This window comes from Muscardinus avellanarius (assembly GCF_963383645.1).
Source record: "Muscardinus avellanarius genome assembly, chromosome: 11".
Lineage (NCBI taxonomy): Eukaryota > Metazoa > Chordata > Mammalia > Rodentia > Gliridae > Muscardinus > Muscardinus avellanarius.
Genome location: NC_137797.1, coordinates 68575572 through 68646203, shown reverse-complemented (window position 1 = coordinate 68646203; position 70632 = coordinate 68575572). Strand labels below are relative to the sequence as shown.

The 70632-nt window shown below is 47.8% G+C and overlaps 4 protein-coding genes across 4 annotated transcripts in view; all 4 read right to left on the bottom strand.

The window, feature by feature from the left end:
- Positions 1-7360, bottom strand: part of KRT82 (keratin 82) — a gene marked incomplete at both ends in the record, with an annotated part of 10966 nt that extends 3606 nt beyond the window's left edge. The window contains 5 exons of the mRNA XM_080705870.1: positions 1286-1450; positions 1811-1906; positions 2531-2591; positions 4816-5024; positions 6956-7360. Coding sequence (XP_080561996.1) covers positions 1286-1450; positions 1811-1906; positions 2531-2591; positions 4816-5024; positions 6956-7360 — 936 coding nt within the window. The remainder of the gene's footprint in view (positions 1-1285; positions 1451-1810; positions 1907-2530; positions 2592-4815; positions 5025-6955) is intronic.
- Positions 7361-10902: 3542 nt separating this feature from the next.
- Positions 10903-23748, bottom strand: LOC308270137 (keratin, type II cytoskeletal 75-like; the record flags this gene model as incomplete). Its single annotated transcript, XM_080705862.1, has 9 exons — positions 10903-11111; positions 12447-12481; positions 13049-13269; positions 14163-14288; positions 15136-15300; positions 17281-17376; positions 17869-17929; positions 20529-20737; positions 23281-23748. 9 exons carry the CDS (start codon positions 23746-23748, stop codon positions 10903-10905), a joined length of 1590 nt encoding a protein of 529 aa, XP_080561988.1.
- Positions 23749-25734: 1986 nt separating this feature from the next.
- Positions 25735-35348, bottom strand: LOC308270135 (keratin, type II cytoskeletal 75; the record flags this gene model as incomplete). The annotated part of the gene is made up of 9 exons (XM_080705860.1): positions 25735-25961; positions 27781-27815; positions 29307-29527; positions 29668-29793; positions 31585-31749; positions 32512-32607; positions 32957-33017; positions 34160-34374; positions 34857-35348. 9 exons carry the CDS (start codon positions 35346-35348, stop codon positions 25735-25737), a joined length of 1638 nt encoding a protein of 545 aa, XP_080561986.1.
- A 19235-nt stretch (positions 35349-54583) lies between these two features.
- Positions 54584-58566, bottom strand: LOC308269516 (keratin, type II cytoskeletal 6B-like; the record flags this gene model as incomplete). Its single annotated transcript, XM_080704880.1, has 9 exons — positions 54584-54873; positions 54978-55012; positions 55221-55441; positions 55731-55856; positions 56335-56499; positions 56631-56726; positions 56882-56942; positions 57248-57462; positions 58033-58566. The coding sequence occupies 9 exons, from the start codon at positions 58564-58566 to the stop codon at positions 54584-54586; spliced, it is 1743 nt and encodes a 580-aa protein (XP_080561006.1).
- Between the last annotated feature and the right edge of the window lie 12066 nt (positions 58567-70632).

Below are 70632 nucleotides of genomic sequence, written 5' to 3'. Positions count from 1 at the left end.
GGGCTGAGTCGCCAGGGCTGACTCCAGACCAGGGCTGGTTGATTATTTCTGATGACCACAGATCTTCAGAATAGACAGAGTAACACTTACAGCACTATCTGGGCAGCAGTATCCATCATCTTCACAAAAACCTCCTAAGTTCTTTGCAGGGTCCTACATGGCCCCAAGCCATCTGTCTACCACAGTCTCCCTCATAGTAGACGGCCAAGCTGGAGCTCAGTTTCCTGCCTCTGTGCCCTGGCTCCTGCTGCTCCAAGCCCTGGCACTCCCTTCCCCGTCCTCTGCTTAGTGACATCTCCCATGTCCTCCACAGCAGATCAGATGACACTGCCTCTGCTTTTCCAGACACAGTTTGTAACCTTTGTCATCAGTCCCCTAAGCCTGCTGCTGGCCCTTAGGAACCCCTGTGTGCCCCTTGTCTTTCACGGTGGCTGCTCACATATTCCTCTTCCCCCTGTCATTTGCTTGGCTCCAGGGAGCCTGACTCTTGGTATCCTTGGTGCCACCAGCATGTGAGGCCATCTCCCCTGGCCACCCTGTCTAAAGCCACCTTTCCACAATGCTCCGCACCCTGATTTAGTTTCTCCCTGGCACGTATCTGAGTCTAACATACATCCTATATTCTTATTTCTGAGAGCCCTCCCCTGGCTCTCAGAGGGCAACACGCAGGCAGAGGTGGCTGGCCATTCTGTCCGCCGCTGAATTCCCAGCTTCCAGCATGACGCTGAGCACACAATGGGTGCTCAACAAACCATTGCAGAATGTGCGACCCAGTGAGTGAACGCATGAGACTGGCATGACAGCATTTGTTAAATGAAATTGCCCTTTGGGGCCCCCCTGCCCTCCCAGCAATCCCCTAATTACTGAGTCTGGGCCTACCTTAATCACCATTTCTGCTCTGCCACCAATAACCATCCCCTGCCACCGCCTCCTCCCACGTCTCCAAGCCTAGAGTCCCCTGCCATCATCACCAATTAGGTTTATTGAAGGCTGCTTAGAGGAGCACTTCTGGCGAATCTGCAGGTAAATAAAGCTGGCACCTGGCATCCTGGTAGCAAACCTGGCCTGCCTGTGGGGTCTCTCCCACATGCTCTACAGCGACCGGAACTAGTCCCACAGAAACAGTAGGGCTGGAGCTTATGGGGTACCCTGGTCCCATGGCATGGCACAGCCCTCATCTGTGCCTCACTGGCTTTCTGGGGGCAGAGAGCATCTTGGGGTCTTCTCCTCTCCCTCCCCCAGCTCCTCTCTCTGCTCCCCTGCCCCTCCCATCCGCCAGCCTCACCCGGCACTGGTACCAGGCCTCTGCCTCAGCTTTGCTCCGGCTGGCAATGTCATCATACTGGGCCTTGATCTCAGCGATGATGCTGTTCACATCCAGCTCCCGGCTGTTGTCCATCTTCACAATGACCGAGGTCTCAGAGATCTGGGACTGCAGCAGGAGGATCTCCTGGGTGAGGGCAGGGGTAGAGGAGTGAGCTCTGAGGATGTGGGGCAGGAAGGGAGAGCCTGCTCTGACCTTCCCGCAGCGATTTGCACAGGACTCTGCTATAGAGGTGCAACCTCCCGTCATCAACATGCTCCTCCCTTGTACCCATCCTGGAGTAGCCCAGGCTTTCCCAGAAGGGCCCAAGGATCTGAGCGACTGACTTATAGGAGCTCCACTCCCTAAGCATCTGCAGTTCCATGGTATCTCTTCCTGTTCTTGCTCTGGAAAGGCATGCACTGGGCAGATGCTTTCTTACCTCCTCTCTGGCTCCCTCAGGACCCGCCTCTGATCAAGCACCTAGGAGCAGCATGGCTTCAGTACCTCCTCAAACAGGCCTTTCAGGAAGGTGATCTCCTGTTCTAGCGCCTCCACGTTGGTTTCCAGGTCAGCCTTCATCAGGAAGGCGGTGTCCACATCCTGCAGCAGAGCAGTGACAGAATCACAACCCTGAGCTGGGGGCACGCAAGGGCCCTGCCTCCTGCCACTCAGGCGCCTCAGCCAGTGGGCAGCAGCTGCAGGTGTGGGCCTCCTTTGCTCCCTGAGGCCAGGTATAAGGGAAGGAGTGAAGGGACCAGGCAGGGAGAAGGCCCCAGTCCTGGGGTGTCATGCCTGGGCCTGACACCCCGAAGGGAAGGCTCTGAGGAGCCTACAGAGCACCCTTTGCAGAGCTAGGCCTTGAAATTTTCAGCTACCTGTCTAAGGAATCATAGCAATTGGTTTAATCCATGAAGGGCTTAAGTCAGGGTTTTGTTGTTGTTGCTGTTGTTTTGCTGTTGACTTGACATTAATCACATCCCCAGCAGACAGAACCTCTCGTGGCTTTGGTCCACACGGTTGAGTAGAGGCCAGGCCAGTCCCTGCCGGGGAGAGAAGCCTGGCCTCCCTTTCTTTCAGGTCAGTGGGGCTGGCGCAGGAGTCCGAGGTGTGGGCTTTGGCGGGGTGGAGACAGGTTGTGGACATGTCTAGCCACAGCCCGAGGGCTGGTGTCTAAGGCCAGCTGGGCTGGCTCTGGGCCTCCACCTCCCCATGTGTCCCCCTCACCTTCTTCAGGGCAACAAACTCGTTCTCAGCACAGGGGCGCAGGGAGAGCTCCTCTTCGTATCTGATGGGATGGGCAGGAGAGAGGCTTTAGCTGGGCGAGTAGCGTTTGAAAGGGGTCTTGGCATGAGGCCTTTGAGGGCCCTTCTACCCGTCACCCACTGACTGCCCTAGGGAACCACCAGGTCCAGCCCAGTCTCGGGACACCTCCCCACTCATTGTAGATAATTATTACCAGAGCTTCTCACAGCCACTCTCCAAGCGTTCCCCCTCTTCTCCCCCATAGCCTCTTTCTGTGGTGAGTCATCCTCTGGCAAGTCCTCCTTAAAGCTACCTTCCTTCTCTCTTGCTGTGGAGGAAGCCCCTTCATCTAGTTGTTTCCTCTGAGAATCAGAGAAAGGTCATGCTGCTGGCAGGGCCGTCTTTACAGATCTGAAAGCTGGCTCCAGTTCCTGGAATTCCCAGCTGGCCCTGGCCTCCGCCTTGCGGGGAGGGTGGGAAGCCTGGCCTCTACCTGCAGCCCAGTGGCAGAGGTAGCAATTAGCCACTTTGCTGGGCTCACCAAGGCAGCCCAGCTATTTCCTGCAAAGTCTTGGGGCCCCCGCAGAGCTCCTCCAAGGCAGAGGGAGTCAGCACTGGGGCTCAGCCTGCCTGGGGAGACTCTGATGAGTGGCATTGACCCATCAGAAGCGTCTTTGTGCCTCCAGATGCCCATCTCTTCCTTTCTAGCCCCGGCACTGGGTTCTGGAGCCTATGCCCAGGTTTGAATCCCAGCTCGGTCACGTGACAGCTAAGGCCAAGACGGGTAAATGACCTGGTCTCTCTGGGCTTCATCGTCTGCAGTTTCATCCCCTGCAGAATGAGGTTAACTCTGGTCCTGCCTTGCGAGGCAGTTGTGAGTTAGCTGATGTCTGCCACACATTAGAACAGCCCCCGGCCTGGGCTGCTTGTGATGGAAGCTTTTGCCACCATTATTTGTCAGCGTGATCTCAACGTCTCCTCTTGAGCGTGTTTAAAATCCAAAGTTCTCATCCTGAGCGGCAACTCCTATCTCCTCTGTGACCTTGCTACTTTATTCTCCTGAGGGGCATGCCTCTATCCCCCACAGCCTGCCCCCCTTGCTGGGCACACCCTGGCCCTTGCTTGTATGTGTTTCTGACCCTATCTTTCTAGGAGTACTCTGGATTTCCCATTTGGAAGAAGCCCCTGGAAGGGACATAGCAAGCTCTTCCTTACTCCCTTCCTTGGAGATCCCCTTCCCCTTCTGCTCTATCCCCACTACAGCAACCCCCTGGGGCATCCTGAGGAAAGGAGCTACATTTTCCCCTCTGTAGCACCCACACTTCCTGGCACAGTGCCAGCCACTAATAAGGCTCATGGTTCAGTATGTGTGTTCCCAACATGGCTCCTCCTCACTGATCCAAAGCCCCTATGAACTGTTGCTCTCAGTCTATCGGTACTATTTATCCACAATGGAAAAATGTCTTTCTCAACCTTCCCCCACCAACATGCACTCCCATGGGGCCCTGGGCCCGGGCAGACCCCACCAAGACCCACCAGGAGGCAGTTTATTTGGGCCTCAGTCTCTTGCAAGTGCTGGAGCCAGCTACCTGCCAGCTCTTGTTTAACATGTGCTCAGCTACCACCTACTCCAAGCTGGGAACTAGACTCACAGTTGCCCTGAGATTTAATGCACCAACCCCAAAGCGCTGGGAATGAATTGAGACAGTGGGTGCTAGAGCTTACGTGTGTGTGTGTGTGTGTGTGTGTGTGTGTGTGTGTGTGTGTGTGTTGATGATGATGATGAGGAGGAGGAGTTGGGAAGCTGGAATTCAGGAAATGTGGGCTGAATAGGCGAGGAGCGGAAGGAACAGCAGGTGAAAAACCTTGGTGGGAAGAGCCTCGCGGACCTGTTGGAGGACTAGCAAGTAGTTCCAGATCTGCAAAGGATTGATGGGAGCTAACGCAGAACAGGTAGATAGTTTGGGGCAAAGAATCAGAGCTCCCAAATACGTGAAGGAGCATGTCTTACAGTATAAGAGATCCTGAGGGCCTTATTGAGGCAGGGCAGTGGGAATGGAGATGAAGACAAGTGCATAATATCAGAGCTTGCACTGTGAGCCAAATGTAGGCTACCATAGGATGCTGTTTGTTATCCCACTTAATTGTCCTGTCACCTAATGAGCTGAGTTTTAGTTTTTCCATATTATGGATGAGAAGACTGAGGCCCAGAATGCTTCTATAACTTGCGCTGGGTCCCCTCAGGGGTGGAAGCAGAGCCGACTCACTTTTTCTTGTAGCTCTCCAGCGTGTCCTGGAGGCTGCAGAGCTCCGACTCCAGCCTCCCGTGGTCCCCGGTCACGCAGTCCAGCTGCCTCCGCAGGGAGCAGATGTAGCCCTCGAAGAGGGGCTCCATGTTGCTCTGGCAGCACCTCTGCTGCTGCATGAAGTTCCACTTCGTCTCCAGCAGCTTGTTCTTCTGCTCCAGGAACCGGACCTGCAGTTAAGAATGGGGTGTCACCGGGCAGTCGGGACCAGGAATGATTTGCGTCCTCTGTCAACTCACCACTGCCAATGCACTAGGATTCGAAAAAGTTAAGGTCTCTGCATAGACTGGCTCCTGAGGGTGTGTGTGTCTTTGTGCCTCCTCTACTTTGGGGACTTAGAGGACCCCCCTCACTTTCCATTCAGGGGTTACATGTAGCAGAAAAAATACTGCACAGAGCCCGAGGGCAGGGCCACTCTCCAGCTCTCCAAGGCTGCCTCTCACAAGCCCTGTGGCCTAGACCAGACCTCCTGCTCCTTCAAGCCTCCCTTGCTTCCTAAAACTCCTACTTGTGATGGTGTATGGGACAGAACTCTGCAGACTGCATGTGAAGATATGATGGTGGTGATCAGGAGTCCAGGCTTTAATTGCAGCGCAGGGGAGGAAGCCAGCTCAAGGGCTGTGTCCTGGGACTGTACAGCTCTTTTTGCCTACTCTGCCCCATCCTGTATGGCTGCTTCTGAAAAGGAGCCTAGGTTGCAGTACATGGACGGCTGCTGGCCCACCTCCTCTGCTTTGTGGGTTGGAACTAAGGTTGGAAGCAGCTGAGTGAGCTGACCCTGGTCACCCAGCTAGTCATGAGCAGAGGGAGCGTGGTCTCCAGTCCTTGTTCTGGGATTTCCTGTACTGTGTGCTCTGCCTCTCAAGAAAACTGCAGAAGGAATGTTGCCCCACTTCTGGTCAACGGCCACATCAGCAGGAGGCTCCCAGCCTTTCAGAATAGTTTATAACCACAACTAAATACGCTTTAAAAATAAAACGAAGCCTGATTTAACACATACCTTTTTGAAGGACTTTTGCATAGCTTGCCTATGAGTCTCCCACTGTCTCTCCTCCCCAGGAGGCAGCACAGTCCCCAGCCCAGGCAGTAAGTGGCCTGTACAGGGATGCAGGGTCACAGGAGTGGATCAACAGCAAGACCCAGGGCTCCTGACTTCTGACCTGGGAATCTTGGCCCTAAACCTCAAGATCAGAAGAAACACCAGCCTAGCTCTTGGCATGGCTTCTGACCCCAAGGGTCTCCCTGGGGTATAAGAAGAACCCAGGGGCAACTGAAGGATGACAGACAGGCCAGTTCAGTGGCTTTTAAAGACAGCATGTCCCCCTTTCCGGTAGCCCCCTTCCCTTGACAGATGCAAGACTTAGGTGACAGTCATCTTATGTCCCTAGTTTTGCTCCTCTTTTTCCTCATTCCAGGCCTAATTTGAGTGTCATGGTGCCCACCCCCACATGCAGGCCCAGGAGCCTTTTTCTGGTACTGAGATTGAACCCAGGGGCATTCTACCTCTGAGCTACAGCTCCAGCCCTTTTTTATGTTTTTGTTTTGAAACAGAGTCTTGCTAAGTTGCTGAGGGTCTCATTACATTGCAAAGGCTGGCCTTGAACCTGTGATCCTCCTATGTCCGCCTCTCAAGTAATGGGATTACAGGTATGTGTCACTGTGCCTGGCAGGTCCAAGAGTCTTGACACAGCTCAGACACACAGAAGGCAGCTCTACTGTTAAAGCTTCATCAGAAGAGGTATCTCTCAGTCTGTTTGGCCATTTCTTTCCGTATGGCTTTGGAGGTTCCTCTTACAATTTGCTCTCAATCAACATTGGTGACTTTTTTTTTAAAGAGAATGTCCAAAGAATGTTGACATACTTAAAAAGAAAAGAAAAGAAAAGAAAAGAAAAGCAGAAAAGACCTGGGAAGCAGCAGAAATGTTTGGTGCTGAGCCTGACCTACTCAACTTTCAGTGCCAGGTGGCTGGAATGCTGGAGAGGCCAGTGGACACCGGGTGGTTTGCCCATTGCCAGCCCCTCCTGCCCTGTGACCAGCCACTAGGCACACTCTGCGGCGGTCTCCTCTCCCAGGCCTGGCACCTCGGGCCTGCCCCCTCACCTTGTTGATGAAGGATGCGAAGCGGTTATTGAGGCACTTGATCTGCTCCTTCTCATCCCTCTTCACCCTCTGCACCGCCGGGTCCATCTCCAGGTCCAGGGGGACCAGGAGGCTTTCATTGATGGTGACGGGGGTGATGCAGGCAGAAGGCCCACAGGTGGCCCCAGCCCGATACCCGAAGCCAGGCAGGCTGCACCTGGAGGCGACCCGAGGCCTCCCGAAGCCCACGTTGCACAGGCTCCGGGAGCCAAGGCAGCCCAGGGCGCGGAGGCCCCCACCAGCCCCAGGCCGGCATGGCCCCTTGCTCACTTCATAGTGGGTGACCACGCGGGGCACGACAGCCGAGCAGGAGCTGAAACTCGGAGTGCCGCATCTGGAGCCCACCTGGAAGGAGCGGCAAGACATGACAGGAGAGGCGGAGAGAGAGCCCTGCAGGGGAGAACGGGGAACGGGAATGACCAAGTCATGGTCAGCCTCCCACCTTTTATCTGGTAGAGGGGGTGGAGGGCTAAGCTGGGTCAAACCCCAAGTCCCCATTAAATCAGGTTTATGAGCTTGGGAGATTGGCAGCTGCTAAGTAACAAGGTAGATAATTAGGGTAGCAAAGAGCAAAGAGAAGGAGCCACTGGTCAGTGCTGGGGGGGGGTCTATAAAAGTCCCATTTGTCCTCCTTCCTTGTTTATGGGGGTGATGAAAGGGGCTATACAAACAGATGTTTGCCATATCCAGTGGTACAGCCTCAAGGAAAGGCAGAATGGGACTTGGCGTCATTTCCTAGGGGGGAAACGGAGGGGCATGAATTATGCACCTGACTTCCCTGGGACTAGAGGGCAGATTAGACATGCTGAGGGTGCTCTGTTTATTCAGCCAAGGCTGTCTCTATATCTTTCCATAGGTCCCCCAGTCCTCTCCATGGGCCCCTAGGCCACCCCAGATGCTCCCAAGGAGGAAGGCTTTGTGGATAGGAGAGGACCCTCTCCTCCTCAGAACAGGCAGGCTTCTGGTTCTGCAGCCAGCCCTGCTCCTTCACCAGCAATTCAGGCACAGACATCGCTGTCTAGAGGGGAGAGGTACCAGGGCTCTCCCCAACACTTCGAGGGCCCCCAAACATGGTTTCAGCATTAGTCTGGGGCTCGTGTTGCCCCTCGGGAACCTCCCCAAGGTGGATGTGGCCTGCTCTGGCCTGAAGGCATCTCGGGGGACAGTGCTTTCTCAGGACTGTTTCAGGTGGAGGTGGAGTCAGGCTCTCTTCCCAGCATGAGGGCACAGACCTGGCTCTTTGGGGATGCCTAACGCCCCTCCCCATCCTTGCTCCTCCTCTTTTGGTCCATCTCAGTGGCACAACCCCACCTGGCCTTGCCCTTTTATACTAACACCTGCTTCCAGGTCAAAATGAAGCCAATAATAATAACGACAGAAACACGAATCCCGGTTTACTGTGTGCTGGGATTATTCTGAGCTCCTTGCACCTATTGTCTTGTTGTTGCTTGGGACACCACCGTGAGGGAGTTGCCATTCGACAGATAAGAAAAGTGAGGAGCAGAGTGAGGAGCGTGGGGAGGCCCAAGGCGCCTAGGCTGGACCGGAATCCTCCTAATCCTGGCCAGACCTCTCCATGCTCTGTTGCCCTGCAGGACAGAAGCCTGGTTGGGAATGGGGAAGCGCCACCAGCACGCTCTGTGTTCCTCGCCATGCCCACACATGGAGTAGGAGACTGAAACCTCCGTGTTTCTCACGCTTAGGACATCTCAGTCTAGTTGCGCCATTTCACACTGCCCCCTGCTCCAGAGTCTTGGCTTTGGTGCTGGGTGGGACAACATGGGAGGCAGAGGGTGGGGTAGGCTGGGCACCTTTGTGTGGAGTAAAGGAAGGAGATTCTCGCTCTGCCCTGGTGGGCCCCCAAATTGTGCTGATAGTTCCAGTGATGCTGAGGCCTGGCCAGAGAGCAGACTCCCGCAGCCGGGGATATGTGAAGTGGCAGACAGGACAGTGAGGACAAGGTTAACTGGAGCCATGGTGGATACAGTGGAACTCCCCCGTATTACCAGCCAGGCGGTGGTCGTAGTGACAGGGCTGGGCTTCCAGGGGCTCAGGTGCAGAAGATAGGATGGTGCATTGGATTTGTGGTGGGCCGACAGCACCTGTTGCCAGTCCCTACCAATTCTGAGGCTGCCCTATAGGTACGGACAGGACATTGACTGAGTCAAGACCTGGAGTGCTCGGTGACATTTTATTGAAGCTATTTCAGGAAACAGGCAAGCACAAGGGAGTGGGCAGCACAGAAGGTTTGACTTGTTTTCTGAAGCCATGGATTCTGTGTGCACATCAGCAGCGCTGTGGAACCACCTCCTTGCCTTCGGGATGCATTTTGGTCTTGTACTCATGGCAGGTGTTCAAGAATTTACAACTCTTCTGCAAAGGGCAGCTTCAAAAAGACCTCAGTGCATCCCCTTATTCCCCGGCACCCTCCCTCTGCTGCCTTGGAGAGACTGAGGAACATGACCCCTAGAGCAAGGGGAGACACCAAAGCCAGGACTGCGCCTCCCCTGGAGCTCACCATCCGGCTCTTCCTGGCAGGGCTGGAGTTTGGTGTTTGGGCTTAGAGAGCTTCATTCTTGTCAGGGCTGGGGACGGGTGAACCCACACAGCACAGAGACATTTCAGAGATTGAGAGGCAACAACAAACAAACAAGCGTACGTCAGCAGAGAAAGAGCAGGAAATATGTTGCCAAGTGGAAAGAATGGGAGAAGAGGAAATGAGTGAAATAAAGGAGAGGAAGGAAAGGTGGACAAAGAGAAAGAGGGAGGGAGAGAGGAAGGGAAGGAGGAAAAAGGAGGGATAGAGATAGAGATAGATAGAAGATGAACCAACCCTTGGGGACAGTGGAGGATGAGCAAAAAAAAAAAAAAAAAAAAAAAAAAAAGAAAAGTGGGGTTGAACAAGAAGGACAAAAGGGCAAGGTAAAAAAGAAATAGAACTTTCCAGAAGAAATATGTGGTTAGCACAAGGGAAAGAGAAGAAGGCCTGAGCCTAGAGCAATATTTTGAGGAGGACTCTCACGATGCAATTCTCACGGGCTACTTGGAACCTTTCTTCCTGGTGCATCTTCTGCAGGCATTTTGGGCTGAGTTCCTGCCCCCCACACCCTCATAATCAGGACATTTCAGTTTAAGGACAGCAATTCTGGTATCAGCTTACATGAGGCAGATTTGGGAGGAAATATGGCTATGATGTATCATTTAATGCAGCCACAGGCCATGGAGAACTTTGGGCTTTTGATAAAATAATTCTACTTTGGTATCAAGAGTCAATATTTTGAGGGCTATCGATTGCTCATCAAACATTCTGCTGGTGGGGGTTCTCAGGGGGAATTGGCTGGGGGCCTGGGCAGGGACCAAATAAAAGGAGGAGAGGGGACAATATGCATGGCAGTGTTCGCAAAGATATTTCCTGGTCTGAGGACCCAGCAGGAAAAGTGTCACGTGTAAGGAGGAGTAGCATGTGTGGAAACTGGCCAAGGCTACATGCAGCTGTCTTGGGACATCAAGGTCAATTCCAAGGTCCCCATGAAGGACTGAGCAAGAGGAACCATCTTTTGGTTGCGGTGAGTCTGGGTCAGACAGGAGGGGGAAGGTGCTATTGCCCCTCCCACGCAACTGGAAAGTACTTCAAGGCAAAATCCTAGCCCTGGTCGTGGTCCAGAACGGTTGAGTCACTGTGGGTTGGAATAGACCCCGGCGGGCTCTGACTGGGAGCAGATGGGGTTTCTCTGTGGGGACCTGCCTGGAGGCAGAGGGATGGAAGAGTGACCTTGAAAATCCTAGGCCACTGCTGCTCCCTGTGCCTCCTGCTGTGGGTTCTGGGCATGGGGTATCAGCAAAGCATCAGGCCTTAGGGCTGGGAAGCTTGGGGGCCCCTGGGGGTGGCACTGAGGCAGGCAGCGGCTTTAGCTCCTGTAACTCTTCTTGGAGGACGAGGTCTTGGAGATGATGCGCATGCTGGAGCTGCTGCCGCTCACGCTGCGGCCACTGGTGGAGCTGAAGCCACTGCTCCCGCCGCCTCCACAGTAGCCCAAGTTGCCACCGTAGCCGCCCCCACTCATGCAGAGGCCGCCGCCCCCACTGTAACCAGTGCCCCCAGAGGAGGAGACCACAGCTGTGGAGAAAGCATGGCACACGTTGGCAAGCTCCTCTACTTCCCAGGATGGCCCTCCCAGGTCTCAGGTCTCATCCCCAGGCCTGCTTCCTCCCACGGCACCTGACCCTGGGCAACCCGCTCCCCAGGAGCAGTGGTCTCCCGAGACAGGGTGGACAGGGGCTCACTGTCTCTGTCATCAGTATGATCATCTGTATAGGGTCTCTTGATCTTCAAAGCATGTTCACAGCTGTGACCACACTGATCTCAAGAGGCCTGAGAAGATGCCATTGTGACAGTGACCCCCGGTTCATAGAGAAAAGATGGAGCTAGTGGTATGTCCAAAGTCACTCCTGTCTGAGCAGGGTTTTAGTCCCCTGTGCTGCACTGGTCCTTTTTCCCTACCAGGAGGCCTTCGAGTTGGTGGAATAAGAGGCCTGAGATTCAAGAAGGGAACCAGAGACTCTCATGTTGGAACCAGCCACCTAGACAGGACCCCTCTGGTGTTGGAATCCCTCGACCACAGATGCCCTTTAGCGTCTGCTCCAGTGCTTTTAGTGACAGGGCGCTCACTCCCTGGGGAGGCAGTGCTCTGAGCCTGTCGCTCTCACCTCCTCTCTCAAAGTCCACCTTTCTAGCACCCTGCTCCTTGTGCCAGCTGGCTGTGGGTGTCTCCTGGCCTCCTTCATATGGCCTGCCCTGCCAGGGGCCCAAGGGGCTTTTACTTCCATGACCAGGACTCTGCGCTCCCACAGTGCCATGCAGGGTGCTGAGCTTTTCAACACCCTTACCCCTGGGCTGGGGGAGTCACTCTGGGATTGCTGCCCCTGCTCCCCCTCTCTTGAGTCGAGGTCACATCAGGTCAGTCACTGTTCTACTTGTTCAATTCATTTGCTTAAATTTAAACATAAGTCTTTAACCTGCTTCATAGTCTCTTGTTAATTGTGTCAGAGTTCCTGCCAGAAGAGCTGAGAGATCAGGCTTTCAAACTAGGGCCCATCGCCGTTTGATCAGTGCTGTCCTGTAACGGGACCCTCTGGGGCCAGGCTGGAGTCACAGGTGGACAGTGACCAGCCTAGGCTGAGGGGTCACCTAGAATTTCTGGAAAGAAGATGAGAAAAAGCTCTGATTTCTGCTCTAATTCCTGCCTTAGGGGCATGGGATGTCCTCGTTCTGAGTTCTCCTGAGCTCACTGGGAGGGAGGCCCAGAGAAGAGAGGGGTCTCCATGGAGCCCCAAGAGGATCTGAATGACACCCGTGCTTATTTTCTACCCATCAAATCCTAATTGGCCTAATTAGCGATGCTGTTTGCTCCCGTTTCACCTCCCTATTCTATCACCCAAGACAGTTACTCACAGATGTTCACAGATCCAACGCCTTCTCCAGTGAGTCTGTGGGAGGTGGAGAGAGAGAAAGGGGCATTTCATTGCCGGGAAGCTAGAGGCGAGGGCACTTTGTATTTAAAACCAACAGTACTGAGCACGTTCTGGGTGCCGGGTACTGTGCTTAGCACGTTTTCCATCTACCTCTTTGGCTCTAGAAAGCTAAAGCAAATACGGGAGGGAAATCTATAGAACAGATCAAGTCAAAACATGCAGGGGCATGGGGAGAGGGAGCTGTGCCAATTGGGCAGAGTGGGCATCTTTGGGAGACTTGGGGCCCCGGAGGCTGGTTCTGAGCATGCCCATGTGTGCTATAGGGTCTGCATAGAAATGGTCCTGCTTGGGGCCTTCCAGGGGGTCATGACCACCCCTTCCTGACAACTCTGACCCTGACCCTTGGCCATGTAGGAACTGTGGCATGCGCTGTGCTGCAGGGTGCCTCTAGAGGAGCAGTTGTATGTTCTGACCTTGGGATTTCTATGTAGGGTGAAGTGTAGGACTCATGTAGGCTCCGGGGCACAACTATTGTGCCTGGTGGCAGCTGTTTGTGTCATGGTGTGGTAGAAGGTGACCCACCTGCACTCCTCGCCCTCCAGCAGCTTGCGGTAGGTGGCGATCTCAATGTCCAGGGCCAGCTTGACATTCATGAGTTCCTGGTATTCCCGGAGCTGCCTGGCCATGTCCTGTTTGGCCTTCTGCAGTGCGTCCTCCAGCTCAGCCAGCTTGTTCTTGGCATCTTTGAGGGCCAGCTCCCCGCGCTGCTCGGCATCAGCGATGGCGGCCTGGAGTGCTGCGCACTACCCGCAGGAGATAGGGAATTATGACACCGTTTACAGAGAGTGCAGTGAGTCGTAGGCTTTAGGTCAGAAATATGGAAAGATGCCCCCAAATGGATTTAATGCAGTAGATTAATGTCAAAGAGCATCATGTTTAAAATAAGATTGCTTGCCAGTCATGGTGGTGCATGCTTGTAATCCCAGCATTTGGGAGACTGAGACAGGAGGATCATGGTTTGAGGACAGCCTCAGCTACTCAAGTGAGGCCCTCTGCAACTCAGTGAGAACTTGTTCCAAAATAAAGAATACTAATTTTAAAAAAAGGAGCTGGGCTGGGTGTGGTGGCGCACGTTTGTAATCCCCACACTTGGGAGGCTGAGACAGGAGGATCGCGCAGGTTCAAAGCGAGTCTCAGCTACTTAGTGAGGCTTTCAGCAACTTAGTGAGACCCTGTTTCCAAATAAAGTATAAAAATAGGTCTAGGAGTATAGTCTGAAGGTAGAAAGCCTCTGGGTTCCACCCCCAGTACCACACACACACACACAAAGAAGCTGGGGGTGTAGCTTGAGCGTAGAATGCCCCTGGGTTCCATCCCCAGTACTCCAAACAAAACCTAAAAAATTTAAAAAATAAAATAAGATTGCTCTCTCACCCCCTTTGATAACTTAAACCTCGTCAGGATAGGAAAAAATGGATTTCTGAGGTCCTTTTCAATGTTGGGCTGGGTAGGTAAGTAAAGCAAGCCATGGTGTGGCCACCCATCACTCCAGAAGAAAGGGTTGGTCCTAGGTGAATGTACATTGACATTCCTGGAGGCCACTCCTCTGGGAGGCTTCTCTCTGCCTAAGTTGAGTTGGTTAGGTCCGGGCCCAGGTCTGGCATGGACGGAGTGACCCTTGGGAGCTCAGCCCTACCTGCTTCTTCAGGTTATCAATCTCAGAGCGCAGCCTCTGAATGGCCTGGTTCAGCTCGGAGATCTCCATCTTGGTGGAGCGGAGGTCATCCCCGTGCCGGCCAGCGGACCGCTGCAGCTCTTCATACTGGGAGGAAGGAGAAGCAGGCCCTGGGTAATGGATGTGTGCAGCAGACAGGATGGACAGGCCAGAGGGGAGAAGGCGTGGCTCTCCAGGGCCCTGCAGGCTTTCCATGTGCTGCTCAGAGACTTCTGGTTTTGCCCCTGCCCCCTACCGTCAAGCCAGCTGCATTGTCTCTCACTCAGCCTCTCACTTTTGTGTGACAGCTCCCCACAGCTGTACAGCTGTGGATATGCCCCTTTTTTTTTCTTCCAGCACCCAGTCTCTCCCCTGTCTGCCTCCACTCCAAGCATCTTATCTCCCATAATCAACATGCAGAGTGCCTGTCTCTTTCTGATTTAGAAGCTCCTTCATGGTTGTTTGTCTTATCACGTCTCCCCATCTTCAAAGATGACCTATCTCAGAGAGTCTGTTTCCCCTTGGAAAATCTCAGTCTGTGACTCAGATCGAGCTCCTCCTGCCAGTGCTTTTTCCCAGCCCATTCTACCTTTCTTCTCTGGATCTTCCAGTCTCTCCAAGAGAGACCTTTCTCTCTTGCCTACCTTCTCTATCTCTTGTGAGCACTGATGTCTGGAATTGAGCAGTTGTGCCTGTCTCTCTGATACAGAGCACTAGAGGTATGTGTCCATCGGTCCTGGCAGAGGGACTGACCACCTTTTGCCTGCTATTTCCCAGTTCCTGACAGTGCTGCCTTGAGGTAGTGCTCAGAACAGAGAGAGGTGATTCTCAAGCTCAGATGCCTTGGATCCCACCACACTGGGGCAACCAAGAAGACAAGGCTCTTCTTATCTTATTTCCTCTGGAAACCTTGTGTCTCTGTGTTTGTTTAATTGACTTGACCTTGATGTCTCACCTTGGTCTGATACCAGGACTCAGCCTCTGCCCGGCTGCGGTTGGCGATGTCCTCATACTGGGACTTGACCTCGGCGATGATGCTGTCCAGGTCCAGGTTGCGGTTGTTGTCCATAGACAGGACCACAGAGGTCTCAGAGATCTGAGCCTGCAGCTGAGCCAGCTCCTGTGATTGAGCCCAAATGGGAGATCTGAGGTGAGGCGTGCATGCATGTGTGTGTGTGTGTGTGTGTGTGTGTGTGTGTGTGTGCACATGCATGTGTGCTGGGAGATTGTCACCTGCCCCAGACCCCAGCATGAAGGGCCATGCACTTTGGGTGTCCCTGCCTGCCTCTGAAAGGGCAGGGAAGGACGATCGGGAGCCCACTGAGCTACAGCCACTCTATCATCTGCTCATCTGCAGGCAGCACAGGGAACTAGCCAGAATTCCCCAGAAGCCACTCCCCTCGCCAAGGGAGCACCCCTTGCTGTGGCTCAGTGCCTGGGTGTCTCATGCTCTGACAGAGCACCACATAAAGACATCATCTTAGGAAAGGAAACTAAACCACAAGGAGCCAGGCAACTCTGCTTATCCTGTTTCCCGACTTTCTGCTCTCTATTCCTCAGGGATAGGGAAAAAATAAGCGTGAAACAGCAGAAAGGCCATCACACTGAAAGATCCACTCTGGCTCTGCAGAACAAGTTTAGCTAGCATCTCTGCAGAGAGGCTAATCCCAATGCTGGCCTTGCACGGCTTCTGTGAGGGTTCAGTAGTGTTCATAGAAATGGATTTTGAACAGTAAACCCACAATTAACTTGCTAGTGATCTCTTTTCAGAATCACTTAAAGCAGCAGTTCTCCACGTGTGACCTCAGAGGGAGTGCTGTGGGAGAGCCACCGTCTAGCCCCCAGCCGGCCTGAGTCCCACTGAGCTGGTGTGTTAACAAGACCCCAGGACACTGATGCATTGGAGTCTGAAGACGGCTGGGCTAAAGCACAAATCTAAACAAAAACACCCCTGGCCCTCTTTATTCCGGGCTGGTTCATACATTTTCTGTTTTGGCAAAGAACTATTTTATCGTTCTTGTGATGCAGTTTGTTCATTTTTCCAAACAGTTTGTCCTTCTCACTGACCTCGCTGGGGAGTCTCAGCCCAGGGGCTTGCTGGGCGGCGAGCCAGCTTAGAACTGGCTGGTACCAAGCTGGTGGTCACAGAGAAGAGAATAAGCAGAGCACAGGACGCCTTTTTGTCCCATGCAGGTTGTGGGATGGTCACTGAACACACCCAAAGACTCAGAGCTGACATTTCTGGTCCTAGTACAACTTAACAGGCTTCTTTTGGGCCTAAATGTAGAGAGCCTGCGAGCTGTCCACCTGGAGGTGTATAATCCACCCGCCCCACCTTGACACCGACACTGCTGTCCTCCCTCCTCACTCTGCTCCAGCCACACTAGACCCTGCCTGGGGGCATTTGTACTCCCCATCCTTGAGGCTGGGACGTGCCCCCTTCCCTGTGTCTTCCTGGATCACATATCATATGCTCCCTGCAAACCACTGCTCCCTTTTGTCATTTTTCTTCATTGTCCCTCTCATACCTGAAATGGAATAGTTATTAGGTTCTCTCTCTAATGCCTATCTCCTTGACAATAAAGTAAGACCTAACATCCTTAGGTGCTCAGCGGTATTTGCTCAGCACTGTCTCCACATCCCTAAGAACAGACACAAAAACGTGTCTTTAGGAGAAGCAGGCGACTTGTTGCATGCACGCCCAGAAGCACCTGCAGGCTTGCTAATTGCTGCTTGATTTGCGTAATTACATCATCCTGCAGTGGTGCTAGAAAGAGCAGCAGGTTTTAGGGCTGGGCTGGGGAGCTGGGTTGCTCAGACAGTTCTGTGGGATGGCATGCGATTCATTGAAGGGAGTCCACTCTTTTGTCTGCCCAGTAGAACATGCTTGGTCCAAGTAGTCAAGGCTGAAGTTTTCAGCCACCGTGGGGAACCTAATTTTCTCCCATGGAGGGGAAGCAGTATCTGCTCCATTAACTCTAACCTGCAGGGAGAAAGCCAGGGAAGGGACTGGGAGAGCCGGGAGGAGGTGGGAGCCTCTGTGCAAGCTGAGGCCTCCAGCTTCTAGCTCTCCCAGCAGGGGAACACTGGGCCTTCTCACCGCCTCGAAGAAAGCCCTCAGGAAGTTGATCTCGTCCATCAGGGCGTCCACCTTGGCCTCCAGCTCCACCTTATTCATGTAGGCAGCGTCCACGTCCTGGGCACAAAACAGGCTATCACCCTGGGGTCCGTCCTGCCTGGGTCAGGCGGCCACCTCTGGCTGGGCACTAGGGGGCTAGCTTCAGCTCCTGAGGGGGAGCCTGTCTCTGTTCCCAACTATAGGGTGGGTCTTGGAAGGGGAATGTCCACATCATATTAGAAGCCAGGTCCTCGGGAAGGTCCTCCTGCCCACCAAGTGGTGCCATGTGCAGGGTCTCCTGTGCCACCTCGTGCAGTGAGGAGACCCTGTCCTGGGATTTTGGGCTCTCACCTCCTCCCAGCTCTCCCAGCCCCTTCCCAAGGCCTCCCAGCTTCCCTCCTCCCACACCTGCTCCCGCCTCTGCTTCTACAGGCTGCTCCTTTCCCAGCTCAGCCCTCAGCATGTCCTCCCCTTCCTCCGCCAGTCCCACCGAGCAGGGAGGCCCAGACCTCTGTGACCTGGCTAAGCCCCATACTGTCCCCATCTCTGAGCCTGGCCCCCTCTCCTCACCTTCTTGAGCACCACAAACTCATTCTCCGCAGCAGTGCGCCTATTGATTTCCTCTTCATACCTGTGGGAAGTGTAGAGATGGTGGGTGTTAGGAGGGAGGGCTCTGGGGATGAGGCTGGAACTGTGGGGCTGCAGGTGAGCAGGCAGTGGTGGGTCTCCAGGGAAGACTTGGAAAGCATTCTAGGGCAGCATAGCTCTCCTGTACACATATGGCCCAACTCCCAAGCCACACCCCCTGTCAAAACAAAATCCAAACCCCAAACAACAGCCAAACAGAACCATCCCTTGTGCCCTGGGAGGTGTCTTCTCATAGCCTGGCTCCTTAGGATACTTGGGTCCCCTGAAGGAGCATGCATGCTCCCATTTGTTTTTTCCCCTAATGGACTTGCCCCAAGATGAACGGAGGCAGTGAGGGCAAGAACAGAAGGGAGAGTGGGAGGCTGGCAGCCCTGGGCTGTGGCCTGGCTTCTGCATCCCTCACTGTTCACAGCCACCTGAAACACATCTGCCAAGCAGAGAGTCTTCAGGCCAATAGGATTCACCACCTCCCGAAGTTGTGTGATTCTTTAGTTTTCCCCCAGACAGCAACCTCACCCCTCCAGCCTCCTGAGGCATGCAGGGATACCTTTTCCACTGTGGGGATCTCCGAGAAGGAAGCTTTGCTTCTGCTCCAGGTGACCCACTCCCCACCCGAGCCACCTAAGCCTCGGCAAATCCTACCCTCTCAGCCACGCTGGACAGCTGTGGTCTGGGCCGTGGTCTTCAGCCCGCCAGCTGAGTCACCTTGGGCAGCTCTGCTGCCTCCGTTGGAACCTCCCTGAGACTCTGTCCCACCTCTGGAGGGCAGCTCTTTCTTCTACCAAGCGGGAACACACTGTCACGAGCACCCTGTGTCTATGGCCCGGTCGGCCTGAGGGTGTCTTTCCTGCCTTCCAGATTTCAGTGCTCTACCTCTTCCTGTGTTCCCTGGGAAAATCAACTTGGTGTTCCGTTTTGTTTCTTCTAGCTGTTTTTTTTTTAATGAAATGTGAACACTTTCTCTTCACCTAGCTCAGTGCAATTGCCCTTGTCTTCTGTGTCTCCCAGCTCATAGTCTGTCCGCTGCACAGGCCATCTCAGACCCCACAGGACACTGCCTGCTATTAACCAGAAGCACACTCTGCAACAGATCCCTCCCAAGCTCCTGTTCTGTACCTTCCTCCTTCTCAACTGGGTGCAGTAATGCACACCTATAACCCTCGTACTTGGGAGGCTGATACAGGAGGATCACAGGTTCGAGGCCAGCTTCAGCAACTTGGTAAGAGCCTGTTTCAGAATAAAAAATGAAAAAGGCTGGGGCATCGCTCAGAGATAAAATACCTCTGGTTTCAATCTCCAGTACCAAAGGAAATAAAAAAACTTCCTTCTCAACCTTAAACTTCAATCTCTTCCAGGAAGCCTCCTGAATCAAACTCTTTGATCCTTCTTGGATCAAAAGACTATGTTACCCTATGTTTGCATGCATATTATCCATCCACACTCCCTTCTCTCATATGCCTGTCTCACTACAGGCATACACCTAATCATAAATACAATAATATAGCTAATACTTAATGAACGACTTACTATGTACCAGGCACTTGGTATCCTACCAAGCACCTCCCATGAAAGATTCAATTTACTGCCCTCAACTCTCAGCTGAATTAAATGCCATTCTCTCCCCTTTGGCAGATAAACCAGGGCTTGGGGAGGTTAAATAGTTTTATTGAGGTATTTAGTTAGTTAATGCCACTGACTAGATTCTACAGTGCTGTCCGGTAAAACTTTCAGCAAGGATGAAAATGCTGTCCATTTTTGTTCATTATATGGCAATTAATCCCTCGAAATGTGGCAAGTGGGGCTGAGAGGTTGGGTTTTAAGTTTAATTTAACTTTACTAATTTACTAAAATCTAATAGATTTTAGATTTCTCTAAAATCTAAACTCTTACCATATTAGACAAACAGTAAGTCAGATTCATCAAGTTACTAATTTTAGTTGGACCAAGATAATTGGAAATCAATCGGAACAAAAAATAAGTAAAAACAATAAACAATAAGGAAACACAGTAAAAATAATGTCTACAGACATGAGCATGTAAGCATGCCATGATGCTTAGTGGTATGTGTGTGTATATGCACGTGTGTGTGTGTATGTGTGCACGCATGCATGCGCGTGTGGTCCTGGGAGAAGGTGGCAAAATATGTCTTCTCTGTTCCTTGAACCTCGTTGCCAGGAATGGGTGAATGAATGCATCAACACTGACAAGGAGCACCGGGCTTTAGTTGAATAAATGTAAGAATGAGGTTCTCTGGGTTGAATTCTTAACTTGTGAGGTGCCACTCTGCATAATCTTGGATAAATCAGTTGCCATCTCAGGGCCTGACTTTTCTCATCTGCAGAGCTGTGAATATCTACCTCCTTATGCCCATCGTAGTCATCAGCATCTAACTCCAGCCCAACCCTAAAGCCTTGACCTTCTTGACCACAGGGTCCCAGTTCTTCTACTTTTATGTTGACTTCTGATCCTCCGAACACCCAAGCGTGTGTCCCAAATCCTATTGGACTGGGCACTTCTGGAGTGCAGAGCTTGTTTCTCCTGCTTCCACCGGCCTCCCCAGAGCTCCCGCAGCCCACACTCACTTGTTTTTGAAGTCCTCCACCACGTCCTGCATGTTCTTCAGTTCTGTCTCCAGCCTGCCCCGCTCTCCCCCTAGGCAGTCCAGCTGCCGCCTCAGGTTGCTGATGTAAGCTTCAAACATGGGCTCGATATTGGCCCTGGTGGTTTTATGGTCTTGCAGGAGACTCCATTTGGTTTCCAAGACTTTGTTCTGCTGCTCCAGGAATCGAACCTGTATAAGCCAGAGGTGAGATACTATGACAGCTTCTACTCAGTAGCCTTCCATAGGTGCCTCCAACAGTGCAGGGGTCATTCTGCACCCCAGAATCTAGGCAGTAGGCTCCTCCTCCTTGGCTTCTAGGAGCCTGGGATGTACAGATGTTGGTACAAGGGGCTTGGGAGACAGGTGGTGACCTGATGTGGAAGGGGAATTAGTAGGGATGGCCAGAGGGGCTAGAAGGCCCTGAATACGCTAAACCAAGCTACGAGTGGTGATGCATCTCTGTATTTCAGTACTTGAGAGGCTGAGATAGGAGAATTGCAGGTTCAAGGCTAGTCTCAACAACTTAGTGAGACGCTGTTTCAAAATAAAAAACAAAAAGGGCTGGGAGGGGTGGAACTAAGAGGTAGAATGCCCCTAAGTTCAATCGTCAGTATTCAAAATAAATAAATAAATAAATAAATAAATAAATAAATAAAATTGAATGTACTAAATCATGTCGATGTGCAGTAACTTATGAAAAGAACAGTCTATCATCACGTTTCAGTGAGATTTTGGTTCCTATTAAATGGGTAGGAGGTTTGTGGCAGAAAATTCCCTCTGCCATTGTTTTTTTTTGAAGATTTAAATAAGTTTATCAGAAAGATAGAAATACAGAAAATAGAAATACAGCTCCATACCAGACTCGCATGGAGGGGTGACTCGAAATGAATACACCCTTCCATTTTTTTTTAAGATTTAAAGAAGTTTATTAAAAGATAGAAATACAGAAAATAGAAATACAGCCCCATGCCAAAATGGCATGAGGGGGTGACTCCAAACGAATACACCCCCCTCTTCCATTTTTCCTGAAGGAGCTAAGATCTGGCTCCGTGGCCTGCACACTCTAGAAATGCTGGAGTTGTACTGAGGGAATCTGCAATCCCAGCCGTGTCCCTCACTAGTAGTGTGGCCTTTGGGCAAGCTCCTTCCTCTCTCTGCCCTCTTGAGTCCCCTGTGGTCTTGAGCTGCTAATTTGGGTTTCTTAAATTAGCTCCATCTACTCCTCAGCCTGGGTGGTGTCCTTGAGAACTTAGACGAAGCCCTTTTCCTTGGGGAACATCCTCAGCAAGTCAAAGGACAGTGCCCCCAGGGCGCTGGAGGGGCCATGTCTTTGCAGAAAGTCCTTTCCTCTTTAGCTTTTCCATTATTGGAGGAAGGGGGACTTCCTGGCACTAAGTTCTTCTCTAGTCCCATGTTCTCATTCCCTACATCAACTCATTTCCCAGATCCAGATGAACCACGGGAAAGCAAGGCCCAGGATGTTCCCTTCCAGAGGCCAGGCTCTTGGAAGTCTCACCTCCATGGTACCACCCAGGCCAGGTGGGTGACATGGTGACAAAGCTAAAGAACCAGTGCCTTGGCAGCGCTTGCTCAGGTCCACACGCTCAGTCACCTGCTCCTTATGGTGAGGCTTCATACAGTTTGTCAGACCTGGAAAGGGACCTCAGAGTCCATCCCAACCAAAGCCCAAGGAGTTGGGTGACTCTCCCAGTAATAGAGCTAGGTTGGGATCTGGACTGGTCTCCTCTTAGCTCAGCATCCTTTCTTCTGAATCCTAGGCATGCAGCCCTTGCATTGGTTCTTTTCAGATTCTTGAACTGGTTCTTTCCAGGTAAAAACAACCAGCTTACATCTGACAGTGGCAGTGTAGAACAGCACCAAGTCACACAGGGGCTCCCTCCCAGAGCTGGGAAGTCCCCAGGATCCCAGCCACACAGCGACAGGACTCAGGATGAAGTCACAAGTTTCCTCTTGCTGGAGGACATGTGTTCACACTCTGAAAGTCCTCTCGCTACCTACTCGGCTTCCCAAACATCTCTATCCCAGTGAGATGCCTACTGCCACAGGAGACGCTAGTGTTGACTCAAGTGGGCAAGAAAGAAAGGCCTAGATCGCCCCCGTGAGCTGGCAACCTTTCATTCCTTTATTCCCTTCCCCTAAAATAGACTCTTCTTGTGCTGCCTAATTTCCTTTCTTTCTTTCTTTCTTTCTTTCTTTCTTTCTTTCTTTCTTTCTTTCTTTCTTTCTTTCTTTTCTTCCTTTCTTCCTTCCTTTCTTTCTTCTTTCTTTCTTTCTTTTTTGGTGGTACTGGGGTTCCTGGAAACCCTTCTATCTCCGGGCTACACTCCCAGACCTATTTTTATACTCTGTTTAATTTGGAAACAGGGTCTCTTAAACCAGCGCGGCTGGCTTCGAACCTGAACAATCCTCCTGTCTCTGCCTCCCAAGTGCGGGGATTACAAGTGTGTGCCACCACGCCCAGCTGGTTGTCTAATTTTAAGGCAAGTATAAGATAACTGTGGGTCAAAGAACTCTTGGGTTTGGAGATGAACATTTTTTTGCTCCTACTTCAACAAAGTGTGAACCTCCTCCTCCTGCAGCCTGTCATCACACCGCCCAGTCCCCAGGATTACAAGTTCTGAAAAGCCACAGTTGATCTTAGAACCAAGCACAGAAAGCAGAGATCCCTGGCTGCAGCTGCTTTCCCGGTGGGGTCCCTGTCTGTCTCCTACCTTGTCGATGAAGGAGGCGAACTTGTTGTTAAGGGTCTTGATCTGCTCCCGCTCTTCCTTGCGCACCCGCTGGAGCGAGGGATCGATCTCCAGGTGCAGGGGTGTCAGCAGGCTCTGGTTGACGGTAACTTCATGGATGCCCCCAGCTCCAGGCGCCATCCCACCTCCCATTCCGTACCCACCGAAGGCTCCCCCCATTCTGTACCCTAGGCCACCAACACCCAGCCCGCAGCTGGCACCCCCAAAGCCAGCCCGGCTGGAGCGGTAGCCCCCACTGATGGAGATTCTCTTGTTAGCCCCAAGGCTGTGGAGGCTCCTTGTCCCGAAGCCGCCCCCAAAGCTCCTCCCGCTCTGGGACATGGACACAGAGCTGAAGCCAGGCCGGCAGCCTGGGAGGAGGCTGGCGGAGGAAGCACTGAAATTACGCGTGCCCCCCGACTTGATGGTAACAGAGGATCGCTGGGTCATTGTGGAAGCTGGTGCCAGGCAGTGGAGGAGCAAAAATGTCAGAGTGAGCAGCCTTCAAAGTCTGACTCTTATATCCCTTTGAGAACTGGGCTTGGCTGGAGGACATCAAAGACCACTCTGTTGAGTTCACCCCAATGGCATGTCTGGCCGCGGCCCATCTTCCTGCCCTGCTAATGACCACGGGAACACCCTATCCAGGGCAGGACCAGGCCTGGCTTCTGAGCCCCCCACCTGCCCAGTGCCAGCCACACACCGTGGACACTCCCTTGCTTCTAATCTCCAGCCCCTCCTCTGCTCCCAGGTCTCTGAACCCAAGTGCCTGGCTGTGCCCATCCCACCCTGAACACTTATTAAAAAAAAACACCCTTGTTGGTTGGCGATTGCATTTGTGCCACAAGATGTGACAGGTCTGTCACAAGTAGAATTTCATTTGATTCGCATAACTTTGGATGATAAAACATGATTGCCAACACTTATACCTGTCTTCTGGTTTCCCTTTCAACATCACTCTAGAGTAGCTGTTTCTATTCTTGTTTTACATGTGAAGCTGAGTAATTAGATACTTTGGCTAAGGCCACATGGCTTGTGAACACTGGGCCAATATTAGAGCCTGATGGTCTGACCAGGTAATGACGCAGGACCTGGTCATGCCCCACACAGCTGGAGAGGCTAGCCCAGAGAGGAGAGGTGGCCAGAAGAAGCAGCCCAGGACTTCACTCTAATTCCTGGCCTTCTGTTGCCCTCATCCCTGGTTTTAACTTGCCCTCCTCCCCAGGAGCCAGAGGATTTAACAATTGTCCTGAGTCATTTTTCTCTTTCCTGTCATCCTGGACCTCCCACTCATCCCAAACTCACACCAGCTTCTCTTTTGACCCAGGGCGTTTACCTTCCCTGTCATTTGCTGTGCTTGGTCCTGAGCTCTGAGCCCACTTGTTCCAAGCCCATCTTGGCCTCCCTGTGGGTGAGCCCTGGCCCCTCCATGCTCAGGCTTGCTGGGAGGGCTAGGAGACTCATACAGTCAGGAATGTGGGAGCTTCCTGGCGTTTCACTGTGGCCTGCAATTACAGGTTAAGTGGCTCTTCTACTCGGCCCCAGGGCTGACTTTTAACTCCTCTCCCTGGCCTGTTATTTCTCTGCTCAGGTCTGCAAGTTTGAAGCTGTCAGGGAACAATCAGCCCCTTTGCTGGCTGAAACCTGGGCCGTCCACCCTGCGTCAGTGTCCCAGGAACAGTCTGGCTTTGGGAGTGGACAGCATCGCCCTGCATGACATACTGAGCTGAATGGGAGGTTGGGCAGGGCTCTGCCCGGGGGCTCAGGCTTTCTCAACAAAGCATCCCAAAGAGAGGTGAGAGGAAGTGGGGGAAGCTCTGGCTCCCACGCCTCCCTCCTAGCTCTGAGGGCAGAGGGCGAGGGCCGATGTGCTGCAGGTCCTGCTTGCGTGGAGGCAGTCTGGCGAAGGAGCTCTGGGCTCGTGAACATTGTGAACATCACATACAGAGGGGGCTGACGCCACCACATTACACATGCATTTAATAGGCACATTCCAGGGAGGGAACAGAGGAGCATTCATGCCAGCAGGCAGCTTATAAGCAGCCTGAGACAGACAAGGACAGCCTGGCATCTAGAAGGCCTTGGAGACACAGCCTCTCCCATCCCTGCCTCTGGAGGTGGGGAGAGGGAGGTGGAGGTGGAGGAGTGTTGGGACTGCTTGGGTCTTGAGAGATAAGCTCAGTGTGAATGTGAGAGGAAAGTGAGCTTTAGTTTTGCATGTCTAGCACAAAAACGTGCCAGGGGCAACCTGGGGACTGTCAGAAGGCCAGAAGCTGCCTTAGGCCAGGGAGGGGGCTTAGCCAGGACTCCAGGCTTCCCAGTGGCTGCGGGGAGGGGCTTTCAGAGGAGAAACAAGGAAAAGGATGCAAGTGTCCAGGTCCAGGCCTGAGTGTAGCCCGGCTCCAGGGTGGGGCTGAGGTTGCTGGGTGGCTGTGCTTAGTGCTTGTAGCTCTTCCTGCTGGAAGATGTGGTGGAGACAAACTTGACGCTAGATCCACTGCCCCTGAGGCCCCGGCTGCTGCTGGCGGTGAATCCAGAACCCCCCAGGCCGTGCCCGCCGCTGCCGGTGAAGGAGTAGCCGCTGCCTCCGCTGAGACCCAGGCTTCCGCCTCCAATGCCGCTGCCACCACCATAGCCACTGGAAACGGTGGAGGTGACCACAGCTGCCGGAAGAGAGGAGACATGGTCAGAGTCAAGGGCAGGAGGGAAGAGCCCTGGGATGTGCAGGCCTGCGCCCCTGAGACCCTGGGCTGGGAGGGTGTCCTTGCAGGCAGCTGTTTGCTATCTTGCCGCCTCCCCGCCCACATAGTGAGGCATAGTCCTATGCCTCCGCCTGCTTCCCTAAGCTGTAGCATCAGGCATGCTCCAGGGCTAGGGTGGCTTTCTGCTCTTCTCTGCTACTGGATGCTTCTTGTCTCCTTCCAGAACCTACTGGAGGCCCCTCCTCCAGGAAGCTGTTTCTCTGCTACTCCACCACAATCTCCCCCACTGCTCCACTTGATGCTGGCTCCCTCTCTGGACTGGCGCTGGAGTCTCCTCTCTTTCTGGAAGCTTCTAGGGGGCACACATACCCTTCTCTTGGTGCCCAGCATCGGCATTTTGAATTTAAGAAGAAGTCTAGAATATTCTTCATACACCAAAGACAAACTTGTTGGCCAGTCTACTCTGCCTCTTTTCTCCTACCAGCCTGTTCTCCTAACCACTCATGGCCTTCACCATTCTAGCACCTGACTTTGGACTTTGCAGAAGAAAAATAGAAATGAAACGTGGACTCTGTTATAGGCATCTTCCATGCTACTATGTCGAAGTCCTAACTCCAAGTCCCTGTGAATGTGACCTTATTTGGGAAGGATGTTTGTGGGTTTAATCAGTTTAAGAAGAGTCTTTAAGGTGGGCCCTAGTCCACTATGTCTGGTTCTTGTTGAAAGAGGGAAGACATCCCTGTGAAGACACAGACACACCGGGACAGAGTCACACAGTCACAAAGCCTGGAGTGAGGCGGCAGCAAGCCAAGGATAATGGATTGATGGTCACCAGCAGAAGCCAGGAAGAGGCCAGGAAGACTTCTCCCCAGGGAGAAAGCATGGCCCCGCTGGCACCTTGATAGTGGACTTCTAGTCTCTAGGACCGTGACCAGAGCATTTCTGGTGTTTCCAGCCAGCCGGCTTGCTTTAGCCACCCTAGGAAAGTAGCTCAGACCTCCAGGTGTGCTTAAGAAAGAGGAGGCTTCAAGGCTATGCCATCTGTTTCCACAATTAGCTTTGAGGGGTCTTTAGAACCACTCTATGAGGACATCAGGGAAGGAGGACACTGGTGTGGTTCAGAAGTTTATAATTCTAAATATTATAAACCATCTTGTAGAGTGTGAGTTACCAGATTTATTTCTGTGAGCCTCACTACGCCAGCACTGAGCTCTTGCCAGCACTCTGGGAACGCCTCTCCTACATAGGAGCAGCTGCACCCAACGGCCAAGTCCCATGCTGCCCTGAAGGTCCTCAGCAACTTCCTGCAGTTACTCTGCGGAGTTGAGCTGTGCAGCAGTTTCTTCCCAAGCTGGCTGGCGGAGGCCACCTAACTGGCCATGCCCTCGAGCCTAGGGTGAAGTCTCCCTCCAAAGGCCCAAGGCAGCCCAAGAATCGTCCTAAATCTTATTTATATCAAATGCTCCTCTCTGAGGCCTCTGAGCTAGACTTGCTGCCCAGAGAGACAGGTCTGGGCTTTCCTAAACCCATGCAGAACAATTGCAGCTGGCCTCATCAGCCATGCTGTGTCTCTGCCTTTCACAAACAGCTAAGAATTGTGACATTAAAGACTCTATGCTAATATGACTTTATTGTTAATAGAATGAAAATCTCAAACCTTCTCAAAATAAACCCTGAAGGGGATTCCCTCTAATATCTCCTGTCCTCCCTCCCACAAGCTCACTACCTCCCATCCCTCAACTACACATTCCAAATGACACAAGAAGGATGTCATACTCACAGATGTTAACTGGAGAAACTCCCTCTCCACTCAGCCTGGTTGGGAGAAGGGAGAAGGAAGGTTACGGTTGTGTCCAGCAGCATATGAGTATTTGCAGTGAAATTTTGGCAATTATTTTAAATGCATTTAAAAACCCTTTATCATTTTTATTGTGAAATAATTTATGCAGATTTACCTGATGTCAATACACCAAAGACAAACTTGTTGGCCAGTTAACTCTGTCCCTTTTCTCCTACCAACCTGTTCTTCTCCTAACCACTCATGGCGTTTAACATTCTAGAACCTACTTTGGACTTTGCAGAAGAAAAACTGAAATGAAACATGGACTCGCTCTATTATAGGTGTCTTCCATAAAAATGGTTTTAAAAATGATAATCTAATGAATAGAATAATATAGAGTTTGAGGTCTGTAGAAGGAATACCTATAATCTCAGAATAGCATTTTTGGTTTAAGTTTTCAAACATTCTAAAGAAATAAAAACTAACCACAAACTGGTGTCAGTTGAAAAAGGCAGAGCTTGTCCTATAACAAGATCCCCCCCCCCCTGGGATGATTGTCATATACAGGGCCAGCACTGAGATTATTGTAGGTGTGGAAAGGAGTATGAGTCATAAAAATAACAACAGCAATAACCAGTCTATTATTGTCTTAGCAACTGGCATTCATTCATAAAGCCATGCTTATAACTTTAACAAGAGCTAATATTTATTAAATATTTGCTACCTCCATTATGCCACTGGGTTCTTTCAACAACCCCATTAGGTAGGTATTATTATCTTAATTTTACAGAGGGGAAATTAAAGCTCAAAAAGGTTAATTAAGTTGCCTATGGTCACAAAGCTGGATTTAAAACCAGCTTTGTCTGACTGCAAAGCCCATGCCTTTGGCCACTAACCTGAATGCTAGCTAGCGTTTATTGAACCCTTGTTACATACCATACATTGTCCTAAGAGCTTCATGTATATTCCTTATTTTAACCTTTTTAATAACATATGAGGCCACAACTACCACTCTTCCCATTTTTAGGTGCAAACACTGAGACACAGAGAAGTTAAGTCATTTGCCCTTAGTTCCACAGCTGGTCACCAAGCTCCTCTTGAAATTTGGGGATCATTTAGCCTAGCCCCTTCCTCTTGTCATTGAATAAACAGGGCCAGAAAAGGGAGACAAATTTCCCAAAGTTATGTAAGTAGATAGTGGTAGAACTGTAAGCCTCAGTCCTAGGACAATTTATTCTCAGCCCAGAGCTTTGTCTACCACATTTCGAGATCTGCCACATAACCAAATTTCTATTCTGATAGGGTATGGTCACTAAGGTCTATCAGTTCTTAGATTTCCATGCAGTACTGAACTAGCATGGGGAAAAATTGCACCTGTATTCTTTTGTCAGAGGCCAATTGCACCTGCAGTTTGCTCCCTTTTCCAGTAGTAGAGGGGGCTACAGCACCAAGAGCTCCCCAGAATGCCCAGGTGGCAGGGGTGAGCGCCACTTGCTTGCGGATGGAGCTGGGCATGTGCTCCCCACCTGCACTCCTCGCCCTCCAGCAGCTTGCGGTAGGTGGCGATCTCCACATCCAGGGCCAGCTTGACGTTCATCAGCTCCTGGTACTCCCTCAGCAGCCGGGCCATGTCCTGCTTGGCCTTCTGCAGGGCATCCTCAAGGTCCACCAGCTTGGCCCGCGCATCCTTGAGGGCCAGCTCTCCACGCTGTTCTGCATCAGCGATGGCTGTTTGCAGGCTGGAGCACTAAAGAGAAAGGAGGAAGCCATGAGTCCTGCTGCCAGGCCTGGAAGCATGGCACTACTCAGATAGGAGTCCTGTAAGATGGCAGAAAAATCCAGAAGACATGGAAGTTGGAGGAGCTCTTAGCCTTGCCAGAACTTTACCTGCTTCTTGACGGCGTCAATCTCGGACCTCAGCCTTTGGATCATCCGGTTCATCTCGGAGATCTCTTGTTTGGTGTTGCGAAGGTCATCGCCATGCCGACCAGCTGTGACCTGCAGTTCCTCGTACTAATAGGACCAGAGCAGACTCAGTCACCAAGCCCCACACCTGGTCCCTGTGTGTCATAGAAGGCCCACATGTCCCCTGGGCACTGCCCTCCCCTCTTGCAATATTTAAGAGTATTTCTCGAGCACTTCTGCTATCAGGGAGGTAAAGGCTCTGGGAGCTCCACGAGGGGCATAGTCAGACCCCTGCTCTCTGAGCCTTTAGGCTCACTGAGAAGACCCTCACTAATCAAATCAGCATGTTACCTGACTTATATTCCCCAACAGAGGTAAGTGATCTTTTGGAAATAAATAGTGCCCTATAGAGCGTCATAAAGGAGTCTGACTTAGATTTGAAGTAGGAGGGATGGTAAGGGAAGTCTCTCCAGAGATGAAGATGCTCAAATTGTGGTCTCAAGGATGGGCCAAAGTGGCCAGCCTGGGGCAGAGGGAAGAACATTCCAGACAGAGGAAATAGGCCTGTGGGATCACCCTGGGGCATGAGGGAACATGGCAAGTTCTAGAAGGGCGAAGTTGACTTGGTTGCCATCCTTGGGGAGTTTCTGCTCTTGGGCCTGCATCCAGCCCAAATGTGCCCATGATTTTCGTAGTTCATTAGGTACTGGTGCTGGTAATGGGGAGGAGATTCAGTGAGACAGTGCTGGACGTGCACTGACAGGCTGCAGGTGGCACAATTTTTCTAGGAGAGTCCCTGATTTCAGTGGGTCTTGATTTAATGGTGCATATCCAGGACATGCTCTTTTAGGAGAAATTGTTATACTCTACCTGCTCTGGCAGGAGTGAAATCCACATCTTTTCCAACACCAGAGCCCCTGCCCAGTCCAGAGCTATTTAGTTTCGAAAATGTTGGACAGCTCAGCTTCCTCTGTTGCTAGATGCTCATGATTAGAAAGAACAACAGTCCCAACAACACAAGGAATTGTTCACTCTTCTAACCACTTCCTCTTGAGATCCAGTGTATTCTGCCACTGTTCACTGTCAAGGAACTTCCCTGAGGACTCTGGTACCTCTCTCCTTCCTCTCTTTCTACCACACTGCTGACCAGAAGGAACAAAGGCAGTGCAGAAGCCAGGGTCAGCTTGTAGGCTAGCGCTGCCCCTGGAAGGGCTCTGGATCTGGCAGGGAGCTGGTCTCATGGGTCTGCTACACTCTTCCAAAGAAGACCCTTCTCCTGGTTGGCTGAACCTTGGCACAGCACCCTGCTATGGTCATCCCATCCTCCTTCTTCCAGATTTCTTTCCTTCCAGCTGCCAGCTCAATCTTAAACATTCCCCGGCTTCTTTACAACGTTTTGTCCTTCACCACTTCTCTACTGGGCTTAAGGCCCACCTCTTCTGGAAACTTTTTGTGAATTTTGTCTTTCTCCCTTCTTTGATTCCCTGTTTACTTCTCAGCCTCCCTGACCTCGGTGCCCTGTTTGCAGCTTATTCATTTACAGCCACTGTCACCCTGCTTGGCAGACAGTAGGAGCTCAGAGCACATTGATGAAGCTAATAATCCCTGTAGAAACTGCTTCATGACTTTCCTGGTTGTTTTGGAGTCTCACCCGCTTATCTAGATCATGAGCACTCTGGGTACTGCGGATGTCCTTCTGAGCGCCCAGCAGTGCCTCAGCTATGTATTAGTGCACATGGTTAGGCTTCCATATGCATTTCAAGGTAGGTTTCCACAGCATCAAAGATGCTCCTATCAAATTTAAAGAAATGGAAATGTTCCTATTTCCCGAGTGAGGTAATGATGCAGAGCCTCAGGGAATGCTGACCTGGAACCCAGCCTGGAGGTGCCCATGCTCACCTTGGTCTGGTACCAGGACTCAGCCTCTGCCCGGCTGCGGTTGGCAATGTCCTCGTATTGGGCCTTGACCTCGGCGATGATGCTGTCCAGGTCCAGGCTGCGGTTGTTGTCCATGGACAGAACCACCGATGTGTCACTGACTTGGGTCTGCATCTGGGACAGCTCCTAGTGGACATCAACTGAGGGTCATCCAGGCATAAAAAGAAGGCATCTGGAATCCTCATAGTGGCTAACCATCTAGGTTAGGAATCCCTTCTTTGGTGTCCTTGGCATAAATTATTTCAGCTGTCCAAAGGCACTTTGAAGGGTTCCATTCTGTCCTGGGCCATTGATCTGTGGGGTGGAGTGTCCCCAGTGTCACCTCTCAGGGCTCTTGTTGGTGTGCTTTCCCTGGGTGAAGGTGGATTAAGTATTTTCTGCATCCAAGTGACATGGACTTGAGTATGACACAAGTTGCTCATACTCAGCATAACCTCGCTGCCCCACGCAGTGTGACACTGTCACTCCTCTCTGTCCCTTCCACAGTCCCAGGTCTCTGCCTTCAGTGGGGCAGGGCCCTGAATGAGGCATCTTCACAGTGCAAGAGGTTGCTGGCTGATGAGCTAGGGTAGTTTGCCTCTTTGAACTTTTCTGGAGGAAGAGGAGGGAGTGGGTGGGTCTTGGTCCCTGGGAATGTTACCCATGACCCCAAATTTGGGAGCAGCACTCCTTGCTCAGATTGTTCTGCCATGGTATGGGGGCAGAGCTGTACTAGGTTAGTGTGATAAAGTTAAAAAGAATTCTCCCTGGTCCCCACTATTCCCCAGGCCCCAGCCTGGGGCATCTGGGGCAAGGTGCTGGGTAGAAGCACTAAGTGAATGGCACTCTGCAGCATCCTTTTCTTTCTAGGCTCCAGACCTGGGAGGAACAAAACACTTGCAGACTTACTGCCTCAAAGATCATCCGGAGGAAGTTGACCTGGTCAGTCAGAGAGTCAAGCTTGGCCTCCAGCTCCACCTTGTTCATGTAAGCACCATCCACATCCTGGAACAACACAGGAGGCTCCTCTGAGACCCCGGCCCCAAGCAGTCAGACCAGAAAAGGCTAGGCAGAATCCTGCCTGGCTCATCTAGCTTAGATATTAAAGAACTCAGTATCTTGGAATTTGGGGATGGGAATGGGTGATTACCGAGATTGGGGGCTTGATTTTTCTGGGCTAACAGAAACCTGAACAGGTTCATTGGGATCTTAAATATACAGGGAGTATCTGGCAGGTTGGAGCTCTCTAGATTGTCTTAAGGTCTATGTGGCATTTCCTGAGTGACCCCAGGGTCAGCTACCCCATACTCCAAGATTCAGTGGTAAATCTCCTTTGAGAAACACTTCCACTCACCTTTTTCAGGGCCACAAACTCGTTCTCAGCCGCTGTACGCTTGTTAATTTCATCTTCATACCTGTAAGGACAGGGATAAGGGGGTGTGCTGTTGAGCAAGGCATCCATTTAGCTCTTCCGAGGTTGGTGTAGCAAGAGTTAAGAGGCCTCAAATCCTTTCCAGCTCTCTGACTGACCTGTGCGTGACTTTGAGTGATTCACTATTAACCTCTAGATCTTCCTCTATAAAAGAGAGATAATTTCTTTGGCTGGGTTTTAAAAAAAGCTTTTATAAGTCTAAAAGATGAGCATGGTACTAATGGGAATAGAAATATATGCTTAGGCAATTTTATGTCTTTATAGATGCATAATTCTAATTGTCAAAAAAGTATGTTGCCTCAAGTGTCTTGAAACTATAGAGCAAGTTTTATTGACTCAGAATGGCAGATTTTAATGTATTTGCCTTGAACTTCAGGGTGGCCATTGAGCAGTGGGCTTTTTGTAACTAGGAAAAGTTCAAACTCAAAAACCATGGGTACACCAAGTAAAGGGCCGTTCCTTTCCTTTGGCTACCTCCCCTACTGCAGCCTGAATGATATGCCTCCATGAGGAAGATCCGATTGGCTTGCTCAAAGCCCCACTTCTTCCTTGCTATCTCTCTTCACTTCTGAGATAATACCATTTTGGTAATATATCTCAATCACTGAGCCCATGTACAATGAAGTTATATAATCTGCTGACAGTGAAATAACACCTTCGTAGAATGAGTAGTAGTGTTTTGCTAGATGATTCTGGTATTCCTTTGCAGTTATAGTGCCAGATAAGAATTGTCCCCTAAGCCAGGTGTGGTAGCACATCCCTGTAATCTCAGTACTTGAAAGACTGAAACAGGAGGATCACAGGTTTCAGGCCAGCCTCAGGAACTTAGTAAGACTCTCAGCAACTTGGAGAGACACTGTTTCAAAATAAAAAATAAAATCAGGCTGGGGGTTTAGATCAGAAGTAGATAGCTTTTGTGTTTAAGCCTCAGCACCACAAAAAGAAAAAGAATCATCTCATTAATATAAGATGAAAGTCCCTTTGTTACCCCACCTTAGTGGACCAACACTGCAAGTTCTAAAGCTTTCAGTTGGCACTGGCATTTGCTGCTTTGCATCTATTTTGTCTTCAGAAAAAGGAGCCCTAGAATGGCTACTTGTGGCCAGGAGCCTGTGTCTCACTCACCTGACTTTGAAGTCTTCTACGACCTCCTGCATGCTCCTCAGCTCAGTGTCCAGCCTGCCCCTCTCGTTGATGATCCCGTCCAGCTGCCGGCGGAGGTCATTGATGTAGGCATCAAAGAGGGGGTCCAGGCTCTGCCTCACGGTCCTGGAGCCCTGCTCCTGCAGGAGGTTCCACTTGGTCTCCAGGACCTTGTTCTGCTGCTCCAGGAAGCGCACCTGGAGGGGAGCAGAGAGAATGAATCTTGAGAAGCAGGGGAGGCAGAACCAGACGCCCCGTTAACAAGAGAGGGAAGGAAAAGATATTCTTTCACCTAACACCAACCAAATGTAATTGACATCTCCAATGCCAAATGAGAAAACCCACGAAGCCACCCCAGATTCCCCTGCAGTACCTATGGAATGGGCATGGGGGGCCCAGAGCCTCTATGGGGGAGCCTCGGGGTCTGCTCAGGTTAGGTAATTGGCTCGGTGGAAGCTCTCCTCCTCCCAGTGTGGACAGAGTTGGATTGCATGGTTCTCAGAGAGGACATGGGGGCATTTCTCAAAGCCCTGTGGGCTAGCTGGACTGACTTGAAGATGCCTGGGTTGCGCTGCCATGCTGGGTGAACAGAAGCCTGTCCCCCAGGGCCTGTGCACTAGTCCTGCCCTCGGGGCCAGGCCTCCCCAGCTCTCTGAGGCAGAGGAAGCACACGTCCCACCTTGTCGATGAAGGAGGCGAACTTGTTGTTAAGAGTCTTGATCTGCTCGCGCTCCTCTTTCCTCACCCGCTGGATGGCGGGGTCGATTTGCAGGTTGAGGGGAGTCAGGAGACTCTGGTTGATGGTGACTTCTTGGATACCGCCAGAGGGACACACGGGGTAGCCAGGACCACCAAAGCCCCCTCCGAAGCCACCCCCATAGCCAAATCCACTGTTGACCCCAAACCCGCCGCTAGCCCTATTGCCAAACCCACTTCGGAAACTGCCCCCGCCAATGGAGGCCCGCTTGGTCCCCCCCAAGTTGTAGAGGCTGCGGCTTCCAAAGCCAGCCCAGGCACCCCCTATCCTGCCCGGTCCTCCACATCCCCCCGTGGAGCGGGTCACGGAGACAGAGCTGAAGCGCGAGCGACCGGTGGCGGGGGTGGTGGCCGAGGCCGTGCTGAAGCCCCTGCGGCTGCCGGTCTGGAAGGTGAGGGTGGACTGCCGAGACATGGTGGGCGAGGAAGGCCGGTGAGAGGCGAGGAGCTCCCGAGGTAGGCGCGTGCAGCTGGTGGAGAAGACAGGCAGCTGGGGAGTTGCGGGGGCCCCTGGGCTTTTATGGGCCTCCAGGAGGGGTGGGGCATGGCCGCTGGAGGGGGCCTTGCTGATGGCATCCTCCAGGCATTTGCCAACTCTGAGCTCATGCTCAGCACCCCTCGGAAACGGCAAAAAAAGCCACTGGTTGGTTGCCTGTCTCCCTCCCCCACGTGGAAACTCCTTTCCAGTTGCGACTTGATCAGCAGACCAGTGAGAAGCAAGTTAATTGCTTTCAGTCATGTCCTAATCACGCATCTCTCTAATGGACTCAAAAAACACTGCCTCATTTCCAAACCGCTGTCTTAGGCTTGGGACCAACTCCCTCTTGTCCAAACATCTTGTGTCAATATAAGCGGCGACTATTCACTGTGTCCTGTTCCTTGGTGTGCTTCCTGTGCCTGAGGATTTTCTCAGCAGCTACTGCCTGGTTTCCGTGGCCCCAGCAGGCTTGCCCTCCGGATCTCAAAAATCCTGCTCCATACTCATCCGGCACAGCAGCCACTCCGCGTTGGTTGCCCCTCTCTTTGCTCTTATGCTTCTGTGTCTGCTGCACAGATTGCATGGGTTTTTCTGGCGCGTGACTGAGCCTGCACATGCCCGTGCTCTCGTGCTCTCTGCCTACTTCAATATAATGTGACTTTCAAGGCTGAACGGCCTTCTGTCTCCCATAGACAGAAGTTGTGAGAGGAGAAAGACTGGGGTTTCAATCCTGGCCTAGCCGATGCCTAGCCGTGGGGCCTGGGGCATGTCCTGTAACTTTTCTGAGTTCAATTTGTGTGTCTATAAATGAGGTCTGTGGTGGTATTAATGTGGGAAAACACTCCTGCAATGTCTGGACTGTGTAAGTGCTGAGCAAACATCCACTGAGTCTTCTGTCCTGGAGATCCATTCAAGCAAGTGAAAACGAAGGGCCAGCGTCGTGTCCATCCTGTGACAAGTCCTGTAGGGATTTGAAAGAAACACAAGGCATACTCTGTTTCTTTAGCAATAACCCCATGGGATGCTAGATAATTTTGAACAAGGTGGTACACAGTGAAGCACGGCTTACTAGCTATCTTTGAGGCTGTCTTCCCCCAGGAAACTTCCAAACTGAGCCCTCTTCCTGAGGACTGGGATCCCCAACTCTTATCAAAAGAGCTTCAATTTTGCATCAACTCTTATCAAAAGAGCTTCAATTTTGCATCTTGTGGGATTTTATTCCTTTCCATTCCTGGCCCTATTCTCCCTAGTGACTGCGTCCTACGTTCTGCACTGGTGTACAGCCTGACGGGTGAGCCTGTAGTGCTCCTCGTCCCCCTTTTTTCTGCGACTCTTCTCCTTGTCTTCACCGTGGGGACAGGGAAATAGCTGGATCTTCTTTGGTCTTACCGGCCTTGCTGTGGTTTTGAAGGATGGGAGGGTGAGAGAGGAAACGATGTGCGTCGTCTCCAGTGTGCGGATGAGGAAATGAGACCCAGAGTGACTAATTCAGTAGACCGGCCATCATGGCCTCCCTGTGAGAGCAGAGCCACGGGCCATGTTCCTTCCACAGAGGTGTCCTTTGAGAGGCATCGGGCTGGCAGACACTCTCACCGGCCTGGAATGGCAGCTTGGCACTTGGAGTGGCGCTTCTCTATCCTCAGTAATCTCCTGCCTGGGGCTCTAGCCAGGGGCTTGGCCCCTCCTCCAGCTACGGGTTGTCTGAGAGTCTCAGTTTCCACGGGGAACCGATGAATCACAGCTTTTGTTGACATGGGCCAAGAAGAGCACAGCAGTTCTCACCTACTGGCCACTGCACCAGGTCCCAGTCGGGGTGATACAAGCCTGTCTTCCCCAGTGGAAAGAACGTACAGCTTTGTGTTCTATATGCCTCATCGCATGATAATCTGTCTCCCAGAAGAAGGGATACTTGTTTGCTTCCTGAGCCAGCTGAGAAAACCCCTGCAGAGCTTGCAGGGGAGAGGAGGACAAAGGCGGGCGAGGGTCATGGGAAGGTGTGGAGGCCCGACCTTCTCCCTGCATGGGGCCCAGGGGAGAGGCTGGCTCCAGGCCACCTTTCCTCCCAGCCATTCCCTCCTTCCTCACGCCCACCCTGAGACCCCCATTTCCAGGCATCACCATGTCGTTTCCATTCCTGTTTCTCGACACCCTCACCGTTCATCTGGTGCTGCGCATCGACTCTTTCTCTCCCTCCTTTCTCTGATGTTCCCAGCAGGGTGGTGGTTTCCTTCCTTTTTTTTTTTTTTTTTTTTTTTTGGTAGTACTGGGGATGGAACCCTTCTACCTCCAGCTACACTCCCAGACCTATTTTATATTTTTATTTGGAAACAGGGTCTCTTAAGCCAGAGAGGCTGGCTTCGAACCTGCCCAATCCTCCTATCTCCTCCTCCCAAGTGCGGGGATTACAAGCATGCACCACCACGCCCGGCTGGGTGCTGGTTTTCTAAGCCACACTGTCTTACTAGCTGACAATGGTGAGCTACAGTGAGATCAGTAAGTCACCTCTCTTCCTCCTTCTGTCCCTCTTCTGTGACCTTTCATGTGCATGATGACCTCTACCTTCGTGGATGATAAGTGCCTAGACACATGGTCTCCTTGACAGCCTGTGTCACTACCCCCTTTTTGTGGCACTAGAGATGGAACTCAGGGACTTTCTACCTCTGAGTTACATTCCCAACCCTTTTTTATGTTTATTTTGAAACAGGGTCTCACTAAGTTACAGTATACTCACTGGCCTGAAACCTGTGATCCTCCTATCTCAGTCTCCCAGGCGTTGAGATTTACAGGTATACACCACCATGCCTGGCCCCATTCCCCTTTAAAATATCAGAACTTGACTTTTAACATTTCGTTCTTTGGTTTTTGTCAAGGAAGGTTTGTTGGTATTATTTTTTCTTTTTTCTTTTTATTGTTTTGGTGGTACCGGGGATGGAACCCAGGGTCTTTCTACCTCTGGGCTACACTCCCAGGCCTATTTTATATTTTTATTTGGAAACAGAGTCTTGCTTAGTTGCTGAGAGCCTCTCTAAGTAGCTGAAGCTGGCTTTGAACCTGCGTGATCCTCCTGTCTCAGCCTCCCAAGCGCAGAGATTACAAGCGTGCACCACCACGCTCGGCTATTGTTTTAAATATCCTTGGTAATTCTGCTAAAACTTAACCTCCAAAAAACCTTCTTAGATAAACAGGGTCCAAGTGCTTGCTCTTTTACACCTGTCCCACCTGTTCTGGCTATTAGTCTACCTCTAAGAGTTGGGATGCTTCTTCTTTCCACCCCAAGGTGTGTCCTGAGCTCCCTAAATAGAACTACGGCACAAGTTCATATGGTATAGGTGTCTAATATAAAGGAGAGCTACGTATCCCTTTCTGTTTTCCAAGTATTCTAGAATCTCCAACTCTGTGTTGCTGGGTATGTCTGGGTATTTCCTGGAGGCTTGAGGTAGAGGTGAAATCAGGGCATGGTATGTACCCTGGTGTCCAAGACTGGGAGAGCCACACCCTTCAGTGTCCTTGCTGTCCACCCCTTCTGCTCAAGGTGATCGTCACTGTCCCCCAAGGGACATGAAGGCCTTTGGCAGGTAGTTGATTCTAAGGAGGCTGGTGTAGTGGTGATCAGGGCTGTGGAGATGGAGGAGGAGGAAAGGAAGGCATGGAGATATGCCTCCCAAGGATGAGGAGTCAGGGATGAACCAGGGAGATGCATATGGTTTGGCTTTCAACCAGGCCAGGGCCAGAGGAGAAGGGTGGGTGGAGTGCCAGAGGACAGAGGGGATTACCTCCCTAGAACAGAAGCATCCCCAGGCACAATGCCTGAAGAATCAGGCCACAGCCACCTGCCCCCCACTCTCAGTATGTGAGTTCGCTCTGAGACCTCTTCTACTCTCTGAGAAGTCCTGGCTTTTGTGAGTAACTTAGCTATTTATTAGCACCTGCAATGTGCCAGGTACTCAAGATTCTAGGCACAGATATAGTTGTGAACAATTCAGATGAAACACCTTCCCTCCTGGAGCTGGAAGAGAAAGGAGGCTGGGAAGCTTGAAGGCAATTGTGGACTGCAGAATATGTCCCAATTGACACATTCCTTGGGGCTAAGTGTGGAGAAGGTTAATCCTGTTGCAGAGGAACCTGAGACAGCCCAACCAGAAACACTTTTCTATTTTGACTACGGGGCAAGGGCACCTATCCTTTCTCAATATTTTCAATGTCTACTAGGTACTGCCCAGCCTTCCTCTTAGGCGCCCAGACCTCGTCCTCATGACTCTTTTTATCCTGTGTTTAGTGATAATAATTGCTCTCCAAAAGATACTAGACCAGCTTATCTCAACCCTCTGTCAAGGTTCAGTCAGGACTTGGGATCCACATGTATGCAGGCAGACTCACTCGATCTGCTCCTTCCACTAATGGATGGGCAAGTGTGGTGCTTTCTGCAGGTAGCAGGCAGCCTTCAAGACCCCTCCAGTGAATTTTAGCAGCAGAATGGCACACTCTTTTCACTCAAACTTGTGCTACGCAAAGCAAGATGGAGCCGTCCCTTCACTCCATGACCAAGTGCTTTAGGCATCCCCGACTGATGTGCTTGTACAAAGTTCAGCCCAGACTCTAAGAACATTTACAAACCAGCACTCTGCCCGCCAATATGCCAGCTGGGTGTGGCAGGAAAGAAAAGTGAATCAAGGGAGCAGAAATAGTCTCTTAAAGCCTGGAGGAGCCACACAGATGAGGAAAGGGGCAGAGAGGGCATGGAACTGCAGATGGCCACACAGCCATTCGCAGCCCAACCAGTGCTCCTGGTTCTCTCTGCTGCCCCACGTTTTCCCTGGCTTCCCTCATCCTGTAGAGCCCAAAGAGCAATTCTCTGTTGCCTGCGATGCATAGTTGGGTCCTTCCTGGGGGATGGGGAGTGGGTGAGATGCCAGCATTTCCAGAGCCTTCCTGGTGTACACTGTGGAAAGCTAGTGGAGAGATTGAAACAAGACAGGGTTACAGGTGTGTCTTGACCACATGCCTCTGACCACTCTAATGGCCATGTTTGTTCCCGGGTTGGGGATGCTTCATCCACCAAGACTCTGGTTTGTGAGGTGGTGCAACTGCCCAAGAGGAAGACGAGTGAGAGAAGAAAGTGGGGGAGAAAGAAGATGTTGCTCTGGCCCTTCCTCAGAGGTAGGGAGCCAGAACCAAGACGCACAATACCTAGAAACTCAGCACAGTAAACACTGGCACCGAGCCACAGCCTGTGGGCACGGGCTGGGTGGGCTGGATGATACTGGCACACTGAGGGACGCTGTTGATACCACCTCCTTGGCTCGCCACTGATCTGGTTGTTGCTGCTGAGGGTTGGGCTATGTGTCACCAGTTGGGAAAAAAGAGGTGGGAGCAGGTGCCTCATCCCCATGCCGGGCTTGGCACTGCGTCCAACTCAGGGACTTGGACATCTCGCAAACTCCTTCCTCCTTCTTTCTACCCTCCTTCCATCAGCCTAGTTAGATCTGGGGGATATTACTGACCTGAGCCTTCAAACAAGCTCAATGTTCATTCATTCATTCATTCATTCATTCATTCATTCCTTCAGGGAATGTTTGTTGGTAACCTAGGATGTGCTGGGTACTGGGATACAGCAGTGCTGGTGGGGAACCCAGGCAGCCACACTGTAACAGGAAGTGGACCAAGATGACAGGCTGTTTCCTTAGGGGTACACCCAGGAGGTACATGGGGAGCTCCGAGACACCTGGGAGGATGCCCTGCCCTTGGTGGTCATGCCATGACCAGCTTTGATGGTGATTGGGGCCCAGGCCTTGGCTCTAGCAAAGTTCACAAAGCACATATTATAGAAGTCCTATATTTTACGAGTGAGGAGAGTGAGGCCCAGAGTCCTATAGGAAGTTGAGAATAAAACTAGAACTAGGACCATTGTCTCCTTTCCCATGTTCTCCTGTCACAAGTTCCCAGTTCTCCATGATTCCTACCTCATCAAGGGCTTGCTGGCTTTGAGGAAGACAAACCTGACATGTATGAAACAATAGTTATTGGTATGGTACATGATAGAATTGAAATTGAAAAATATAAAATTCAAGCTGGGCGTGGTGGCACACACTTGTAATCCCAGCGTTCGGGAGGCTGAGACTGGAGGATCGTGGTTTGCGGACAGCCTCAGCTACTTAGGGAGGACCTCTGCAACTCAGTGAGACCTGGTTTCAAAATAAAGAATAAAAAATAGGGCAGGGGTGTAGCTCAGAGTTCAAATGTCCCTAGGTTCCATCCCCAGACCTGCAAAAAAAAAAAAAAAAAGAAAGAAATATATAGAATTCAGAGAGTGTGTGATTTGATTGGTCTCTGGATGGACCTTGGGGACTCACGTGAGCCTTGCTCTCACTCCTGGCTCCAAATGTCATATTTGGGGCACAAAGAAGGTGGAAGGAAGCAGCCCCCGAGCATAGTAGGGGAAACTGAGGGGATAAATCACAGAGCAAATCCACCTCTAGACACGAGGGATGGGATTACATTCATTTGCTGAGCACATGCCACCGTGTGTGTGTGTAAAGCTGTACTTCCACCTGAGGCACGTAGGTGATGCATTGTGTACGTGGGTGTTTCTAAGTGAAGGAATGTCTGGATGTGGGACTGTGTTGCCTATGGGGCACCGGTCCCACGGGGCACCCAGCAATGGCCTAGAAGTCTCTGCCTCACTCTGAGCCCAGCTGATCTGCAGACACCAAATCAGACATACTGATAATAAGAAGGTGACAGGAACGATGATGATACTGGGAAACTGAGGGCCATTTATCTGGGTGGGATTGATTGACTAAAGGTAACTGCAGAACAGGCTTTGCTTTAATAGGGGGGAAAAACCTGAATGCAGAGGGATAGAGAATTAAAGCCCATGATTCATGATCACAAGAGTGTCCGTCTCTTTGAAGAAGGACTCAGCAGAGGACTTTCAATTCATCAGCATTTTTGGTGTGCAATCAAAGTACAATTTATCAACACACAGCTTTCAGGATGTGGAACCAGATACCCTGTTGGAATCTTCTGGAAGAAATGACATCCACTGAGCAGACCAGCATGGTGCCTGTGATGCAGTGTGATCTGAGCTCCTAGGGTGCTGCCCTCCCCTGTCTCCCTGGGAAAGAGCAAAATGATACATGACTTCATGGGCAGACGCCCCAGTGCCCTCTGCGACTCCTACCCTGGTCATACTCTGGATGGGCTCCAATCAGGCCAATAAAAGAGACAAATTCCTTCTGAAAGAAATGCCTGAAAGTGTCTTTCATTCACTCCTGAGCACTGGTTTATTAAGCAAGAGTTGGCTAACCTAGAATGAGCCCAGAGACTAATGAAAATGATGAAAGCCTTGGGAAATAGGTGTGATGAAAGGGGAAAGGAATTGTGACATGAGGCCAGTCTGTTTCTCTTTATTACTGTGGCAACCATCAAGGAATACACTTAAGCTTCACCAAGAAGAATTCAATGAGCCCTCAAAGGGCTTCTATGTTCTAACGCTAGCCAGGGAAATACTCTCTCCAGGAAAGAGTAGAGATTTATGCATCTTCTTTCTGGAATAATTTGTAATAATTTATACAGTTTCTTCCTGGAGTAATTTAGGGGATGTAATGCTGTAATAAGTGGAAATGTGTTTTTTTCTTTATAAACTGAGCATCTATAATGCTATTTAGGCATTCCGAAGCAGAGTTTCTCTATATTTTTCAATTTTTTTCTCTTGAAGGAGTTTGTACCTGTCAGGTTTGGGGGAGGGCAATGGTAAAGGCATGAAGATAGACAAAAGGTCCAAGCAGGAGGGAGTTTATTAAGCAACGCAGGATGGGGATGGGAATGGAAATGGGGATGGGGATGGGGATGGGACGAGGTCTGAAGAGAACTTTAGCCAACCTACTGTTGAATGCATGTAGCCTTTATAGGACAATACCAGGACAAGGTCAACTAATAGTTATGCAGGGATCGGGGGGATGGTGAACCCAGGGACATTCTACCTCTGAGCCACATCCCCAACCTTATTTTTTTATTATTTATTTTAAAACAGGGTCTCACCAAGTTGCGGAGGGCCTCACTAAGTAGCTGAGGCTTTCCATGAACCCCAAATCTTCTTGTCTCAGTCTCCCAAGTACTGGAATTACAAGCGTGTGTCACCATGCCCAACTTATGGAAACATTTTAAGATTAGGGATTGTGGAAAGCCTCAGCTATCTAGTGAGGCCCTTTGCAACTCAGTGAGACCCTGTTTCAAAATAAAGAATAAAAAATAAGGCCGGGGGTGTCACTTGGAGATAGAATGCCCCTGGGTCCCATCACCAGTACTGAAAAAAAAAATAGGGAATAGGAAAACTTTTTGTAGTATGTGGACAGGTGGTCATCAAAGTTGTGACAGTCTGTGGACAGAATGTTTCTAATGAGGTTGTGGTGGGGCCCAGATGGATCAAGCATGGGAGAAGGAGACTGCATTACACTCTATTACAGCACCCACTGAGCCTCCCTGAAGCCACTGCTCACGGGCCTCCACACTTTGCATCTGTTGTTCTTGCCTCTTGGTCTGTGGGGTGTGTGTGTGTGTGTGTGTGTGTGTGTGTGTGTGTGTGTGTGTGTGTTGTTTATGGGTGTAGTTCTGGTTTTGCATACCAGGTGAGAAGAATTTTTCAAAGGTAGGCACATAAGTTAATTGAATTCAATTTAACAACACACCTGCCTTCCTTTAAAGGTTCTGAAGCATCTAGAACCCTGCTATGACACAGGCAGCCTTAGACTGTTGGCTGAGTCACGGTGGGGCTGCTAAGCGACAGAGGCACAGAGGAACAAATAGTGAGGTGGTTTCTGAGGTGAAGTAACACAAATTAAAGGTCAAAGTTGGGGAATAAAGCTTCAGACACTAGTATGGACTCTTGGAAAGAAGAAAGACAGAAATGAGGCTTAGCTGGAGCCAAGCAGGGAGGGGGTGGGAGAGCCCGCCTGGGGAAAAGCGCTCACTCACCCTCCTCCCAGCGCCGGCGGGGATTCCCTAGCCAAACAGGAGCTTGGCTTGGTGTTTTCCCTCCATGTGTATGTCGCCAGCTGCCGTCATCCTCCAGCGGCGCCCTGCTCAGGCAAGGAGTGAACTCCTGCTGTTGGCAGTGGTTCCTCCAGCAGAGGGCAAGAAGCACACAGGGACTGGAGAGGAAAGGAAGGCACAGTGAGAGGGGAGGTGATGGAGCCCAAGTCTAAGGCGAGACCACACACCTCTTCAGAGTAGAGGAAGAGCTCAGATCCCAAGGCAGACCAGCTCTGGGCTTCTGCTCTGCTACTTAATCACCATGCTACTTAACTTTTAGGCTTGGGTTTTCTCATCTTTAAAATGGGGATGAACAAAGTTGTTGGGTACAAGATCAAGATATGGGAATCAATAATTTTCATATATTCCCTTTAAATAAGAGAAAATGATGAAAAAAGTTCTAACTCACAATACAAAAGCTCTGAGATATGTAGGGAACCTGACAACAATAACAAGAAGAATGAACGTTTGTAATCCAGCATTCGGGAGGCTGAGCCAGGAGGATTGTGGTTCACGGACAGCCTCAGCTACTTAGTGAGGCCCTTTGCAACTCAGTGAGACCCTGTTTCAAAATAAAGAATAAAAAATAGGGCTGGGAGTGTAGCTGGGAGATAGAATGCCCCTGGGTTCCATCCCAGTACTGCCAAACAAAACAAAATAAAACCAAGAAGAACAATAAACCACTGAAAACAATGAGTAAGACCTGCTGTATCAGAAGCCAACATGCACAAAATACTATAATATAATATAAAACTCTCATGATGACAATGGTGTGATCAAACAGAGAGACCAATGGGATGAAAGAGAAAATGTATGAACTCAGTGTGTAATAAAAGTGGCATTTTAGTGGGGGGGGGTGCATTATTCTTATGTAGCAAAAAAGTGCATCAAGGAAAATAGCAATTGCACTAATTCTCATTTCTCAAAATCACCCAGGATTAATATTTTGACCTATTTGCTTTCATCCTTTTTTTATAAACATATTTTAATAGACATAATAAATACAATGTCCTTCCAAGCAATCCAAGGCCACCAGCTGATATTACTATCCCCTTCCTGGAGGACCATTCCTGGACAACTGTAGGAAGACATAGAAGGAGCTACAGTGAGAAGCTGTTGCTCACACCCAGGGGAGCCCCGGGCTGTGGGAACTGGTATGTGTGGGGGCAGGTATTGTGTGCAGCTTAGAGCAGAAGCCTGGGATGACAGCAAGGAGATTTGGATGGAGGAAAGGGTTTTCTACCCTTGCCTATTACCCACCTTTCAGTAGAAATCCAGAACAACAGTCCATCCACCCTGCCGGGGTCCAGCCCTAGCAAGAGTCGAGGTTCGTGTGCTGGTGAGAGGAGAGTCGAGGTTGTGAGAGAGAAGACACTGACACATGAGACCAGATGGCAGCTTCTCGAACTTTATTCTGATGGAAGCTTCTCCAGCTTCTCTCTTACTTCTTTCTTACTTCTCTCTTACTCTTTCTTACTCCTCCTACTACTTTTTTCAGGATTTGTTACAATCTTTATAGTCATGCAAACAGGAACTTCAAGGACAGAACAAGTTTTTTTTACAGACTTCAGGGCAGGGTGTCAGACATTTAAATAATCATAGAAAGTATACTTTGTATCTTCCCTTGCAGCACCAGGCTCCAGAGAGGAGGGGAACTAATAACGGAGCTCAGAACCAGAGAGGAGATAAGCCGGCCTCACACCCGAGACATGGCAGCAGTGTCTTACTGCCAGCGGCAGCAGCGAGCTCACCGGACGGCACCAAACCAATGCACTCAACAGCCCACCAGACTCCAGAGAGGAGCAGCGGGCAGTGAGCCGAGGTGAGCCGCTGCGGAACAGCCTGGTGGGATTCGGCAGATTTTTCAGCACAGAGAGCATCTAAAGCTCCCAGTGGCTGAGCTCAGCACACGCTGCAGGGACTCAGAGTGGAGCTCAAAACCAGAGAAGAAATACGCCAGCCTCACGGCCGAGGGCAGGGCAGCGGCACCATATTGCCACCAGCGGCAGCAGCAGTGAATTCACCGAGTCCACTACAGCTCCATCTGCGCACTCAACAACAGTGAGTCAAATTGCGGGCCCCTAGAGGAGAAATCCCAGTACTGACTCCCAGGGACTTGACCCAGTGGGGGAGTGGCGGTGGCAGAGATATCACACCATAGGAGAACGCCCAACCTGGCACCCCCCATGGTCTAAAGCAGACTCGATTGACTCCCTGGGTCTGAGACTCTGAGATACAACCCAGTAAAGGAGTAGTGGGGACTGAGATACCACAGACTCGAGATCCAGAGCACCTTAAGTAAAGTCGTAGTGACCCAAGGGAAGAACCCAGAGAAGGCAAAAACTTCCTAAATCATGGGAAAGAGGAATAACAATGGAGCAATGAATGCCCACAACCCCACAACATCAGAACCCAATAAAACAGAAATTCAGAGATTTCTAGAAGATCAAATCAGGAAAATAACTGTAGAAATAATAGAGGGGTTTCGAAAAGAATTCAGAGAGAGCCAAAAAGAGATAAAGGATGCAATTAATGAAGTAAAGCCCTCAATTCAAAGTACAAACAACTGATTAGACCACATGGAGAATAGAATCTTGCTCTTAGAAGATGAGCAATCCAAAAATGAACGCATAGTTTCTAATTTAGAAAAAAATATCTGACAGCAGGAATCTGACATTGAAGAAATATGGGCCCATTTCAAGAGAGCTAACCTAAGAATAATTGGAATAGAGGAGGGAAAAGAAGGTGAAACCAAAGGGATCAACAATCTCTTCAAGGAAGTAATAGAAAATTTTCCAAACATAGAGCAAGAGGTCGATACACAGGTCCAGGAAACTTATAGAACTCCCTTTAGACAGGATCGGAGAAGAGGATCCCCATGCCACATAATTGTCAAAATGACCAATGTGGAAGCCAAGCAGAGAATCTTAAAGGCAACAAAAACAAAGGGCCAACTGACATTCAGAGGCAAACCAATTAGAATCACTCCAGACTTCCCAAACCAAGTCATGAGAGCCAGAAGGGCTTGGAGTAACATATTCCAAACTCTGAAAGAAAGCAACTTCCAGCCAAAAATTTCCTACCCAGCAAAACTTTCTATCAAATTAGATGGGGAAATGAGAAGCTTCCACGACAAACAGAAACTGAAGGAATTTATGTCTTCAAAACCAGCGCTAGAGAAAATACTCAAAGAGATTAACTACAAAGAAGAAATAGGTAACACACACCAGAACCAGAGAAACGAGATTTTCCATCCAACAGACAACTAAGATTGGTTATCTGTGGAGATTCATTATTTATGTTAGTCTTTTACCTATCTCTAAATTGTATTGTTTGCTTTTATTGTTGTTAATTTTTAGGATTTCTAGTTGGAGTATTTATATACCTTCAGATATAGCATTTGGAAATATTTTATCCCATTCTATCAGTAACTTTTAACTCTGTTTACATTGTCTTTGGATATACAATATTTTTTATTTTTTAGGGAGTTTGTATACCCCTTTGTTGCCTGTGCCATTGAAATCATATCAATAAATCACTGCCAATTTCAATGTTGTGAGATTTTATGACCCAGATTTTCTTCTAAAAGTTTACAATATTAAGATATATATTTAGGTCTTTTATCTATTTTGAGCTAATATTTGTATATGGGATTAGGTAAGGGTCCAATTTTATTCTTTTCCATGTAATTATTATTTTTCAACAATATTTAGTTAAAAGATTATTATTCCCACCACCAAATGTTCCTGGAAACCCTGTCAAAAATAACTTGACAATATATGGAAGAATGTATCTCTAGGCTTTTATTTAACTCCAGTGGTTTATATATCTGCCTTTAGAACAGTACTACACTGTTTAAATTACTGTAGCTTTATATAGTTTGAAATGAGAAAATATACATCTTCTAGCTTTGTTCTTCTTCGAGATCGTTTTGGGTATCTAGAGTCCATATTCCATATCATGATAGATTTTTTCTGAAAAATTAATAAATAAATGTATGGTAGTTACACCTAAAAAAAAAAGAAAAATATATTCTCTGGTAGAAAGAAAGCAAAAAGAAATATTGAAATGTTATCTTTAAGTCATCAAAAGCTTGGTATCAGACAAATGAAACTGTTATGTGAGATTATCATAATTAATATTGGATAAATTGCTATAAAACTAGATGTCAACCACTAAGCCAAGCATGGGAAGGAGGGATGGGGAAGGAATGGGGTGGGAATCAGGTAGGGGCTAATTGGGCGATGTGTGCATGTATGTCTACAAAAGTATTTTCTTTATACCATTATGATGTATGAATACAGTGTACCAATAAAAAATAAATTAAAAAAAAGAAAGTATGCTTTGTCCCATCACAAGGCCAGCTTGAACTTAATCTTATATATTGGCCCAAACTAAGGTCAGTTTGAACTTACTCTTTGGCCCAAACTTTATCCTTGGGAAAAAAATCTTTGCTGCCTGAGTCTCTCACAAGCTGCTGCCCATCAATTTTAGTTATAATGCTTATAAATAAAATTCCAATTATACACATTGATCCAAATAATCCTAAAATAATTTTTTGAAGAAGGAAATGCTAAAAATATTTCATGGGGACTCTACGCCTTTGTGGGTCCCCTGATCGAGCTTTCTCAAGATCTGCATGAGATGCTGTAGCACCACCCCTCCCCTGTGTGGAGATTTGTAATAAGTCAGACCCACTGCATGGATGGGATTCCCAGATTTAGTATGAAAATACAGGATATGCAGTACAGGGTGACAACAAATGATGTTTTTGTATATGTGCATTCTACACAACATTTGTGGGCAACCTCCATTGTATCTGGATGACCCTCCTCTTAGGTGAAAAGGATGGTAATATGCTCCCTAAGCCTCAAGCCATCCGGCACTCAATTGGCCTCTTCACAACCAAGTGCTTGTGTGGCCTTTGCTCCAGGGTGCGGGAGGGAGGCTTACAGGTCCACTGCTGGCCTGGAGCTCTTCACCTGGAAGGGACCACAGAGCCTGAGCCTGGTACAGTGGGAAGTTTCCCAATCAGTTTCTGGGCTTTGTCCAACATAGCTGTTCTAAGCTCTTCTTTCACCACACCTTGACCTCAATCCTGAGATGGCAATGGTAGACAGAGGGAGAGGTCACTAGTCCCCAAGCTTCTCCAGCTCCAAAACTTCTGCCTAGTAACCTGTTCAGCAGTAAGATACTTGCCCACCTGTGACAACCATAGACATAGGCTAGACTTCAATCTGATTAGAGACCAATGGGAGAAGTTCTCTTCTCTGGCTCCAAATTAACAAGATACCACTATTGCTGAGATGCTTTTGGTAAAGTTTATCTTGCTGGATGTTCTTGTTCTTGCAGACAAGACCTGGTGTGAAATATTTGATTAGACAGACTCTTAAGAAAAGCTTGTGTAAACATAGTCTAAAGTCTAGAGAGTCTTTTTCTGCCTAGAAGTCAAAGTTATAATCCTGACGTTGATATCTAGGTAGATTTTTAAAATATCTGCATGTTTTTAAATTGGTGCATTGTAATCATACATCATTATGAAGTTCAGAACAATAAAAGCATAAATGCACACAGCACTTGCTAGCCCCACTCCTGCTCCCACTCTTCTCTCTCACCCTCCCTGTGCACAACGCTGAGATTGATACATTTGTTTGAACATTATGTCCACCGAAGTGCTGCTCTCATCCTGTCTCCCTCTCCCCTCTTGCCTCCATCCCTTGACCCTCTCCATCACTCTGCTATGCTTTCTCCTCCTTTGTCCAGAGTCTCTCCTCTATCCCAATTCCTCTTTAGTTTCCACACATGAGGGAAAACATTTGACCTTTCTTTTTTATTTTTTAAATTTTTAAAAATTTTTAATTGGTGCACTGTATTCATACATCATAGTGGGATACAAAAACTTTTGTAGACATATATGCATACATCGCCCAGTCAGCCCCCACCCGATCCCCACCCCATTCCCTCCCCATCCCTCCTTCTCATGCTTGGCTTAGTGGTTGACATCTAGTATTTATCCAAAATTAAATTTATCCAAAATTAAAAATGATAATCTCACATAACAGTTTCATTTGTCTGATACCAAGCTTTTGATAACTTAAAGATTTGATCTTCTAGAAATCTCTGAATTTCTGTTTTATTGGGTTCTGATGTTGTGGGGTTGTGGGCATTCATTGCTCTATTGTTATTCCTCTTTCCCATGATTTAGGAAGTTTGTGCCTTCTCTGGGTTTTTCCCTTGGGTCACTACGACTTTACTTAAGGTGCTCTGGATCTTGAGTCTGTGGTATCTCAGTCCCCACTACTCCTTTACTGGGTTGTATCTCAGAGTCTCAGACCCTGGGAGTCAATCGAGTCTGCTTTAGACCATGGGGGGTGCCAGGTTGGGCGTTCTCCTATGGTGTGATATCTCTGCCACCGCCACTCCCCCACTGGGTCAAGTCCCTGGGAGTCAGTACTGGGATTTCTCCTCTAGGGGCCACAATTTGACTCACTGTTGTTGAGTGCGCAGATGGAGCTGTAGTGGACTCGGTGAATTCACTGCTGCTGCCGCTGGTGGCAATATGGTGCCGCTGCCCTGCCCTCGGCCGTGAGGCTGGCGTATTTCTTCTCTGGTTTTGAGCTCCGCTCTGAGTCCCTGCAGGGTGTGCTGAGCTCAGCCACTGGGAGCTTTAGATGCTCTCTGTGCCGAAAAATCTGCCGAATCCCACCGGGCTGTTCCGCAGTGGCTCACCTTGGCTTGCTGCCCGCTGCTCCTCTCTGGAGTCTGGTGGGCTGTTGAGTGCGTCGGTCTATAGCCGTAGCTGTCTGGTGAGCTCACTGCTGCCGCTGGCAGTAAGCCACTGCTGCTGCGTACTCGGCCGTGAGGCTGGCGTATCTCCTTCTCTGGCTCTGAGCTCCGTTTTGGGTTCCCCTTCTCTCTGGAGCCTGGTGATTTTTTTTTTTTTTTGTTTGTTTCTCTGGTGATGGTGTTTTCTGGCTATGAAAGGTGCTGATTTTGTGGTAATAGAGATTGGTTGTTAGCGGGGCTCTTAAGCCCCACTTTTCTCGGTCGCCATCTTCCCAGAAGTCCAACATCTGACCTTTCACTTTCTGTGACTGACTAATCTCACTTGGCCTAATCTCCAGTTCCATCCATTTTCCTTCAAATGACATAATTTTGTTCTTCTATATGGCTGCTAGAATTCCATTGTGTGCATATCCAATAATTTTGTAATCTATTCATCTGTTGATGGACACCTAGACTGGTTCCATAATTTGACTGTTATGTATTGTGCTGCTACAAACATAAATATGCACGTATTACTATGGCAGTCTGATTTTAATTACTCTGGGTAGATACCCAGGAGTGGTGCAGCTGGGTCATATGGTACATTCATTTCCATTCTTCTGAGGACCCTCCACACTGATCTTCAGAGTGGCTGCACTAATTTGAAGTACTACTAATGATGTATCAGAGTTTCTACTTCCCTATATCCTCACCAGCATTTATTATTTGTATTTAATGATTGCCATCCTAATCCTAATTGCCATTCTCATTAGATGAAATCTCTGTGTGGTTTTGATTTATGTCTCTCTGATTGCTAATGAAGTTGAACATTTTTACATATTTATTGGCCATTTGTATTTCTTCTTTTTTGAAGTGTCTATTTAGTTCACTTGCCCATTTTTTTTATTGAGTTGTTTGGGGTTTTTTTGGTGGTAAGTTTATCTGGGTAGATTTGAATGAAACTTTCACACCTAGTTTTGCTTGACAAAATTTGCAAGAATGTAAAATAAAAAATATTTTTGGCATTTTATTGCCAAGTGAGAAAGTTCTTAAGTGGCACTAAGATTTCATTGATCTGAGTCATTTGACAATAAGGAGCATCTTTTAACCTCATCTTTGCAAACAGAGCTTCAAAACAAAATCTCTAAATAACATTTTCAAAATTTTAATAATTTGCTTTGTTTAATTTTTTATGGCTTCACTTTTTCAGAGTAAGTGGAATATAATGTACAGGTAGTTAAATTTACCATTTTAGGTGCACAGTTCTGTGAGTTTAACCAGTCTCTTCCAAGAAAAGTTCTTCATTGAACCCAAATATCACTGCATTCTATCAGATCCATGCAACACATATAGCATGATGTGGCTACATATGCACGCATGAGGGCCTGGGATGCTCCCTGACTGAAGCAATTGGTTTCACTGACAGATCTCAGGGGTTGTATTGCAGTCATTTCTCTGTGGCTGAAGCTAGAAATGAGACAAGTATAGGGCCTTCTTGCAAACTGTTTTGTCTTGTAGGATCAGTGCAGTGTCACTCAGGGTTGGGGAGTGAGAGTGAGGTCTCTGAAGCAGCCTTAGAATTTGGGGGTTGGGGAGATGAGGCCACCAAATGAGGTTGAAAACAAACCTCAGTTATTGGTTGGGCTGATCCCGGTTGGGCGGGGGGGGTAGTGCAAAGGACTGAAGAGTTGACGGTGACCACCTACCTAGAGAGTTCTTATGATACCATATTATGCTGACTGATACAGGAGGTTTAGAGCATGGTGAGCTGTCAGTAGGTGACGAATGATTCCTCAAAGATGATGAACACTTTGTGGAATGAGAAAGTTTCTCAATCAATAAGGAACAACATGATTCAGCAAAAAAGTTTAAAATATATTTTAATATACTTTATTTTGCAGAACAAATTAAGCAAAGAGAGCAGAGAATAACCGTGCAGGAGCACAGGTTCAGTACAGCACACGGGGTTGTGTCACACAGCAGTCGAGGTCATTGTAAGGAAAGAACAAGACTGATAGGCAACTCCAGAATTGAACTACAATGGGCAGGGTAGTTAGAAATCAGAGGAAGGACTCTTTGTACAGACTGAGTTTTAGTTCCTTCATGGAGTGTACATCATATTCTTCTCAGACTTTTGGCAGACTCATACAGATAGGAACATCAATCTAATGTTGGCACATCTGTGCGACATGGCTATTGATAACCTGAAGGTGAGCTCGGGAGGAGCAGGTGCAGACAGAGGAGCAAGGAGGGCACGTGGCATCCTCAGCTCCAGCAGGAGCACAGAGGTGGGGGGCAGGAGGGGACTAGCGCCTGAGCTGAGGGCTCTGTAGCCAGTGGGGCTGAGGACAATGGGACAAGAGCTGGTGCAGGGTGTTAGTACTTGTAGCTCTTTCTGCTGGAGGTGGTGGTGGTCTGTTTGATGGTGGAACTGCTGCCCCCAGTGGAGCTGAGGCCGCTGCTCCTGATACCTCTGCCACCAATGGTGGGGGGGGGGGAGAGGGCGAGAGAGGGCGAGAGGGTGAGAGGGCGAGGGCGAGAGGGCGAGGGCGAGGGCGAGAGCGAGAGCGAGAGCGAGAGCGAGAGAGAGAGAGAGAGAGAGAGAGAGAGAGAGAGAGAAGAGAACTGGTGGACCAGGCATGTCCCACTTTACTGGCCAAAAATTTAGCTGGAATTTGGTGTGGGAAGGAATTTGAAAGTCAGGAGGCCATTAGGCCACTATGCCTCTCTAAAAGCAGGAAGTGAACCCATTGGCATTTGGATTTTGTTTTCAAAACGAATATGCTCCTGTCAGTAGAAAAAGTCTAAGAAACATTAGTGTTGTACATGATTTTTTTCAATCTGCTTTATTTAGCAATTCCATATGATTCCATAACATCAAAGAGCACAGAAGCATCACGGGGATTCAGATTCTGCACCTCACCGGAGCAGACACTTGTGCTTCTACAGTTACTGCAAAGGGGGTTCACAGCATTGATTGCAAGATAAGGTGTTCTTGGAACAATGGTAATTAAAGGGCATCTTCCCTGTTCTTGAGTAGGACTCAGGCAGGGATTTCTAGAGCAAATGGGGCAGAGACCATTTTCTCTGTTCCCAGCCTCAGAGATAGAACCACGGAGGCAGGAACTTCTTGAGTGAGCACCAAGTGAGGCACCAGACGTGATGAATCATGATGTGAAATCAGAGGCTGACAAAATTGAGGGAGCGACGGGAGCTCGGGAGGAGCAGGTGCGGACAGAGGAGCAAGGAGGGCACGTGGCATCCTCAGCTCCAGCAGGAGCGCAGGGGTGGGGGGGGCAGGAGGGGACAAGCGCCTGAGCTGAGGGCTCTGTAGCCAGTGGGGCTGAGGACAATGGGACAAGAGCTGGTGCAGGGTGTTAGTACTTGTAGCTCTTTCTGCTGGAGGTGGTGGTGGTCTGTTTGATGGTGGAACTGCTGCCCCCAGTGGAGCTGAGGCCGCTGCTCCCGATACCTCTGCCACTGCCGGAACTGAAGCCGCCTCCAAGGCTGTGGCCACCACCGTAGGAGTAGCCGCCACTGCTGGTGCCTCTGCCGCTGCCGGAACTGAAGCCGCCTCCAAGGCTGTGACCACCACTGTAGGAGTAGCTGCCACTGCCGGCACCACTGGCGCTGCCGTAGCCACTAGAGATGGAGGACTGCACCACGGCTGTGGGGAAGGGGACAAAGACACAAGACACCATTAGCTCACGCTGAACACCTGAGCCGGATCACAATGCCTGGTCAAGGGAAGCTGATGAGCAAAGTACTTACAGATGTTGACTGGTCCAACGCCTTCGCCATTCAGCCTAGGAGGAGAGGAACACAGGGAGCATGAGACCTGAGGTGCCCTTCCCGCATCTGGTGGGGGCTCGAGCTGGGGACACTTGATAAAAAGCCTCCTCCCACAGGGTCTCTGGCAGAAGCCATTGTGACCCAGCTCTGCCCACAGCCTTGTGCTCAGGGCTAGACACCCGCAGAGGTCTAGAGGCTAGAGGAGGCGTGTGAGCAGCCCACCTGCACTCCTCGCCCTCCAGCAGCTTCCTGTAGGTGGCGATCTCCACGTCCAGGGCCAGCTTGGTGTTCATGAGCTCCTGGTACTCCCTCAGCAGCCTGGCCATGTCCTGCTTGGCCTTCTGCAGGGCGTCCTCCAGCCCTTCCAGCTTGTTCTTGGCATCCTTGAGGGCCATCTCCCCGCGCTGCTCGGCGTCGGCAATGGAGGCTTGCAGGCTGGCACACTGGAAGGGGAAAGCAAGGAAAATGACTGGTAGTCTGGTTCACTGCACAGATGGGTACTATACCCCAGAATGAATGGAGGAGGAGCTCTGACCCTTCCTGTCCAGTGTTGCTTCATTCTGTCATCCTTCTAGTGTGGGAGTCACAGGACCAGAACCTATATCCATGTGGTCAGTTAGTAATGGGAAAAGCTAACTTTACTCTGGGAATTATCCCCCATCGTGGTTGAGCCACTGCATGATGGTCCATCTAGGAAATGATGCCTTCCTTTAGCATTGCCCTCCACTGTACCTGCTTCTTGACGTGGTCGATCTCAGATCTCAGCCTCTGGATCATGCGGTTGATCTCAGCAATTTCTTGCTTGGTGTTGCGCAGGTCATCCCCATGTCTGCCTGCTGTGACTCGCAGCTCCTCATACTGAGGTCCACAGAGAGACAGAGACAGAAGCAATATATGGCTTTTCACATATGGACAATGACTTTTCTTTCTGAATCAAACATGTAATAACCTTTACCTCATGGTTTCCCTCAAGGTTTGTAGGAAACGTTGATGTTACATGGTGGTTGGATAGGGTACAACTGAGTCACAGATCATTTTGATTAGGAGCTCAGAGACTGCCTTGTTCTTTAAAGGGTTGACAATGTTCTGTACTGTTTCTGAGACCCAGTATAGAGAGTGAAGCTTAAACCAAGATGTCTAGGTCCTTATCTATGGGATCTTTCCTCCTGCCTCTTGTTTCTATGGCTTCTGAGAACATCCCTTCTAATCACATAGAGTGCACTTGCTGTGAGAAGATCTCGGATTCCGTTCAGAAGATTTCCCCAATGAGGTCAGAAGCCTTCGGGTAATGACAGTGTCCCGGGGATTCCTCAGCAGCTGCCAGCTTTCTGCTCACCTTGGTCTGGTACCAGGACTCAGCCTCAGCCCGGCTCCTCTGAGCGATCTCCTCATACTGGGCTTTGACTTCGGCGATGATGCCGTCCAGGTCCAGGTTACGGTTGTTGTCCATGGACAGGACCACAGAAGTGTCTGAGATGTGGGTTTGCATCTGAGACAGTTCCTGCAGAACAGAAGGTCCTAAGGTCATTTTTTTTCCTCTGGTGCTTGTAGAAATGCCGAATGCCCAGGTCCTTTCTCCTTGGCAGATCCCATCAGAGAAAAGAAAAGGGGACGTGGCGTGGAGATACTTACTGCCTCGAAGATGACTTTCAGGAAGTTGACTTCATCTGTAAGACCATTTGCCTTAGTTTCTAGTTCGACCTTATTCATGTAGGCAGCATCCACATCCTGGGGAAAGAGCCAGAAACACTGAGTCAGGAGGGCCCTCTTGCCGCAACACCCATCTTTATCTCCCTGGCAACTGTCCTTTCAGATGGGGTGGGATGCAAAGTCGTGTCTCTCCTTCAGAGAAGACACACGGACCCCTCACTTCATCAGCTCACCTTCTTCAGGGTCACAAACTCATTCTCTGCAGTTGTGCGCTTGTTGATCTCATCTTCATATCTACAAGAAGGAAAGAATAAGACATTTGAGCCAGTGAGTGGATGAAGCCTTAAAGCAGCCCCAAATCCATCTTTTCTGCCAAAGGATCCTGAAAGATAATTTTGTAGTGTCTAAATTCATTTATTTGATTTCCTCTAACCATCCATATCCTACCTTTGCTTTACTCTATATCCTCTTAGCCTTTAATTTTTATTTTTATTTCCATGAACATATTTTGCAAAGCATTTGTGCAAACAGACCTGGTCACCCATTAGGTTTGGCACGTGATTTTTGGCATTCTGAGCCCATACTTTTTTTAAACTCACTTGTTCTTGAAGTCCTCCACCTGGTCCTGCATGTTCCTCAGCTCTGAGTCCAGGCGGCCTCTCTCCCCATGGATGGAGTCCAGCTGCCTCCTGAGGTTGCTGATGTACTGCTCGAACAGAGGCTCCAGGTTCTGCCTCACGGTCTTGGTGCCCTGCTCCTGCAGCAGGGTCCACTTGGTGTCCAGGACCTTGTTCTGCTGCTCCAGGAAGCGCACCTGGAGGGGAGCAGAGTGTGGAGAAATAGACATTTCGTTTTAATCTTTTTATGGCTATGCACTATTGTGCCTCCTATTGCATGGTGTCCCCCAAACCCTTCCCATGTGCAGTGCCTCCTGGGATGTGGGGGACATCCAGAGGGAGACACCCAATCTTATTCTTTAGGAATCCTCATGCAGGCCATGGTCAGAACCAGGAACAGCTGGCTGGGGCCAGAGTGTGGCCAAGTGCAGCAGGGCTGTGGAGGCCCTCAGGCCACCACTCAACTGTCCCTTCCAGTTACATCAATCCAAACTAGCACCTGTGCCTTCTGTTACATGAATCACAGGGTCTTTTCTTGGTCCCATAGTAATAAAGGGTCCCTTACAGGGTCACCTCTAAAATAAGACCCTGCCCTCCCAGCTGCCAGTCTAATTAAGAAAATGGCACACAAATCCAGAATCCATAAACTATTGGACATAACTGCAGACCATGGAGGTATTTGCACCAAGCCTGAAAATTCTTCCCTCTTTCTTTGGCATTTCTTCTAGACTTCTGCAGTGAGTTTTTTCCAAACAGTGGCTTCTCACCTTGTCGATGAAGGAGGCGAACTTGTTGTTAAGGGTCTTGATCTGCTCACGCTCCTCCGTCCTCACCCGCTGGATGGCGGGGTCGATTTGCAGGTTCAGAGGAGTGAGGAGACTCTGGTTGATGGTCACCTCCTGGATGCCTCCGGGGGGACACACCGGGAAGCCAGCGCCCCCGTAGCCGCCACCAAAGCCAGCTCCGCCACCGAGCCCAAAGCCACTACCAGCTCCACCGCCAAAACCAAATCCACTGCCGGCTCCATAGCCAAAGCCACCTCCGACTCTGCCGCCATATCCACCACCGATGGCGCAGCTGCCGCTTCCAAAGGAGATCCTCTTGGAGCTGCCCACTCCATAGAGGCTCCTGCTGCCGAAGCCAGCTCCTCCGCACGCCGCCCTTGCGCTGCCACTGCCCCTGGAGCGGGACACAGACACGCTGCTGAAGCCAGAACGGTTGAGCCCGGGCGCCCTGGCTGAGCTGGCGCTGAAGCCACGGTGGCTACTGCTTTGGCTCCTTATGATGGATTTGCTAGACATGGACATGGTTCCTGGAGATCGAAGGCTGAGCGAGGTGTGAGAGGCTGGAGGGCAGAGCTGAGAGGAGCAGATGGACGGGATGGGCTCAGGCAGTGGCTTATATATGGTGCTAGTGGGCTGGGCTCAGTGCTGGAAGGTGAGCTTGCAGATTGGGAAAGACTGGGCTTCACAAACAGTGAACTCACACATGGATTACTTGAAAAGTTATGAAATATCAAGATTGCAGTTTTGGCTTCCTTTAGTCAGGGAAAATGCTTCTGCCTCCAACTCTACTTGATCCTAGTACAATAAGGCAATTCTTGATTCACTGAAGCTGGGAGTTAGTCACTGCTGCAAACAAAGGTTCCCCATGTTTTGCTTGTGTATCAGAATGTTTTGCTGGCTGTCGCTTCCCAGCCTGGTCCTTTCTACCTGCACATATATTGGGGATAAAATGTCCACTTATGCTAGCAGAAAGATTACCGTTTTCTTTCTGTGATTACAAATGTATTACAGGACTCCGTTTCCTTTATTTAAAATTTTAAGCAGGTATGGAGTAAGTGATTCTTTTAATTACTCCTTGTATACCTGTCCCTGGATTTAATAATTAATATCTTGTGGGCATCTGTATTTTTCCATACTTCCACTTTATTCATTCACCAAACCTAAATTATTTGAAAACAACTCCCAGAAATCATATATTTTCAGTAAATAATTCAATATGATGTCAAAGATGGGCTTTTAAAAATATATCTAAAATTAATTTCATATCCTTAAATGGTTAAATTTATTGACACCAAGATATTCAATGCATGCTATTAATTTTTCAAAATCCTTGTATTGTTTACCTTTTTATATTTTGCTTGTCCAAATCAGCCAAACAACCTAATTTCTGTTTTGTGTGAATATATCTTAAATAATACGACTTTTACATAATTTAATCTCTGTAATCATTTTTTTCTCCTAGTAATTTATTAGGAAAGCTGACTGCCCTCGGTCGTGTTTTATCCTTTGTGTTTTTCTGCTGGCATGCATGTGGTATTTTATATAATGTGCTACTGAGCTCTTCATATTTCCTATAAACTGATAGTGAAAACATAAAGATTCTATTATGTATTCAAATGTTTCAATGTGAATGTAGTGAAATGCCTATTTAAATATTGAATCTTATTCTTTACACATCTATTTATGTATTTACAAATTAAATACGTAACACCTTTTTTGTGTGTGGTACTGGGGATGGAACTCAGGGACATTCTATCATTGAGTTACATCTTCGTTCCTATTTTATTTATTATTTTAAAACAGCATCTTACTAAGTTACCATGCACTGCCGGCCTCCAACCTGTCTCGGTCTCCCATCTCAGCCTCCCACGTACTATGATTACAGATGTGCAACCCTTCCCCATCTGTAAAAGGTTTAAGGAACAAATTACATCCTAATGTTATTCCCCAACCCCCTTGTCATGTCTGTATGTGGAATTGGGTAGTGCTATGAGCTCCAGGTGGATCCTTCTATTAACTTTACTTGGATATGTTTTTGTGCTTTTCCTGGGGCATTTGTGAGGGGTGTGTGTGTGTGTGTGTGTGTGTGTGTGTGTGTGTGTTGGACTGTTTATTTTACATATAGAATTTGCATACATATAAATACGTAAAACATTTTTATATATCACATATATTCTTTTTTCCAGTTATGTTTGTGTTGTGTCCACTTTGTTTCCCATTTCTATATTTCTCTCAATTCTCCTTTAACACTCTCTGAGCGCTTTTCCAACCGTCTCTGTCCATCTCTTCCTGGGCATCTATTACTGGTGTTCAACCACATATTTCCTCTTTGTGCTGCTTTCAGTTTGGCCTGAACTTTTATTCTGACTTTATTTTTTCTCTGAACTTCACAAGCTGGTGTTTTATTTTATTTCACTATAGTGTTCCTTCATTCTTTTATTTTTGTGCTCAAGATCACTTTTTTTTTTTTTTGGTGGTACTGGGGTTCCTGGAAACCCTTCTACCTCAGGGCTACACTCCCAGACCTATTTTTATACTTTTTAATTTGGAAACAGAGTCTCTTAAGCCAGCGGGGCTGGCTTCCAACTTGTGTGATCCTCCTGTCTCTGCCTCCCAAGCGCGGGGTTTACAAGCGTGCGCCACCACGCCCGACGAGATCACTTTTAAATTTTCTTGCTGATATTTCATGGTGCCTATTTTTTCTGCTGAGTATTAAGTACTTTTTGTGTTTCCTGCTGCTGTCATTGAATGCACAGATCTTTTGTGGATCCTGCACCGGTTTCTTTCTGATGAGTCTTCATTTTCAAATGAGACGAACATTTGCAAAAAGTGTTCTGGCAGGAGGGGCTGGGACCATTTCCAGGCTAACAGGAATTCTCATTATGACACATAGCTAAGTGAATACTTTTTTATTCTTTAATTCAGCCAACCTAACAAAAATCGTTGCACAGTGTCTCGTGAATCACAGTCTTGCTGCATCTCTGTCTCATCATCAAAATGCTGCCAATCAGCAACAAAATGCTCACACCATGCTGAGGCCAGGAGGTGCCAGATAATTTAGTAAACTTTATTCTGGATGTGTCTTTGGAGGGGTGTTTCTGGATAAAATGAAAATTTGAACTGGTTAAATGAGTAAAAATACAGTCTGTCCAATGTGGGCACCTATGCAATCAGTTGAAATCCTAAATGTAATAAATGTCTGAGTAAGTGAATAATCCTTTTGCATGACTAACTTTGAGCCAAGACATGCTTTACTCCTAAAAATATATCTAAAATTAATTTCATATCTTTAAATGGTTAAATTTATTGACACCAAGATATTCAATGCATGCAGATTTACTCCTAAAAGTTTACAGTCTTAAGATTTATATTTAGGTCTTTTATCTATTTTGAGTTAATATTTGTATATGGGATTAGGTAAGGGTCCAATTTTATTATTTTCCATGTAATTATTATTTTTCAACAATATTTAGTTAAAAGATTATTATTTCCACCACCAAATGTTCGTGGAAACCTTGTCAAAAATAACTTGACAATATAGGGGAGAATTTAGCTCTAGGCTTTTATTTAACTCCAATGGTTTATATATCTGCCTTTAGAATAGTACTACACTGTTTCAATTATTGTAGCTTTATATGGTTTGAAATCAGAAAATATATATCTTCTAGCTTTGTTCTTTTTCAAGATCGTTTTGGGTATCTAGAGTCCATATTCCATATTAGGATAGATTTTTTTTCTGAAAAATAAATATATAAATATATGATAGTTTCACCTAAAAAAAATAGAAAAAAATATTCTCTGGTAAGAAAGAAAGTAAAAAGAAATATTGAAATGTTATCTTTAAGTCATCAAAAGCTTGGTATCAGACGAATGAAACTGTTATGTGAGATTATCATTTTTAATTTTGGATAAATTGCTATAATACTAGATGTCAACCACTAAGCCAAGCATGGAAGGGAGGGATGGGGAGAGAATGGGGTGGGGATCGAGTGGGGGCTGACTGGGCGATGTGTGCATGTATGTCTACAAAAGTTTGTATCCCACTATGATGTATGAATACAGTGCACCAATAAAAAAATAAAATAAATAAAATAAATAAAATATTTTTTTTATTTGGAAACAGGGTCTCACTAAGTTGCTGAGAGCCTCACTAAGTAGCTGAGGCTGGCTTTGAACCTGCATGATCTTCCTGTCTCAGCCTCCCAAGCGCGGGGATTACAAGCGTGCACCACCACACCCGGCAAAAAAATGATGTTTTGACATATGAATACAATGTGAAATGATTAAATCAAGCTAAATAACGTATCCACCATCCCGCTTATCACTTTTTATGGTGAAAGATTTGCAATTTGCCCTCCTAGTTATTCTATACTGCACAGTGTGCCACTATTGACTGTAATCATCTGTTGTGCAATAGATCTTAAAATTATTCCTCTTGTTTAACTGAAAATTTACCCTCTTGCTGCAGCAAATCCCCACTGCTATTATTCTCTCAGCCTCTGGTAACCATCTTTCTACTCTCTACTTCTACAAGTTAAACTTTTTATATTTCACATTTAAGTGAGTTCAGACAATATTTTTCATTTTGTGCCTAACTTATTTCATTTGTCATAGTCTCCTTCTAATCCTTCAACTTTGTATTTATTTATTTATTTATTTATTTATTTATCTTTCTATTTATTTATTTATTTTTGAGGCACTGGGGTTCCACTGGGGGTGGAACCCAGGGGAACCATACTCCCAGCCCTAGTTTTTATTTTATTTTGAAACCGGGTCTCACTGAGTTGCAGTGGGCCTCACTAAGTAGCTGAGGCTGGCCGCGAACCGTGATCCTCTATCTCAGTCTCCTGAATGCTGGGATTATACACATGTGCCACCATGCCTGGCTTGTCTTCATTTTTTAGAATAATTTTAGGTTTATGGCAAAACTGTTCAGAAGGTACAGAAATTTATATATGTTTCATGTCTCCACAAATTCATAACTTCATCCACTACCAACCACCACCACCAGGGTGGTATATTTGTTAACAATTGAGTAATCTACTACACGGACACATCATTACTACCCAATCCCATAGTTTATATTAGAGTTTATTCCTGGTATACCATCTATGGGCTTTGAAAAATGTATAATAATATGAATCTAGTCTTAAACAGAATAGTCTCATTGCCCCCAAATCTGCTGTGCTCCATCTATACATCCCTACTTCCTCCCTTAACCTGGGGACTACTGATCTTTTTACTTTCTTCAATTTCTAGAATACTATATAGGTGAATCATAAAGTATGTATCCTTTTCAGATTGGCTTATTTCACTTAGTAATATTCATTTAATTTTCCTCCACGTCTTTTCCTGGCTCGATAGCTCACTATTTCTTCTTCTTCTCCTCCTCCTCCTCCTCCTCCTCCTCCTCCTCCTCCTCCTCCTCCTCCTCCTCCTCCTCTTTGTCTTCATCTTCGTCTTTCTTTTTGTGGTACTGGTGATGGAACTCAGGGGATTCCACTCTTGAGCTGCATCCCTAGCCCTATTTTTTATTTTGAAACAGAGTCTCACTAAATTTCAGGTGGCCTCACTAAGAAGCTAAGGCTGTCCTTGAACCTGCAGTCCTCCTGTCTCAGCCTCCCAAATGCTAGGATGACAAGCATGTGCCACCATGCCTGCTAGTCATTTCTTCTTAATGCTAAATAGCATTTCCTTATGCAGATGGACCTCAGTTTGTTTATCCATTCACCTACTGAAAAACAACTTGGTTGCTTCAAAATTTTGGCAATTTCGAATAAAGCTGCTATAAATATTCATGTGCATATTTTTGTGCAGGCATACATTTTCAGCTCTTTTAGGAAAATACTGAAGAATATGATTACTGGATTATATGGTAAGAGTATGTTTAATTTTGTTTTAAAAAAACTTCCAAAGTGTCTTCCAAAGTATCTGCATCATTTTTCATCTTACCAGCAATGAATGAGAGCACCTGCTCTTCCACATCCTTGCCAGTGTTTGTTGTTTGCTTTTCCAATTCTGGCCCTTCTAGTAGGTATTTAATGATATTTCATTGTTTTAATGTGTTTCACTAATGGCATCTGATTTTTCTGAGCATCTTTCAAATACTTATTTGTCATACATATACCTTGTCCAGTGGGTGGGTGTCGTTTGTTTGTCTTTTCTGTTTTGTTGCTGTTGTTTTGGTAGTACTAGGGATCAAGTACCTCCTAGGCAAGTACTCTACTACTGAGTTAATCTCCAGCTCCAATGATGTGTGTTTTAAAGACTTGTTATCATGTTATAATCAGGATGTTTGTGTCTTACAATTGAATTTTAATAATTCTTTGTACATTTTTGGTAACAGTCTATATCTTTTTTTTACCTTTTTAATTTTTTTTATTTGTGCACTGTATTCATACATCATAGTGGGATACAAACTTTTGTAGACATACATGCACACATCGCCCAGTCAGCCCCCACCCGATCCCCACCCCATTCTCTCCCCATCCCTCCCTCCCATGCTTGGCTTAGTGGTTGACATCTAGTATTATAGCAATTTATCCAAAATTAAAAATGATAATCTCACATAACAGTTTCATTCATCTGATACCAAGCTTTTGATGACTTAAAACATTTCAATATTTCTTTTTACTTTCTTTCTTACCAGAGAATATTTTTTTTCTATTTTTTTTAGGTGAAACTATCATATATTTATATATTTATTTTTCAGAAAAAAAATCTATCCTAATATGGAATATGGACTCTAGATACCCAAAACGATCTTGAAAAAGAACAAAGCTAGAAGATATATATTTTCTGATTTCAAACCATATAAAGCTACAATAATTGAAACAGTGTAGTACTATTCTAAAGGCAGATATATAAACCATTGGAATTAAATAAAAGCCTAGAGCTAAATTCTCCCCTATATTGTCAAGTTATTTTTGACAAGGTTTCCACGAACATTTGGTGGTGGAAATAATAATCTTTTAACTAAATATTGTTGAAAAATAATAATTACATGGAAAATAATAAAATTGGACCCATACCTAATCCCATATACAAATATTAACTCAAAATAGATAAAAGACCTAAATATAAATCTTAAGACTGTAAACTTTTAGGAGTAAATCTGGGTCATAAAACCTCACAACATTGAAATTGGCAGTGATTTCTTAGATATGATTTCAATGGCACAGGCAACAGAAGAGTATACAAACTCCCTAAAAAAAAATATATATATATATATATTGTATATCCAAAGACAATGTAAACAGAGTTAACAGTTACTAATAGCATGGGATAAAATATTTCCAAATGCTATATCTGAAGGTATATTAATATTCCAACTAGAAATCCTAAAAATTAACAACAATAAAGGCAAACAATACCATTTAGAGATAGGTAAAAGACTAACACAAATAATGAATCTCCACAGATAACCAATCTTAGTTGACTGTTGGATGGAAAATCTCGTTTCTCTGGTTCTGGTGTGTGTTACCTATTTCTTCTTTGTAGTTAATCTCTTTGAGTATTTTCTCTAGTGCTGCTGGTTTTGAAGACATAAGTTCCTTCAGTTTCTGTTTGTCATGGAAGCTTCTTATTTCTCCATCTAATTTGATAGAAAGTTTTGCTGGGTAGGAAATTTTTGGCTGGAAGTTGTTTTCTTTCAGAGTTTGGAATATGTTACTCCAAGCCCTTCTGGCTCTCATGACTTGGTTTGGGAAGTCTGGAGTGATTCTAATTGGTTTGCCTCTGAATGTCACTTGGCCCTTTGTTTTTGTTGCCTTTAAGATTCTCTGCTTGGCTTCCACATTGGTCATTTTGACAATTATGTGGCGTGGGGATCCTCTTCTCCAATCTTGTCTAAAGGGAGTTCTATAAGTTTCCTGGACCTGTGTATCAACCTCTTGCTCTATGTTTGGAAAATTTTCTGCTATTACTTCCTTGAAAAGATTGTTGATCCCTTTGGTTTCACTTTCTTTTCCCTCCTCTATTCCAATTATTCTTAGGTTAGCTCTCTTAAAATGGGCCCATATTTCTTCAATATCAGATTCCTGCTGTCGGATATTTTTTCCTAGATTAGAAACTATGCGTTCATTTTTGGAATGATCATCTTCTAAGAGCGAGATTCTGCTCTCCATGTGGTCCAATCGGTTGTTTGTGCTTTGAGTTGAGGCCTTTACTTCATTAATTGCATCCTTTATCTCTTTTTGGCTCTCTTTGAGTTCTTTTTGAAGCACCTCTATTATTTCTACAGTTATTTTCCTGATTTGATCTTCTAGAAATCTCTGAATTTCTGTTTTATTGGGTTCTGATGTTGTGGGGTTGTGGGCATTGATTGCTCCAGTATTATTCCTCTTTCCCATGATTTCGGAAGTTTGTGCCTTCTCTGGGTTCTTCCCTTGGGTCACTATGACTTCACTTAAGGTGTTCTGGATCTCGAGTCAGTAGTATCTCAGACCCCACTACTCCTTTATTGGGTTGTATCACAGAGTCTCCAACCCAGAGAGTCAATAGAGGCTGCTTTAGCCTGGGGTGGGGGGGTGCCAGGTTGGGCGTTCTCCTATCGTGTGATATCTCTGCCACCGCCACTCCCCCACTGGGTCAAGTCCCAGGGAGTACAGTAATGGGATTTCTCCTCTGTGGCCCGCAATTTGACTCACTGTTCTTGAGTACGCAGATGTAGCTGTACTGGATTCGGTGAATTCGCTGCTGCTGCCGCTGGTGGAAATATGGTGCTGCTGCTACGCCCTCGGCCGTGAGGCTGGCGTATTTCTTCGTGGTTTTGAGTTCCACTCTGAATCCCTGCAGTGTGTGCTGAGCTCAGCCACTGGGAGCTTTAGATTTTACCTGCGGCGAGAAATCCCGCCTGGCTGTTCCGCAGCGGCTCACCTCGGCTTGCTGTAGCCGTCCGGTGAATTTGCCGCTGCCGCCGGCAGTATGGCACTGCTGCCGCGTCCTCGGGCGTGGGCCGGTGTATCTCCTCTGTGGCTCTGAGCTCTGTTCTCAGTCCGCTTTCTCTCTGGAGCCTGGTGATTTTTTTGTTTCTTTGGTGATGGTGTTTTCTGGCTATGAAAGGCGCTGATTTTGTGGTAATGGAGATTGGTTGTTAGTGGGGCTCTTAAGCCCCGCTTTTTTTCAAATAAAAATATAAAGCCGGGCGTGGTGGTGCACGCTTGTAATTGCAGCATTCGGGAGGCTGAGACAGGAGGATCATGGTCCGCGGACAGCCTCAGCTACTTAGTGAGGCCCTTTGCAACTCAGTGAGACCCTGTTTCAAAATAAAGAATAAAAAATTGGGCAGGTGATGTAGCTCAGAGGTCAAATGCCTCTGGGTTCCATCCCCAGACCCACACACACAAAAAAAAAAATCTTTTTTTTTTTTTTTTGGTGGTACTGGGTTCCTGGAAGTCCTTCTACCTACAGGCTACACTCCCAGACCTATTTTATTTTTGGAAACAGGGTCTGTTAAACCAGCGCAGCTGGCTTCGAACCTGCGCGATCCTCCTGTCTCTGCCTCCTAAGCATGGGGATTACAAGTGTGCACCACCACACTGGGCAAAACATCATTTTTTATCCTACAAATGTATACGATTATGATTTGCCAATAAAAATATTAATTTAAAAATAAAACTTATCCTATGATTTCTGATAACATAGTGTCATGATTTTAGTTCTGAATTATTAGATAAAGAGTTTCACCATTCTAAAAAGGTTCTATGTTTTATCTACTCACCTTGCAAAGACTTTTTGCCTTGCTATTTAGTTTATTGATATTTACAAAATAGCTTGCTGGGATTTAAACTGGGAATGTTTATCTATATCTCAAGTTAGAAAGAATTGGTAGCTTAATAATGTGGAGTCTGCCAATACATAAATGTAGACTATCTCTTCATCTATATCCCATTGATCTATTTCATTCATATTTTATAGTTTTTTAGATAAAAATTCTCGACATTTTTTGTTAGATTGGTACCTCAGTACCTAATATTTTGGTGCTATTATGATGGTTTGGGGTTTAATTTCAACTTTTATTTTTTATTGCCAGTATATGTAAAAATATGTTTTATTTTGTAGATTTACCTTGTATTCTGCAACTTTGTTATACTTGCTATTATTTCCAGGAAGATTTTTGATAGAGTCTTTGGCTCTTCTACACAGACTGTAATGTTATAGGAGAATAAGAATAGATTTATTTCTTCATTTTTAATATGTATAACTTTTGTTGCTTTTTCTCATCTCATTTCTCTTGTTAGATGTGCAGTGCAATATAAATAATAGTGGAGGGGGGGACATGTACATTGTTTTTAATGTTATGGGAAAAGGGTTCAGTCTCTTACTATGAAGGATGATGTTAGCTATAAAATTATTTTAGAAGTTTTTTTTCCCCAGGTTAATAATGGTGCCCTCTGTTCCCTATTTGCTAAGATTCTTTTGATCATGACATATGGGTGTTGAATTACATCATATACCTTTTCTCATCAATTGGTATAAGCATTTGGTTTTGCATCTTTAGCTCTTTGATGGGATGGATTGTATCATTTGCTTTTGAATATCATACTAACCTGCATATCTAGAATAAACCCCACTTGGTCATGCTGTATAATTCCTTATATATTTGGTAGGATTAAGTTTGGTACTATTTCAGTGAACATTTTTTAATGTATATAAGAGGCATTGGTTTATAGTTTTTCTTTCTTAAATTGTCATTATCAAATAGTTTTGGTGTCGGTAGTACTGGCACACAGAATGAATTACAACGTGCTTCCTTTGCTTTTTTCCTGGAAGAGTTGTAAATATTTGGTACCATTTTATTTTTAAGTGTTGGTAGAATTAACCAATAAAAATATATAAAAGATGCAGAAACAGCAACAAGATCCAAGAGAAATTCTCCAGTGAAATGACTAGGAAGATAATTATCACTTAATTGGAAAGTGGGGACTGACATTGCCCTTGGGCTGTACAAGTCAACTGATCAGTCTTGAGTATTGTTCGGAGTTTTCCGGCTCATAGAAGTTCAGCTAGAACAGTTTGCTCCTGAGAACGGAATGGAACCAGTCTCTTCTGATCAACACAGACATGATTTCCTTGGGTTTCCATGAGACGCTAAGGGTGTGAGTGAGAAAGGGGGAATGTTCTTCATTTCTGTGTCAAGAAATAAGAATTTGCATGTCAAGAAATGCCTTCAACATATCAAGAAATAAGAATTTGGATTTTGATTTTAGATGTCAAACTAAGCTAGTTCACTCCTGAGAGAAGAGTGGAAACATCTGAGCAACACAGACATTGGTTTTTTGTTGTTGTTAGTTTGTTTTTTATTTTGTTTTGTTGCCGGGCATGGTGGCACACGCTTGTAATCCCAGCACTTGGGGAGGCTGAGACAGGAGGATCGCACGGGTTCAAAGCCAGCCTCAGCTACTTAGTGAGGCCCTCAGCAACTTAGTGAGACCCTGTTTCCAAATAAAGTATTAAAAATAGGTCTAGGAGGATAGCCCGGAGGTAGAAAAGCCCCTAGGTTCCACCCCTAGAATAAAAAAAAAAATTTTTGTTGTTTTTGTTTTTTGAGTCTCCGAGAGGCTAGCAGCGTGAAATGGAGGGAATTTCCATTCTTGTTTTGCCTTTGCACTACAAGAAATAAACATCTGAATTTGTGTCTGACTCTTTGGACCATTGATTTGACCAGCTTGAATGTCTCCATTTTTTCCCCATTTGTAAAGATTTTTGTGATACACATCAATGTATGTTCATCTTTCAGCATTTGCAGTATTTTCGCAAGATACATTTCTACAAGTATAATTCCAGCTCATAAGTATGCACACTTCAAATGCTCTTGAACCTGTTCTCAGGTAAGTTCTTTGGCCAGGAAGACAATTCTAATTATAACACAAGCATCTTATTCTATCGCCAAGTGACATTTGCTCTAATTGTCCAGGAAAATAATTTTCCCAACTAGAGATTGAGGCTGAGCACTAGCATGGGGGCAGAAGTGGGGTAACTAACCCATAAGTTGCTGGCATGGGAGTTAAAGAGTAAAATGATGGTGGACCAGATTCCTCCACTTGCCAAAAGTTTCGATGGAATTCATCTGGGAGAAGACCCTGAACACCAAGATGGCAAATTTCTATTGGTTGAATATCTCTAAGAAAGGGAGTGAAGCATATTAAGACACAACAATCTTTTAAAAATAAATAGTATTTATCATATGAAAAAACTAAGAGTGACCACCAAACAAGACATTAATCAATAAATTATATTATAAATCTGCTTTATTTAGTAACTACAAGAAAGTAAAGACCACAGGAAACATCACGGGGATTCAGATTCTGCACCTCACCGGAGCAGACACTTGTGCTTCTACAGTTACTGCAAAGGGGGTTCACAGCATTGATTGCAAGATAAGGTGTTCTTGGAACAATGGTAATTAAAGGGCATCTTCCCTGTTCTTGAGTAGGACTCAGGCAGGGATTTCTAGAACAAATGGGGCAGAGACCATTTTCTCTGTTCCCAGCCTCAGAGATAGAACCACGGAGGCAGGAGCTTCTTGAGTGAGCACCAAGTGAGGCACCAGACGTGATGAATCATGATGTGAAATCAGAG